Source organism: Pituophis catenifer, unplaced genomic scaffold, assembly GCF_029215685.1.
Source record: "Pituophis catenifer annectens isolate HBS135680 unplaced genomic scaffold, rPitCat1.0.hap2 SCAF_9, whole genome shotgun sequence".
Taxonomy (NCBI): domain Eukaryota; kingdom Metazoa; phylum Chordata; class Lepidosauria; order Squamata; family Colubridae; genus Pituophis; species Pituophis catenifer.
Window position 1 is genome coordinate 6,776,991 of NW_027256889.1, and position 54,666 is coordinate 6,831,656.

The window sequence follows — 54,666 nt, forward strand, 5'->3', positions numbered from 1 at the left end:
AGAAGCCGAAAGGAGAACCGTCTGCTTTCTGCAGCCAAGCCGTTCTGCGGCAATCAGTTAAGGAACTGGGTGGAGTACGTTTAAGGCAAGGTCTGCTTTCTGCTGGGCCAATGGCCACCATGGGTTGCTCGCTGCTTACTGCATGCCAGGGAGGATGTGCGCCACAAGGAGCAATTGAATTAAAGGGACGATTCTGATTGTAGGAGCTTAGGACCCAACCTATTTGCAAAGATCTCCAAAGGACCAATTATTGTACGCAATGACAAAGCAACTAGGTGGCTATATATAGTAGCAGAATTCTAGCTAAATACTAAGGGAAGTAAAATTTTTCCAAACCCCGCTGTTTCTTTTTTTATCACATTTACAGCACAGCTTAGGAATGTTTACAGTTCTTTTGTGATTCACTTGGCTGTCACTAGACAAAGGCTCATATTTTCTCCTCTTTTTAATGCCTGAACCACCTGGTGTTTGCCTGCCAAAATTTATTCTTCTCTTTCCTGGAAACTCTTTGTGCATTTCTTTCTTTCTTTTTTTTTTTTTTTGAAAATTTTTTATTCATTTTTAAACATAAAAACATAAAAACATATCTTTTTAGAACAAAAGTTTGGTCCGGTATAAAATAAGTATAAATTCCAAATTTCATCCATTAATATCTTAAAAAGGAAAGAAAAAAAGCTAAAAAGAAGAAAAAGAAAAAACAAATCTAAACCCAATTTTTATCATTCAATCTAACATTTTGTTCCGACATTTAACATTCTATTATATACAGTATCACCCTAAATCTTAAATTCCAAATCTAAACAGCTTTTTATAATATTCATTTACCATTTTAACAATCAGTATTTCATATATTTTCCTTACTTCAAAGACCCAAATTAAGTCAGCAATTCTTCAAAATTGCATGTAAAGATCAACATAGAATATTTTAATCCTTTTTTACAGCTTGGTTAGCTGATTTCCAGAGATGCTTTCCTCCACTCCTAACCTTATTTATTGGCTGGATCACAGTTAATTTTAACTGCTCTCCAACATTTTCTCCTCTACTCCTCCTAGTTTTATTTTTAGCTGGATAAGGGCTTAATCAGCTGTTTTCCAGGGATGCTTCCCTCCACTCCTAACTTATATTTAGCTGATTCACAGTTTAGCTTTAACTGCTTCCCAGCTCTGTCTCCTCTACTCCTCCTAAGTTTATTTTTGGCTGGTTCACAGCTTGATTAGCTGTTCTCCAGGGATGCTTTCCACCACTCCTCACCTTATATTTAACTGGTTCACAGTTTGGCTCTAACTGTTCTCCAGCATTATCTCCTCCAGTCCTCCTGAGTTTATTTTTAGCTGGTTCACAGCTTGGTTAGCTGTTCTCCAGGGATGCTTTCCACCACTCCTCACCTTATATTTAACTGGTTCACAGTTTGGCTCTAACTGTTCTCCAGCATTATCTCCTCCAGTCCTCCTGAGTTTATTTTTAGCTGGTTCACAGCTTGGTTAGCTGTTTTCCAGGGATATTTTCCTCCACTCCTAACCTTATACTTAACTAATTCACAATTTAGTCCTAATTTCCATTTTATTAACTTGATTCATAGCATTTTGTTTTAAGTTACCAATTTAAAATAATAATGCCTTTTAATATATATCTTCTCTCCTACTCTCTCCTAAACTATTGATTTTCTTTAAATTTCTCCAAAATCAATTTACCATAATTGTAAGATCTATAAACAAGTCTTATTAATATTCAAAAATTCATTCCCATTCTCTTATTTACTTTTTAAAAAAACCATTAAAGCTCTTATTAATACTTAAAAGGTTCTTTTATAGTCTTCACATTTCTTGTAGTTATTCTATAATAGCATTTCTCACTTTAAAAATAATCATAAAATCTATAAACAATTCTTGTTAGTAAAGGCTTCATTCACATTTTCTTATTTTCTGTAAAGAACAATATTTTAAACCCTTTTAAAGAAGCAAGTTTCTGTAATCATTAAATCTATCAGCAATTCTTATTAATAATCAAAAATTCATTCATACTCTTCATGTTTCTTATAGTTTTTCTAAAATCACATTTTTCCCACCTTAAAAATCACTTCTCTTAATGACAGTAATGAAAAGTAAAAAAGAAAAGAGAAAGGGAGAAGAAAAAAATAAAAAATTAAAAAAAATACAATAAAATAAAAAAATAAAGGTATGGCAAAAAGGATCAAAAAAGGAATTCCACAGAAAAACAGAAAAAGGGAAGAGAAGAATAAAATAAAAGAGTAATAAGGTAAATGAAAAAAGAGAAAAAGAAAAAGTAAAAAAGAGAGTAAAAGAAGAAAGAGGAAATCTCCTCCTTACATTATTTAGACATCAATTACATAAAAAACATTTACATCCATTTTAATCAGACTATAGTATTTTTCGTCTTGCTACCCAATTTTTTTTTCTTTTCAATTCAAAGTTATAAAAACTAAAGGATTTAGTTCTTTTTTGTTCCCTATATGATATTGTCATGTTCTCTTCCGTTTCTACGCCCTTTCCTTTTGTTGCCTCACCTTTAATCAACAATTTTAATTGACAAGTTAATTCCTTCTTTCCAACTATCCATAGGTAGTCCAAAAACGAAATAAATACATCTAAAATCAAACTTTTATAGTTTTCCTTCAAGATAATCCAATTGAGAAAGCAAGAGTCAAAGTTTCTCCTTTAAGTAACAAGCAGTCCACAATTTACACTTTCATTTCTTAACAGTCAACCATCTTTGTGCATTTCTCTTGTGTCCACAGACTTCTTCCTTGTTCCGACTCCGTATGAGACTCGCAATGAAGCCATGCCAGAAAGCTGCTTTTAAGGCTAAACCGAGTTCTTCTTCGTACGGTTCGAACCCCTAGTACAGGTTTCCTGCGTGAGCAGGGTTCGGACTAGATGACCTCCAAGGTCCCTTCCAACTCTGTTACTGTAGGCCAAGTGGAAATTCTCCTAGTTTTTACTGGCTTATGAAGAAATAATCAGAGGCTTTTTTAAGCGATGAATTTGTTCTGACCCAGCTCCCCAAACACGACAAACTCTCTGTAGTTGAAGCAATGATTCCTTTATTAGGAGCGCCAGCAGCCCCGGCAAAAAGTTTCTCTTGCACCTCAGGCTAATGAGGCAGGGGAGATGAATAGTTGTCTGCCACATCTATTCATCTCCGTCCCATGCCTTTTATCCCCAGACCTAGGGTGGGGCTTTGCTAGCAGCAGTGGCTCTTCCCTCCCAAGGTCCATCCCATGGATTTCCACTGCTCTCCTCTCCTCCACCTTCTGCGCATCTGTGCATCAGGCACTGGGCCCAGCTGGGTCCTCCTCTTCCTTATCAGCCATCTCCAGACCTGGGAGCTGTTGACTCTCCATGTGAGGCAGGGGTGAAATGCTCCCGGTTCGGACCGGATTGCTCAATCCGGTAGCGATGGCTGCGGGTTATTCGGAGAACCAGTAGCAAAAATCCTTGCCCCTCCCCCACATGCCCAGCTGAGCCGCACAATCATCAGAGGGTTTTTTTTTAATTTTTAAAAGCACTTTTTCTACAACCTCTTCGGCCGAAAAAATGCTTTTAAAAGTTAAAAGTAGCCCTTAATGAAGTATTAAGGGAGATGATCTGATATTTAGCTTAAATGAAGTTTAGCAATATCCAGATAAGGGTCAGGATGGGAGCAATGTTTATCAAGAACCTTGGTAGTACAGTGGTTTAATGCACCCTGTAATTAACACAGCTGCCTGCAATTTCTGCAGGTTCGAATCTTACCAGGCTCAAGGTTGACTCAGCCTTCCATCCTTTCTAAGGTAGGTTAAATGAGGACCCAGATTGTGGGGGCAATAAGCTGACTTTGTATAAATATACAAAAGTATGAAGGCTATTGCTTAACACACTGTAAGCCGCCCTGAGTCTCCGGAGAAGGGTGGCATATAAATCAAATTTAAAAAAAAAAAATAACTTACTGTAAAGCACACCCAGAGGTAGTCAAATAATATGATAATGGAGGAGAAATAAATACCGTGTTTCCCCGAAAATAAGACCCTGTCTTATATTTTTTTGAACCCTGAAATAAACACTTGGCCTTATTTCCGGGGAGGTCTTATTATTTTGGGGTACATGGAGGAAACCAAAGGAAATGGCGGGGACAGGCTTTGCATGCATTTAAATATTTTCGGGGAGGGCTTATTTTCAGGGGGGGGCTTATTTTAGCGCATGCGCTCAAAAGCCCGATTGGGCTTATTATCAGAGGATGTCTTATTTTAGGGGAAACAGGGTAATAAATGGAGAACGGTGGGATGGCTTTGCAATTTGCGCATGTGTGTCTTGTTATGTAACTCTGTAACCAATCATCAATCTCCTCCCTTTTGTTTCCAGGGCTAAAATTGCATTAAAAAATATCTGAGCCAGATTCCTGGTACGCTTCTCGGGTGTGAAACTCAGAGGTGTCCTCTTTCACTGGTGTACAGAAACAAAAACAGTTTCCTTGACCCTGTGAGAAGATTGGCTTCTTCGCACTGGGTTCCAGTCGCCAAACAGCCTCCTGGCCAGCAATACATAGAGAACATTAAAATAGCATGAATTTAACCTCTCGGTTCATGTGCCTCTGCGTTTGTGTCAATGACCCTAAAGCTCCCCTCAGGCAATCCTGAATGGGAGACCCAACTAGAGCTTCCTAGCAAAATAGGTAAATCACGATGTCACTTTTAAGTGGGATGTGAGTGTTTTCCTCCCACTGGGCTGGAGTAGAAGCTTTCTACAAAAATCTCGATGCTTGAGCTATTATCGTTAAGATTTCTAAATGACTGAAATACCATTAAAGGACTGGAACTCTGGGCATGCTTAGAGGACAGAGACTAATAAATACTGTATTCATTTATATTTGACAACTCATGAACAGCTGAGGTAACTCTTTTATTAACTGGAACTGACAACCTAACCAATTAACATATACATGCGAACGAACACCCGAGCCCTTCTTGACAGCTCTTATATACTCCCCTGTCAGCTAGGTCAACCAATCACAACACGTTCCCATATATATTCGTTCCAACAGGGGGCCTAAACATTGGAGTATGCCCAGTACATAACACCCCTTTATCCCTAGAATGCACATGCGTAATCCCGCAGGTGCCCCGGCCAACGGCGGACTCGACTGGAGCGGCGTGGGACTACTGGTTCTGCTTGCTGACCCTGACCTTCGCTTATTTCCTGTGCCGTACCGCGACAGTTACTCCTCGAGTCAGGTAAGTTGTTATTTGGTTCAGGGACATAGCTAGGAGTTTGCCCGTTATTTGTCTCGGTGGCATAGCTAGGGGTCTGTCTCTCCGCAGATGGCCTTTCGTTTAACGAGGCTGTATCCTTCTGGCTGCTTGCCATTTGCTGGTCTTGTGGCAGCCGGTCCCCCGACAACTCTTGGAGCAAGGGCAGGTGAGCTTGGTTTAGGCGGGCATTGGCTTGTGTCGTAGGGGCCTCATCATCCTGATTAATGTCCGTGTCTACCTCGCGTGGCCCCGTCCCCCTGGCTCTAGGGTCGTGCCTAACCCGTATCTGGTCTAGATGCCGCCTCCACATCCGATTATCCGATTAACCCTGCAGCTGTAGAAAAATAAACCCAAATTGAAATCTTCCTTCAGCTTCTAGGGTGAGTATTTGGTTTCTACATTGCCTATGTGGATGATTTGGTCCCCAGCCCCTCCAGCTGCTGCTCCTCTAGCCAGAGCTTGGATTGGATCTCTCTCTCTCTCTCTCTCTCTCTCTCTCTCTCTCTCTGTGTGTGTGTGTGTGTGTGTGTGTGTGTGTGTGTGTGTGTGTGTGTATGAGAGAGAGAGAGAGAGAGAGAGAGAGAGAGAGAGAGAGAGAGAGAGTTCCTCCCTCCCTCCCTGCTTTAGGCAGGTTTAGAAAGTCCAGCCACCCAATTGAAATCTTCTTTTAGTCTCTGGGGTGAGTATTTGGTTTCTACGTTGCCTCTGAGTGTGGATAATCTGGTCCTCGGCCCCTCCAGCTGTTGCTCCTCTGGCCCACATCCCCTCCAGGGTCTTTCACTCCATGAACACTTCCTGCCAAAACATAGAAGACCCACCATTACTCAGTCTCCCTGCTCTGACGTCTGTTATACTTTATGCCTGCAAAACCCATATGCCGAACTGGAAGCCATTTGAAGGGGATTTGCCTTTTTTCCTCTGCAATTTCCTATGTGCCAAAGTTGTGTAGCCAGCAGTGAGACCAAGGAAAGGTAAACTCTGTCCTTGCAAGTCATCCTTCTACACATCCCTTCCATTCCTATCAAGGGCACCTGGTCCCATTTTTTTTTTTTCACTTTTAACCCAAACCTGTTTTTTGTTATGATGTGTCTTCTTCCGTTCTTCAGACCACTTCATTTAAATTGAATAAAGCCAGAATTTTGGGTGACCAGGAAAGTGTTTTTCAACCTTGGCAACTTGAAGATGTAGACTCCAACTCCCAGAATTCCTCAGCCAGCGTGTGTGGACTTCAACAACCAGCATGCTGGCCGAGGAATTCTGTGAAGGAATTATTATTATTATTATTATTATTATTATTATTATTATTATTATTACTGAATGAATAATAAGTACTGAAAAAAGAAACTGAAAGCTTTATTTTGGCAGCTCAAGAACAAGCCCTAGCCACAAACTGATTGAAGGCAAAAATTCAACATGTTACCACCAACAGCAAATGCCGCCTCTGCAATGAGAAAGATGAGACAGTCGACCACCTGATCAGTGGGTGCAGCAAAATTTCACAAACTGACTACCTACAACGCCATGACCGTGTTGCTAAAATCATTCACTGGAAATTGTGCCAGAAGTTTGGATTTGAGTACAGCAAAAACCACAGGGAACATCAGGTTGAGAAAGTTTTAGAGAATGAGAAAGTCAAGATCTTGTGGGACTTTAGGATTCAGACTGACAGGCACTTGGTCCACAACACACCTGACATAACAATAGTTGAAAAGAAAAAAGTATGGTTCATTGACATTGCAATATCTGGTGATGCACGAATTGAAGATAAGCAGCAAGAAAAAATCACAAAGTACCGGGACTTACAAATTGAAGTTGAGCGACTGTGGAAAAAGAAATCGTGTGTTGTCCCGATTGTAATTGGAGCCCTCGGAACAATACCCAAAGGGCTACCCCACTATTTAGAAATTCTAAATTTGCCGGACTTGAACATTTTGACTCTACAAAAAACCACCTTACTCGGAACAGCTTACATCCTCCGACGATACCTTAACAGTTCCTAGGTCCTTGGTTAGGACTCGAGCTGCTGAGCTATTAACCAGCCTCAAAGGCTGTGAATCTCACTAAAGATTAACCAATAAATAATAATAATAATAATAATAATAATAATAATAATAATAATAATAATGAATACAATATCACAGGCAGAATTCATTGAGTATTTAAATGATATTTTAAAGACAATTAATGAATTTTTGAGCTTAAGAGCAAAATAACCATTTTATTTATAACTGTTAAAATAAAACAGGAAAAGAAAACAATCGCCCCAAATAATAGAGAGAAACATTTAATTTGTGACTTCCCCTAAAAACATCCATTGACAGATGATACTTATTTCCTCTTAGAGAGATCAAGCACATACTTCAGTTGGAGAAGCAGGACAAACAAGCAGGAAAATAGGTGATTGGAGAAAAGGATTCTAACTAGACATTGAAATATATTATTATTTTCTTCCCCCTTTCCCATTTGGAAGAAATGCTCTCCTTCAAAGGGGGCTGGATGGCTCCTTCGATCTTTCACTGGGATTTTGGTCATTTAAGAAACTTTGCTCGAACTTTTCGGGCGTCCTCCACTGCATTGTCAAGAAATTTGTTCAGAAAATAATATGTAAAAACAAATGAACTCAATGAACTCACTCCACCAAACGCCATCCACAGATATTTCACATATGGGAGCATAACCCAGAGAGCAAACTTCAGAAGGAGAAAAAGGACTAGCTGTGCATGGACTGTTTTGACTAATGGCCTTTCCTGGATCCCCGATTTCAGCTCTTCAAACCCTTTTCCCGTCTGAAGTGCCAGAAACCGGAGGGAGCTCTGATCTAAGGCAAACACCTTCCAGAAACATTTCCGTGCAGCCATCAGGATTCCAATATCACAAGCTAGAGAGAGACCCACAACAGGAACTGCTCCACAAACGCAAGATACCAACGCTAACTTGTTTATATACGGTTTCATTTTAATCTTTTTTGTCATCAAATTATTCTCTGACAAAACTTGCACAGCCAGAGTTAAAATGTGCTTCTTGTAATCAGGAAGTTCAGCGGCCATTTTCTCTCGCAGGCGAGGGAATTCATACATTTGTGGATGCAGGTTGGATACCAGAAATACTCTCTCGGAGAGCTCAGATGACTCTCTCAAATTTTCTTCACAATAATTCCTGATGGTCTCCAGGGTTTTCTCCATGTTGAAATTCTTTTTCCTGGTTTCACTTTCGATACTGATATCTATTTTGCTACGTACATAGTAAAACTTCTTTCTCATTCTTTGTATTTCCTTTGCCAGGAAAGCATCATTTTCAGTAAAGCGGTCGGTGACAACCATAATAAAGGCATCATATGTTTCAAACTGGACCTTCTGGAAATATTCAGCTGCCTTAAAATTACGCTCTCTGATCTCTGGTAGCTCCCATATCGTTATGTTGGGAAAAGAGGGGTGGAGATGTGCCTTTGGCACTTTGGTTTCCTCTACTATCCAGACCTTGGCAGCTTCCTCCTCTTCATCATCCTCATCCTCATCCTCCTCCTCATCATCATCTATGCCCCGGAAAGCATTAATGAAGGAGGATTTACCAGCACCGGCCTTTCCAACAACTGCAATATTGAGTGGAAGGTTTTGCATTTCATTTAGACATCCTTGGTATTCAGCTGCCGCTTCTGGGATTTTGCCTCGATTCAAATCACTCTTTAAATCTTCAAATTCTCTTCTTACATCGTCCTTTGGAAATATATTGCCCATAGTGTTTTTTGTTCTGCACTGGTTATCTGGGAATGAAGAGAGAGATTGTGATTCTTCTCAGTTATGTCATGACTCCCTTCACATTCCCTATAGTTCCTAGTAAGACCACCTCATCTTCTGAGGTCATTCTGCTCCATAGGTAAACCCAGTGGTGGGTTCCTCCCGGTTCGGTCCGGTTCGGCCGAGCCGGTAGCGGTGACGATATGACGTCACCGAACCAGTTCTCCCCCCCCGCCCTCCCATCCCCCACCCCCCCCACGTTATTCTTACCTTTTATTTGGTCCCACCCCCAATCTATTGCTGCCTCCTGAGTCCTAGCTGATGACTAGAGGGAAAAAAACTGTTTAAACTCTTGCCGCGGGGCTTCAAAGGGCCGTCCTACAGCTGATCAGTGTTAAAAGCAAACAAATGAGTCGTGTCGTAAGTGCGAGGACCTTCCAGAAATGACTCTGACCAGCTAGCCATGCCCACCTAGTCACATGACCTCCAAGCCACACCCACAAAATAAGCCACATCCACAGAACCAGTAGTAAAAAATTTAGAACCCACCCCTGGGTAAACCTAAATGTATCGTGGAAGAGTACATTTGTGCCCCATCTCCATATCATTGGCTTTGCCAAGTGAAGTAAATAAGGAGTCTAGGCGGTTTAGAGAAATATATTGGTTGATTGCATGCTAAAGTTCTCTACAAGGATCTGAACTATTAGAGGTCAAAGCGAATTGGTGGTAAATAAGATTCAACAGAAGTCAAGGTGGGCTGGACTTAGATCTATTGTGGACATGAAAGGACTCGAGACTGATGACCCGTTTGGCCCACCTCTCCCTCAGACTCAACCCATCAATCCATCCCACCCAATCAGGCACGTTGTAGACCTGTCAGCTAAAGAATGTCCCAAAGGGTTTTTTTTTCCAAAAGGTAATTTGGCTTTCTTGGTTTTTCTGTAAGGTGTTTACCTCTCATCCAAGAAGCTTCTTCAGTTCTGACTGATTGGTGAAGAATGGAAGGATTGATATCTTTTGCAGTCATCTGGTTGTTAGCACTCTGAAGGTCTCTATAGCTCTCTGAGACCCTTTGAGGCCACTTGGAGATTTATCTGTGCCCTCAGGGTCACCTGAAGCATGCCAATGGGCGTGGAACCTTCTTAGAACTGCTGAAAGTATTATGTGATAGACAGGAGACAGGTGATGTCATATCCATCCTCCTCTGTTGACTGACTTTCCTATGTATCCAAATTGTGGTGTGCTGGCAAGAGCTGTTAGGGAACAGACTCTCAGCTATCTTCATCTCCGATAGGTTTCCAAAGGCCTGGCTAGCACGTCTGGAGCAGAAACCTATCAGCCAACCTGGATGGGCTGTAATTGGGTTGATGTACCTGGCCAACTTTCCCTGCTTGATTTGAACAGGAACACTGGCAACCCAGGAGGGAGGACCATGCTTCCCACCCCCAAGCCCTCCTTCCTACCACTCTGTTACCTGGAATGTCAATAGTCCCATATAAGTTGTGAAAGTGGCAACCTAAGAAGTCAAACACACTACCCAGTGTGAGACATGAATGACTACAGGCTGATTGCCTTCTGCGTTGGCAGTGGGAATCCTGCCATTGCAGCTTCCATCTTGACAAATCCCTTGCAAATAACTGGGTCCTTTCATTTGCAACTTTCCAGGTCAGCTGGAAGGATTCTTACAGACTTGGCTGAATCCATCCAACTGCAGAATCTTCTCATACCCAGGAGGTAGCTTTGGGCTGGACACCTCTCAGAAGTGCCGGGGAGAGTCCTAGTAGCCCTACCTGTAGCCACCTCGCTTCTGAGTCCCCAGATGCATGCAAGTCCACATCCTGTTTGGTTGGGGGATTCCATTCAACCCGTATTGAAAAATAACTCAGCTGAGAGATCACAGGCAAGGTGAAGAGTGGCAGGCTGGATTCTCACCCACCTGCTTGTCCCACCCTTCATTGAACATGGCCATTTTTGGGCTGGGCATGTCCAGTTGGCCAGGCCAGAAAACAGATTTCACAAAAATACTTCTTTGTTTAGTTACTTGATCTTGGAAGCCTCATGGGACCTTCTCTCCCTCCCTCTGTCCCTCCTGCACCCAGGACCATTCAACTTCCTTTCTCTTCTGCTTTAATAATCTCTCCCCTCCCCTGTCCAACCAGTGGCTCCTATTACAGCATTCCTGAGAAATGGCTGTCTAGTCATTTCCCCTTCAGAAGAACCTATATCCGTGATGGCAAACCTATGGCACAAGCCATATCTGTGGGCATGCGAGTGTTGCCCTAGCTCAGCTCCAGCATGCACCAGCCAGCTGATTTTCAGGCCTTCTGATCCCACCGGGAGTTGAGAAACAAGATATTTCCAGCCTCCGGAGGGCCTCTGTGGGGGTGGGGAAGGCAGTTTTTACCCTCCCCAGGCTCCAAGGAAGCCTCTGGAACCTAGGGAGGGTGAAAAATGGGCCCACCGGGCCATTGTGTGCCAAAAGTGGGGGTCACACAGGGGGGTCACGCACATGTGTGCAGGGAGTGGAGCGCATTGAAATATGGGTATGGGCACGCACATGCATGACCCCCGCTTTTGGCACACGACGGCAAAAAGGTTAGCCATCACTGACCTATATGATTGGAGCTTATCTCCCCCCCCCCATATACACACAGCCTTGAGAGGGGCCTCCCCTCTCCTGTTCTGAGCCACGGGATCTTTGTTCTCAGCCCCACCAAGTATTTGTTCTTCACGTTGTAAATGAGTTGACAAATGTTGTAGTGGATAAATTGCAGTTGAATTCAGTGATTTCTAGCAGCTTCTCTAGTGATTCCCCCTTTAATTTGATTAACCAAGACCTGCATTCAAAGGTTTATTTAAAATTGTTTTTATTTAAAGAAGAGATATATTTCCAAAAACAATTTGTGCATAGATAGATAATAATTAATGATTCACTTCAATTAATGATGAGTATAACATTAATGAGATACCTCAAATAGAGTACATTGTGATGTTTTCATGGTATTTTTAAAAAACAACTATGAAATATGCTCCTTCATATCAAATTGATTGTTGTTTTGTTCTTTAGAATCGGTACAAATAGAACAGAAAGAAAGAAAAAGAGAAAAAAACAGTAAAAGAAAAGCAATCACCCCCCAAGCAATATAGATAAATGTTTAATTTCTGACTTCCCATGGAGATACCTGCAGATGGAGTACTTCTTTGCCCGCTGGATGATCAAGCATATATTTCAATCAGAGAATTCTTAAAAACAGGAAAATAGATTCCCCTAATAAGGCATTGAAACGTTATTATTTTCCTCCATTTGGATGAAATGCTTGACTATTTCCTTCAAAGGAGGTTTTGGGAGGTTTTTTCAAACTTTCCCTGGGATTCTGGTTGCTGAAGAAGTTTTGCTCTAACATTTTGGGCGTCTTCCACAGCATCATCAAGAAAGCGGTTCAGCAAATGATACGTCTCAATGTATGAATTCACTCCACCAATCACAGATCCTAAAACAGATATCTTTTCAAGAGCCATTTCCACCACCCACGTGGCAGTCTCGATAGATGATTTCATAAATTGAGAAAATATGAATTCTTCATTGATTGCATTGAGTAACGGGGTTTTCTTGATAGCCGACCTCAGCTCTTCAAATTCTTTTCCCGTCTGTACTGCCAGAAAACGGAGAGACCGGTCATCTAAGCCAAACACCTTGCAGAAAAATCTCAGAGCATCTATCATAATTCCAATGTGACAAAACATAGAGAGACACGGGACAGGCACTGCTCCAAGAACACAAGATACCAATGCTAACTTCTTTATGTAGAATTTCATTAGCTTTTTTTTCCTCATCAATTCATTTTCTGAGAAAATATGCACAGATAGTGTTAAAATATCTTTCTTGTGGTCAGGAAGTTCAGCAGCTATTCTCTCTTGCAGAAGAGGGAAGTCATACATGTGTACCGCCCAACTGGATACCAGATACACACTTGAGAAAATTCCAGTTGCCTCTTTCAAGCTATCTTCACAATATTGCCTCATGGATTCCAAGGTGTCCTCCAGATTGAAATTCTTTTTCCTCATTTCATTGTTGATAGTGATATCTATTCTGCTGCACACATAATAAAACTTCTTCTTCATTTTTTGTATTTCCTCTGCCAGCCTAGCATCGTTTTCAGTAAAACGGTCAGAAATAACCATAATGAAGACATCATAACTTTCAAATTGGACTTTCTTCAGATATTCCGCTGCCTTAACCTTATATGTTCCGATCCCTGGAAGGTCCCATATTTTTATATTAGGAAATGAAGGGTGAGGATATTCCTTTAGCTCCATGGTTTCTTTTCCTGGCCCAACCTCGGCTGCCTCCTCATCATCATCATTTACTCCTCGGAAGGCATTGACAAAGGAGGATTTCCCAACACCTGCATCTCCAGTAACTGCGATATCAAGGGGCAGATTTTGCATTTCCTTTAACTGTTTTTGGTATTCTGTTGCCAATTTGGGGACGTTGCCTTCATTCAAATCGCTCTTTAAATCTTCAAATTCTTTCCTTACAACATCCTTTATAGCTAGATTGCCCATAGTTGCTCTTTGTTCTGTGCAGATTATCTGGAAAGGAAAAGAGACATTGGGATGTTTCTCAGCTACTTCAGGAACTTTGAATTTGCAGTTCGGGAAGACCCCCTGAGAATACCGTGGACAAACAAGAAAACAAATCAGTTGATCTAGGGGTGAAATGCTCCCAGGTCAAACCGGATTGGGTGATCTGGTAGCGATCGTGGTGTGTGGTTCCGCCCACCCACCTCGCTGTCGTTACTTCCTGGTTTTAACTAGGAAGTAATGTGTTTTTACCTTCTGCACATGCACAGAAGGTCTGTACGCACATGTGATGCATGTGTGCATCGTTTTGCTCACGTGCATAGCGCATACACTTCTGAACCGTTGAGGAAGGTAATTAGATTTCACCCCTGAGTTGATCCTCAAACGAATCAACCCAGAGTTCTCCATGAGGCACAAAGGTCCAGATTCAAATTAACCTACTTTGGACACATGATGTGAAGACCCAGCTCTCTGCTGACAGCTCTGCCCTAAGTACTGGCTGGTGGGCATGGCTGGGTGGGGAAGGTCATATGACTGAGTGGGCGTGGCCAACTCTGTCACTTGTGTGGGTGGTATTTGTGTGGGACAAGCAGGGTTGGGGAGGGAATCCAGGGATCTCCGGGGGGGGGGGGGGGCAGGAGGAAAGAAAGAGAGAGAGAGAGAGAGAGAGAGAGAGAGAGAGAGAGAGAGAGAGAGAGAGAGCAAGTGCATCACTGTCAGCCCTGATATAACTCACCAAGATTGGATTGGATCTCCCTCTCTCTCTTTCACACACATACACACACACTCCCTGATTTCGGCAGGCTTAGAAAGTCCGCCAGGCCCGGCATGCTGTGGATGCCCCTCGCTTCCCCCTTTGCCTGGCTCACATTTTTCCTCCCTAGTCTAGCTTGACGCAGGTGGCAGGGCAGCTCACATTGCCCTTTCCAAGCCCGCTGTCGGTGAGGCTAGGCGCTGGTGAGGGCTGGCTTTTTGCCTTACTTTATCCGGCCAGGGGAAAACGGATGAGGGCCTGGGGAGGAACCAGCACCAAGCTAGACTGGGAAAGCTGGCTGCTGGAGGAAGAGAAGCTGGGGAAGCTGCACTCAGATGCTTCCTGAGTCCCCACTTCCCAGAAGCAGCAACCTCGCACTCTTCCCCTCTCTGCTAGCCCCCTTCTTCACATGGGATCACCCAGCAGCAGAGAAGGAGAGGGAGAAGGGGGCAGCGGTGGCTGCTAGCATTCAGGGGAGAGGGCCACACAGAAATGCCACCCCCTTCTCCATCTCCATGTCCATTGCTGGGCAATCCTATGCAAAGAAGGGGGCAAACCAGTCCAAATTGGCTGAATACCACCTCTGGCCCCATCGCTTTCATGCCTAACTGGTGTAGCCTCTTGATATTGTTTTCAGGGTCTCTGTCCCATCATTCGTCCACGCATGAAAAAGGAAATAATCTACTAAATTAATTATTTTAGTAAGCCACATCTTTGATCTTTGCTCCTGGGAGACAGCAAACCTCCCTAGATAGATTGTCTGGTCTACAAAATGCTGGTTCAGTTACCCTGAGCAGTGGATCTCCTATCACCAGACCTTCTTGAGGAAGTCTGGTCTATTCTTTTTTCTATGACTGCTGCACTTGATTTCCCTTCTCTAGATGTATGTGAGCTCTTTGCCAAAGGGAGATAATGAATATGATTGTTTAGCTCCAGAGGGGCTGGACGAGACTGGTTTGGTTTTTTTTCCTTTTTAGGAGTGACATGATGCCATTGGTCTATCTCTAAAGGTTGGTTTTCTTTGTTAGTCATTGTTCTTTATTGAGTTCAGGTTGGTTGCGGTCTTTTTCTTTCAGTTTCTCATTATGTCGCTTGGTTTTCAGAGTGGCTAGATTTGCCTGCAAACTCTTTGTTTTTTCTTCCAGATCCTTAACTTTTTCCTTGAGTGCTGCAGTTAATTTCCACTTACAACAGATCAACAAAGAGTTGTCATCGAGGCTCCGATATTCAGCCTCCGATGCTGGGAAAGTGGAAGGGAAGAAGAGGATTGTTAGCAGAAAGGGAGCTGGATTTAATTACAATGGAACTGACCACACAATTAGGGGTCTTAAAAGAACAAAACACCTGGGATCCTGGGCTTTTCTTCCTTCCTTTGCTGCATTTTCTGTTCTCTTTCTTTCTTAACGGTAAAATCACTGCCTGCCCAAGCATAACCGAATCCAGCTATTATTAACACTGAATGCAGACCAAAAAAAATCCACTTTAAACCCAAAGAAGGCATCATTAAATACATGGGAGTGAAAGTCTGCTGCTCCTCCAGCTGATTCCCCAGAGCCCCTCACAAAATACTTTGGGCACATAAACAAGATACTATCATTAAACATCAACGGATTGAAGTCACCCATAAAAAGGAAGAAAACCTTCAATAAATTACAAAGATTGAATTTAGACATAATATCACTACAAGAAGTCCATATAAAAGAAAAACATAAATGATTACTTGAGTATTCTAAATTGGGGAAGCTATTTGTGTCGTTATCACAACAAAAGAAGAGTGGAGTGGTGTTATATGTTAAAGAACTAATTCAGGCTAACCAAATATATAACGATGAAGAAGGAAGGATCCTTATTGTGGAAATAACACTAAATCAAAAGAAGGTGCTTCTAGTTGCAATTTACGCACCAAATAGTGAACAAGAACAATGTTATATAAAAAAACTACATAATACTATACGTGATATGGAGTGTGATAAACTTTGTCTCCTAGGAGACTTCATGGAATAATAGACAAGAAATTGGACTATAAAAGTAATAGTACAAGGAAAGGACAAAGAAGGATTTTTACCTAGAACTTTCTTCAAAATGGCAGAAGAGTTAAACATACAAGAGAGAGAGGAACCAGGGGAAAAACCAGTACACATTCTATTCTAACAGACACCAATCCTGATCCAGAATAGATATGGTATGGACGTCGATGGAATTAAATACTAACGCATATGAGGTAGAAATAGATACAAATTTATGGGCAGATCACAATCCAATGAGAATTAGCTGAAAAGGATGAAAGAAAAGTATAAGATGGACTCTGAACTGATCGATATTAAATGATATAGAATTTAGACAAATTTGGAAAAACAAATGGGATTCTTTAAAGAAAATGGGAAAGAAGATACAACATTACAAAGCCTATGGGACACAGCAAAGCATATATGAGAGGAATGGCTATAACATATATAGCGAAGAAAAATAAAATGAAGAAGCAACAACAAAAAACGCTAGAAGAAGAATATAAAAGACTCGAAGCAGAGCTACAAAAGGAGCCACAAATAATAAATCTAAAGTGGCAAATGGAGCTAACTAAACAAAAATTGAACATCCTTGAAAAAAAAGACCTGGCACAACATATAAAAAGCATGAAACAAAACTATTTTGAGAATGCAAACAAGCCAGGGAGATGGCTAACTTACAAATTGAAAAAGGAGAAAGAGAAAAAATGGATAAGTAAATTGCAAGGCAAAGATGGAACTTTACGTTATCAAATTGAAGAAAAAAAGAATATTATCCAGGACTTATAGGAAACTATATGATGATGATGAGCAACATTCAGAAGAAAAAATATTACAACACCTGGAAAAAGCTAACTTGCCTAACGTTCCAGAATCAATGAAATCTATGCTGAACAAGAGGATAACAATGACAGAACTAGCAGAGGCAATTAAAAAACAACAAACCACCTGGCCCAGACAGGTTACTGGCAGAAATATATAAAGAGCTACAAGATACTCTGGGTCAATCATTATTAGAGGTATACAATACAGTCCTATTTGAAGCAAAGATACCACCATCATGGGTGGAAGCTAACATCACTTTGGTACCAAAAGAGGACTCATATTTAACGCAAATTAAAAACGACAGACCCATATCCTTACTAAATGCCGACTATAAAATATTCACCTCAATAGTAGCAGAAAGACTGAAGAGTTTTCTGAAGGAGTTCATACACCTGGACCAAAATGGCTTTCTACCCAAAAGGCAGATAAGAAATAATATGAGAACAATATTAGATACACTGGAATACTACGAAACACATAGTGAAAAACAATTGGCACTCTTGCTTTTAGACGCCCAAAAGGTATTTGATAATGTGAACTGGCAATTCATGTTACAACAATTAAGATATATGGATTTTGGAGATAAATTTATAAATATGTTCAAGGCAATATATACAAAGCAGAAAGCCAAAATGATTGTGAACGGCGAGATGATTGAAAATCTCTCAATTCAAAAAGGTACAAGGCAAGGCTGCCCATTATCTCCATTGTTATTTATCTTAACATTGGAAGTACTAACTAGAAACATCAGGCAAGATGAGCAAATCAAAGGAATGGAAATTAAAAGAGAAAAGTACAAATTACAAGCTTTTGCAGACAATTAATTTTCATCTTAGAGGAACCATTACAATCAGGTCCGAGACTCATAGAGAAATTAGAGGAATATGGAGAAGTTGCTGGACTAAAAATAAACAAAGAAAATCCAAAATGATAGTTAAAAATCTTACAAATAAACAGAGGGATGAATTAACAAAGAAAATGAATATCCAGACAGTGAAAAAAGTGAAATACTTAGGAATTACCTAACAGTAAGGTGTATAACAATCAAAGAGGATAACCACACCAAATTAATGCACCAAATTAAACTGGATATGGAGTGGTGGAAAAGCTTGCAACTTTCTCTGATGGGTAGAATAGCCACAATAAAGATGAACATACTCCTGAAGATACTTTTTTTATTCCAAACAATACCAATAAAATTAGACAAAAAATATTTTGAGGAACTGAATAAAATAATGTTGAAATTCATTTCGCCAGGGGGAAAAAACAAGAATAAAACTGAAACTACTGCAAGAGTCAAAAGGGAAAGGAGGTTTGTGTAAATCTTACATTTCTAACCCATATCTTTTCCCATGTTTCCATCATTATTGGTTCTCCTATATTTTGTGCCCATTTTATCATACAATCCTTGTCCAGCTCTGTTTCTGAATCTATTTCCACTAATACATTATACAACCTTTTTATATGCATTTGACTTTTGTCTCTTATTTGTTTTATCAAGTTCTCATCCTGTTGCAAAATACCAGTTTTCTGATCTTCTCCCCATCTGGCCTGCAGCTGTTCATACTGAAACCAAGTTCTAATTATTCCTTCTTCTCTTAATTGTTCCATAGATTTTAGTTGTAATCTAACTCCTTCTTTATAAAGGAGTTCCTTATATGTAATCTTATCTTGTTTTTGCTCCACATTTATATTCTCTATCGCGTGTCTGGGTACTGTCCATATTGGTAACTTATCATTTAATTTGTATTGATACTTCTTCCAGACACGCAATAAAGCATTCCTTAATATATGACTTTTAAAAGTCTTATCTACTTTCTTATCATACAATAAATAAGCATGCCAGCCTTAGACCAGACCATATCCTTCAATGTTTAATATCCTTTCCTCCGTTAAATTTATCCAATCAGTAACTGCTGAGAGTGCAGCGGCTTCGTAGTACAATCTTAAATTGGGCATTTTAAGACCTCCTCTTTCTCGTGTATCTTGCATTATCTTTTGATTTACTCTCGGTTTCTTCCCTGCCCACACAAACTTATTTATGCCCTTCTGCCATTCCTTCAAATTTTCATCTTTTTTAACTATAGGTATCATTTGAAAAAAAAAAAAAAAAACCCTTGGTAAGACATTCATTTTTACTGCCGCTATCCTTCCCAGCAAAGACAATTGTAATTTTTTCCACTTTTCCATCTCTTTCTGTATTTTTTGCCACAATGGTTCATAATTGTGCTGATATAGTTTCATATTTGTGGTCATAATATAAACCCCTAAATATTTAACCTTCTTTACTATCTCAAATCCTGTTACCCTTTCTATCTCTTCTTTTTGGCTTCTAGTCATATTTTTAGCTATTATCTTTGTTTTAGCTGTATTTATTTTAAAACCAGATACTTGTCCATATGGATTAATTATATCCATCAAGGCTGTAATCGATTGTGCTGGTTGGGCTAAGGTAACAACCAGGTCATCCGCAAATGCTCGTAATTTATACTCATGCTGTCTGATTTTAATTCCCTTTATTGTATCTGTCCCACGTATTTTACTCAGTAAAATTTCCAGCGTCAAAATAAACAACAATGGAGACAAGGGACAACCTTGCCTTGTTCCTTTTTCTATATTAAAAATATCTGTTAAACCACCATTAATTATTATTTGCGCTGTTTGTTTCTGATATATTGCCTTAATAGATTGTATAAAATATTCTCCAAGTTGCATCCTTTCTGTTAATTTCAACAGAAAATGCCAATTCAATCTATCAAAGGCTTTCTCAGCATCCAAAAATACTAGCACTGTGGGGACCTGGTTGTTCCTCCCCAAATACTCTAGTAAGTTAACAATTTGCCTTACATTACTTTTCATTTGTCTACCATTTATAAAACCAGTTTGATAATGATGAATCATTTGCTGCATAACTGTCATTAATCTATTTGCTAATATTTTAGCAAAAATCTTATAATCTGTATTTAAAAGTGAAATCGGCCTGCAGTTTTTTGCATCTGTATGATCTTGACCCTCTTTTGGGATCAAAGGAATAAAAGCTGTCTTCCAAGTTGGAGGAACCTCTCCTCCCTGTTGTGTATATTTACACAAGCCCAAAATTTAAGAGAGAACTTTTATAAAATGGCATTTAGATCCAAAAAAACTAGCCTGTATGTATCCAAATTTACAACCTAAATGTTGGCGATGTGAGTGTGAAGATGCTACGTGTTTTCATATATGGTGGACATGTAAAAAAATTAAGGCTTTTTGGATAAAAATATGGTGGATTATTCAAAATATTTTAAAGAAAAAGATCAAATTTACACCACAGGTTTTTTTTGTTGGGAATAGTTACGGATTGTACTGTGACAGAGACTAAGTTGATCTTAAATTTAATAACAGCAGCCAGGCTACTGGTGGCACAGTATTGGAAGAAAGAAGATCCACCTACTATTGAGGAATGGACATTAAAAGTTGCGCATTTGGCAGAGATGGCGAAAATTTCATCATATCTTAAAGACCATTCAAACGAAAGATATATATCGGAATGGAGAAGATGGATTGACTATATTCAAAACAAGTATCAGACTAAGAAGTTTCATATAGCTTATGAATGAAACATGTTTAATCTTTAGTTTATGTTTATAGTGTTTTGAGTTATAAGGAGTTAAAGACCTAGGGAGAATTTGAAGCCAACAAATTGTTAGCATATTTTAGTTTTATGTTTGTGAATGCTATATCCTGTGCTTGTTCTGGGAAGTCTAGGGAGGGGGGTGGGGGGGAAGAGGGAGGGGGAAAGGAGGGTGGAGGGGTGGGAAGGGGGGAGAAAATGTTTGTATCTTTTATAAAACTTTTCAATTAAAAAAAAAAGGGAAAGGAGGTTTCAGCCTGCCTGCCTGGGAATTATATTACCAAGCAGCTGCACTCACATGGGTAAAAGAGTGGATAACTTTGAGGAATAGAAGACTATTATTATTGAAGGGTCACAACCTCCAATTAGGGGGGCATGTGCTTCTCTGGTACGGGAGAAACACGGCACATCGAAGGCATTATGTAAAAAACGCATTGTTATCAGTGTAAAATTAAAATTAAATTAAATATTAAAATAAATAAACATAAAAACTATAGGGAAATACCTTTGTTTCATGGCAAGTGGAATGCCAGGACAACTGCACTGTATTCAATACATTTATGTCTGAACAATAAAAATATTTTTTTAAAAAAAAAACCTTTGGGTCCAGAAACAAGGGGTGACGGCTGAATGCATTACCTTAACCCTGAAGTGTTTTTAGCTATTTGCAGCTTCCTAGGCAAAATGCAGACATTCTTCAGCGCTAAAGAAAATGGTATTTGCCTGCTACTTTATAGGAAGATCAACAGAAACTGAAAAAAGAAAAAAATTTGAAAATAAGGACTTACAGAATAGCTAAACTAAGAGAGGGGAAGGGTGTAGACAAATGCATACTTGCTTTTCTAAAAGGAGTAACTGTCAAAGATCTCCACGCAGGCTGGAATGGATCTCTGCTCAAAGAATCCAAAATCATCAGACAGAAGTATTGAATCACCCTTATATACCTTTGCTATTTCCTGTTTATATCAGTGGTGAGAACAGCTGATTTACAAGAAAAAGTAAATCGCATTGGATGGCCAGTTTCGTTTCTTGAAAATACACATATTTCTCAGCTTACAACCATTCATTTAGTAACGGTTACACCCTAACTGAAAAAAGTGACTTGTGCCAATTCTTATACTTACAACCATCACAGCATTCCCATCAGTGGTGGGACTCAAGTAATTTAACAACCGGTTCTCTGCCCTAATGATTTCTTCCAACAACCAGTTCACCAAACTGCTCAGAAAGTTAACAACCGGTTCTCCCGAAGTGGTGCGAACTGGCTGAATCCCACCATTGTGTGGGGACCAGTGGTGGGTTGCTCCCGGTTTGGCCCAATTCGGGCGAGCCGGTAGTGGTGATGCTGTGATGTCAGCAAACCGGTTCTCTATGATTGTGAGCTGGGCCCTCCCGCCCGCCCCTGTGTTATACCTACCTTTATTTGTCGTTTTTTAGCCCAGCTGATAGGTGTGGCAGAGTGGATTGTTGCGCCTCAGCTAGGCAGAAATCTAATGTGCGTGCACAAAGCGTGTGCGCGAAGAGAATCGGTGGTAACACCGGTTGGAACCCAGCACTGGTGGGGACCTCTATATCATTGATTCACTTTTAAAATGGACTCACCTCATACCGGTTACCTTGTTTCCCCTTTGAAGTAAGTAGCCTGAGTAGCTGTGTGAAGAGTCTGTGCAAATATGGCAACCCAAAGAAAAGATGGCAATTCTTACTGCAAAGAATGGCAAAATCCAGGAATCTCTGGATCCCCTTTGTGAGTTGGATCCCTTATTTACCCAGCCTTAGTTGGTCTTTGGACCATGTCAGAATTAACCACCCAATCGCTTGGTGTAACACGAAGCTGCAAGGCTGATTTAGATTATGGTAGGGAAGAACCAGGGGTGAAATGCTACCGGTTTGCTCCAGTTCGGTCGAACTGGTAGTGATAAAAACTACCAGTTTGGGCAAACCGGTACTTAAAAAATGCTATCGGTTCCTCCAAACTGGTATTTCCGACGATCAGCTGTGCCGCGCAGTTTAGCTTTGCTAGAAAGCAGGAAATTGCACAGCACAGTTGATCCACCCCCTTCCTGTTCTACTTACTTCCCAAGCCTCCTTTTGGCTTGTACTGCACATGTGTGCCTGCATTGTGTGCGCTTGGCATGCAGTGTGCATGCGCTACCAGCGAACCAGAAGCAAACCGGTTCAGATTTAGCACTGAGAAGAACAACCTCAAAAGTCAGCACAATTGGAACAATGCATGTCCCGGGAGAAGGGCCTTCGCTCAGGGAATGGCCTAGAAATGGCCATTGGCTTTGGAAAATAGAACCATGACCAAATCATGGGTTTTTCCTAAGGTTGAAAGTTTGGGAGGCTGGGCCAGCCTCTTGTTACTGCAGCCATCAGATGAATATTGGGCTCTTATGAGGACAGGAAAGTGAAGCCAGAGAAATTGGGGACTGTGGAATTGGGATCGTAGAAACACCCAGGAGCATAGAAGAGTCCAGGATAAAGACAAGGATAATTTTATTTCTATACCGCCCCTCTCCCGAGGGACTCGGGGCAGTGTACAGCCAGGTAAAACACAATCCAGAGGCAGATGTATGAATAAATATCTTAAAAGTATTTATTCATATAATAAAGCGTATTAACTATGTACAAAGGCTCTCTTAGTATTCATTATAGGATAGGGGGCACATAGTGTGTGTGACTACCCTGATCAGAGATCAAGTCTCATGGGGAACAAACGCAAGAAGAGAGCATGGTGGAAAGGTTGGAGGGGGTTTTATACTCAGGGTAAGCCCCTCCTTTCCACATAGGGGTGGAGGCACTCTCTCCCCCCACTGGTGTCTATATGACACATGTGCCAATGGCTTGCAAATACTTGACAGGGACAATCAATCTGATTCTTTTATTAGTGATAATTGTTACACATGGAATATGAAAAATGCTAATGAAACAATATGGATAAATACTTAATTTCTAATGGAGACATCTGCAGACAAAGAGACTTATGTGCCCCTTAGGCTGATCAAGCACATACTGCAATCGGAGAATAACAAGCGAGCAAATAGAAAGTTCTAATAAGGCAGTGAAGCATATTATTATTTTCTTCCCCTTCTTCTCATTGGAATGAAATGCTCTCCTTCAAAGAGGGGAGGATGGCTCCTTGGATCTTTCACGGGGACTTTGATCACTTAAGAAGTTTTGCTCGAACATTCTGGGCATCCTCCACTGCACTGTCAAGAAATTTGTTCAGAAAACGATACATAACAGCATATGAACTCACTCCATCAAGCACAGACCCGATACCAGGCATGTAATGAAGGATCAGTTTCACAACTGACACAGTTTCACAAAGAGAGGTCCCCAGATATTTCACATATGGGAGCATAACCCAGAGAGCAAACTTCAGAAGGAGAAAAAGTACTAGCTGTGCATGGACTGTTTTGACTAATGGCCTTTCCTGGATCCCCGATTTCAGCTCTTCAAACCCTTTTCCCGTCTGAAGTGCCAGAAACCGGAGGGAGCTCTGATCTAAGGCAAACACCTTCCAGAAACATTTCCGTGCAGCCATCAGGATTCCAATATCACAAGCTAGAGAGAGATGCCAAACCATCGCTGCTCCACAAATCCAAGATAACTTTGCAAACTTCTCTATATATGATTTCATTTTAATCTTTTTGTCCATCAAATTATTTTCTGAGAACACCTGCCCAGCCAAGATTAAAATGTGTTTCTTGTAATCAGGAAGTTCGGCGGCCATTTTCTCTCGCAGATGAGGGAATTCATGCATTTGTGGATGCAGGTTGGATACCAGAAACACTCTCTCGGAGAGCTCAGCTGAATCTCTCAAATTATCTTCACAATAATTCCTGATGGTCTCCAGGGTTTCCTCCATGTTGAAATACCTTTTCCTCCTTTCTCCTTCGATACTGATATCTATTTTAGAACGCACATAATAAAACTTCTTTCTCATTCTTTGTATTTCCTTTGCCAGGAAAGCATCATTTTCAGTAAAGCGGTCGGTGACAACCATAATAAAGACATCATATCTTTCAAACTGGACCTTCTGGAAATATTCAGCTGCCTTAGAATTACGCTCTCTGATCTCTGGTAGCTCCCATATCGTTATGTTGGGAAAAGAGGGGTGGGGATGTGCCTTTGGCACTTTGGTTTCCTCTACTGTCCAGATCTCGGCAGCTTCATCTTCATCATCATTTATGCCCCAGAAAGCATTAATGAAGGAGGATTTACCAGCACCTGCCTTTCCAACAACTGCAATATTGAGTGGCAGGCTTTTCATTTCATTTAGATATCCTCGGTATTCAGCTGCTGCTTCGGGGATTTTGCCTTGATTCAAATCACTCTTTAAATCTTCAAATTCTCTTCTTACATCATTCTTTGGAAATATATTGCCCATAGTGTTTTTTGTTCTGCACTGGATATCTGGAAATGAAGAGAGAGATTGTAATTCTTCTCAGTTATGTCATGACTTCCTTCATATTCCCTATACTAGGGGTCTGCAACCTTAAACACTCAAAGAGGCATTTGGACCCATTTCCCACAGAAAATAAAACACCGGGAGCCACAAAACCTGGGTGGGCGTGGCCAACTCGACATCACTCGCTTCCACCAGTCACATGACACCCCCCTAGCCACACCTACCCAGCCGGTCATTAGGGCAGAGAACCAGTTGTTAAAAAACACTGTTAACCACATAACCCTTTTGACATCTCTCCCTCCCTCCCTCCTCTCTCTCCCCCTCCCACTCTCTCTTTATCTCTCTGTCTCTGCCCTGGCCTTCTCCATCCCCTGCTATTGCCCTTACCTTCTCAGGACAGGCGAGGAGTGACTGGGAGGGGAAGGCGAGGGGCAGGGCCAGCCAGTGGTGGGATCACTCGAAAGGGAGCCACAGCAGAGTGCCCAAAGAGCCGCATGCAGCTCTGGAGCCACAAGTTGCTGACACCCGCCCTATGCCTATGAAATCCATCATAGTCCCTAGTAAGATACCTCACCTTCTGAGGTAATTTTGATCAGTAGGTAATCAACTTAAATGTATCATGGAGGATACATTTGTGCCCCTTCTGCAATCACTGGTTTCAGACAGAAGGTTCCCAGTCTGGATAGGTCGCAATGGCAACTGTTGGAAGAAAAACTCCTGTGTTCATTTCTCAGCCAGGATATAGTCACAGACGCAGAGAACAAATGGATTCAGAAGCCAGCTGCCAGAAAGTGAAATTCTTTTAATGTAGGAAGGCAAGAAGCAAAAGTGACACAGCTCGAGCTTTCCTAGCTTGCAAGCAAGATTGGGAACGTGACTCTGAGCCTTTTATGCTTAATTCCCCTTTGAAGCTCCTGCTGCTTGATGGGTTTTGATGTGTTTCTGATTGTCCTGAATTTTGTTTTCCTGTTTTATTGGGTTAATCTGAGTCCATAGTCTTTTGTTTTTCCTCTCCTAAGGGTTTATCCTTTGAGGGAGGCAGGAAAAGGAAGTTGTGGTGTGCCTTAGTGTTATTTTTAGCCTGATTCCACTTATCTTTATTGCTGTACTTTAGTCAGGGGTCTGCCACCTCACTTTTGACTCTCCAGATGTCTGCAAGTCCACTTCCTGCTTGGTTGGGGGGATTCCCCTCAACCCGCATTGAGATCATAGGCAAGCTGGGGGTGCCAGTTTGGATTCTTACCCATCTTTCTTCTCTACCGTTCTTTAAACCTGGTCAATTTTGGGTTGGGCATGTCCAGTTGGCCAGGCCAGAAAACAGATTTTGCAAGAATGCTGAGAACTCTACTTGCTCTAGTTATTGAATCTCAGAAGCCTGATGGGACCATCCTTCCCTCCCTCTTTCTTGCACCCAGGACAGTTAACACGGAATCAATTTAAGATCTTTTCTCTCCTGCATCAATAATAGTTCCCTCTCCTCCCCAATTCAACCATGGCTCCCGTTTAGTCATGCACACACACCTTGGACAAACAGATTGGAAGGCAGGGCGGAGGATTTCGGACAATACCTGTATGACAAAATCGCTCAGATCCGGGGGGATTTGGACTCTGACTGGGTAGATCAGGGCAGGGTGACGAGGAATAGTCTTGAGAATGTTACCTGGGAGGAGTTTGATGCTGTGACTCCGGATGATGTGGACAGGATTTTGGGGAGACTTAGTGCGGCCACATGTTTACTGGACCCGTGTCCCTCCTGGTTGGTACTGGCCTCCCGGGAGGTTACACGAGGCTGGCTCCAGGGTGTTATCAACGCTTCGTTGAGTGAGGGTCACTTCCCTGCCGCCTTGAAAGAAGCGGTGGTGAGGCCTCTCCTCAAGAAGCCATCCCTGGATCCGGCAATATTGGCCAACTATCGTCCTGTCTCCAACCTTCGCTTCCTGGCGAAGGTTGTTGAGAGTGTGGTCGCGCGACAGTTTCCACAATTCTTGGAGGAAACATCCTATCTAGATCCGTTCCAGTCGGGTTTCAGGCCTGGACACAGCATGGAAACGGCATTGGTCACGTTGGTTGATGATCTCTGGAGGGCTCGGGACAGGGGTTGTTCCTCTGTTCTGGTCCTGTTAGACCTCTCAGCGGCTTTTGATACCATCGACCATGGTATCATGCTGCACCGGTTGGAAGAGTTGGGGATGGGGGGCACCGTATTACGGTGGTTCTCCTCCTTTCTCTCCGACCGGTCGCAGTTCGTGTTGGCAGGGGGGCAGAGGTCGACCTCAAGGCCTCTTATATGTGGAGTGCCTCAGGGGTCGGTCCTCTCGCCCCTCCTGTTCAACATTTATGTGAAGCCGCTGGGCGAGATCATCCGTGGCTTTGGGGTGAGATACCACCAGTACGCTGATGACACCCAGCTGTACATCTCCACCCCAGGCCACCCCAACGATGCCCTTGAAGTGATGTCCCAGTGCCTGGAGGCTGTGCGGATCTGGATGGGGAGGAACAGACTCAGGCTCAACCCTTCCAAGACTGAGTGGCTGTGGCTCCCGGCATCCCGATATAGTCAGTTGACTCCATCACTGACTATTGGGGGCGAGTCGTTGGCCCCCACAGAGAGGGCTCGCAATCTGGGAGTCCTCCTGGATAGGCAGCTGTCCTTGGAGGAACATCTGACGGCTGTAACCAGGGGGACCTTTTGTCAGGTTCGCCTGATCCGCCAGTTGCGGCCCTTTCTTGATTGGGATTCCCTGTGCACAGTCACTCATGCCCTCGTCACCTCTCGCCTTGACTACTGCAACGCTCTCTACATGGGGCTCCCCTTGAGGAGCACCCGGAGGCTCCAACTGGTCCAGAATGCAGCAGCGCAGGTAGTGACGGGAGCAGCCTGGCGCTCCCATGTAACACCGCTCCTGCGCGAGCTGCACTGGCTCCCAGTGGTCTTCCGGGTGCGCTTCAAGGTGTTGGTTATCACCTTTAAAGCGCTCCATGGCATAGGGCCTAGCTATCTTCGAGACCGCCTGCTGCCACCGACGATCTCCCATCGATCTGTGCGCTCCCGCAGAGAGGGCCTCCTCGGGGTGCCATCAGCCAAACAGTGCAGGCTGGTGACCCCCAGGGGGAGGGCCTTCTCTGTGGGGGCACCTACCCTCTGGAATCAATTGCCTTCAGAGATAAGGAGAATCCAAGACCTCGGTGCCTTCCGCTGTGCCCTTAAAACCTTCCTTTTCCAGCAAGCCGGGCTGGCCTAATTTTTTAAGTGTTTTTAAGTGTTTTGTTTATTGTTTTTAATTAATGGGGCCAAATTTATATATGTATATTTTAACTGTATTTTAATATTTGTACTTGATGTTTTTACTTGGCTGTTCACCGCCCTGAGTCCTCAGGGAGAAGGGCGGTATACAAATTCAAAATAAAATAAAATAAAAATAAAATAAATTAAGACCATTTTTAAAAAGTGGGCAAAAGGAGAATGAACTAAAGAAACAGACAGAATTGATTCCTTTCCAGTGGAAACAGGCTCTGATGAAGATAGGAAAGTGAAGTTGGAGAACCTGAAACCATTCCAGGATGACCATAATTCTAACTCTCCCATCTAGCTTCTCAACCAGTGGTGAAATTTTTTTACTACCGGCTCTGTGGGCGTGGCTTGGTGGGCATGGCAGGGGAAGGATACTGCAAAATCTCCATTTCCCTCCCCACTCCAGGGGAAGGATACTGCAAAATCTCCATTCCCTCCCCACTCCAGGGGAAGGATACTGCAAAATCTCCATTCCCACCCCATTCTGGGGCTAGCCAGAGGTGGTATTTGCCAGTTCTCTGAACTACTCAAAATTTCCACTACCGGTTCTCCAGACCTGTCAGAACCTGCTGGATTTCACCCCTAATTTCAACCAATTGGATGTATAAAAAGGGTGACTATTTGTGTGTATCAAGAACGGATAATTTCATTGTGGCTTCCAGCAATCCAATTTAACTAAAGGGAAGGGAGAGTCACAACCATCTGAGTAGACAAGTCCAAATATTTTTGCACACTTTGAAATAAAATAGGTGTGTCATACAATAAAGATGCTTTTAAAATCAGGAATAATTATTTCACTAAAAATTATCATCTCTGGTCAGATTTTATCAGCACAAGTGGCAGAAAGGCTTGTATGCAGAGCTGAGCTTATTCTGGGGAGTCCTTGATATTCTCTGACCTTCGCTATTTGCTTGCAGCACTGATCATGTTACCTCGCGGGTAGTGAAATGTCTGCAAGCAAACCACCAAGCTTAGAGAGTATCTGGGTCTCCACACTTCAACCCTGAGCTACAGGGAGCCATTTGCTTTCAGTTTCTCTCCCTCTCTCCCTCCCTCTTTCTCCCTCCCTCTCTCTCCCTCTCTCCCTCTCTCCTTCTCTCTCTCCCTCCCTCCCTTCCTCTCGCTCTCTCACTCTCTCCCTCCCTCCCTCCCTCTCTCTCTCCCTCCATTCCTCCCTCTCTCTCCCTCCCTCTTTCTCTCCCTCCCTCCCTCTCTCTCCCTCTCGCTCTCTCACTCTCTCCCTCCCTCCCTCTCTCTCTCCCTCCATTCCTCCCTCTCTCTCCCTCCCTCTTTCTCTCCCTCCCTCCCTCTTGCTCTCTCTCCCTCCATTCCTCTCTCTCTCTCCCTCCCTCTTTCTCTCCCTCCCTCCCTCTTGCTCTCTCTCCCTCCATTCCTCTCTCTCTCTCCCTCCCTCTTTCTCTCCCTCCCTCCCTCCCTCCCTCCCTCCTCTCTCTGTCTCTCTCTCTCTCACACACACACACACACACACAGAGACACCTTGAGAGAGCCCTCCCCTATCCTGTTCTCAGCCAAGGAACATCGAGACATTTTTGTTCACCAAGAATTTGTTCCTGAGTTTGTAAATGAGTTGACAAATGTTATAGTGGATAAATTGCAATTTTATCCAGTGACTTTTAGCAGCTTCTCTAGTGTTTCCCCTTCAATTTGATTAGCCGACTCCAGCATTCAAACCTTTGTTTAAAATTCATTTTATTTCAGGAAGACATATATTTCAGTAATAATATTAATTAAGGATGGACAGATAATTATTGAAGTTATGCAAATAATGCTCAGTGTGACATTAATAACATTAAAAGAGTACATTGAGTTGTTTTCATGGTATTTTAAAAAAAGGATTCTAATATTGTCAGCTTCATAGTAAAAGCTCTACTGTTTTGTTATTTAGTTACACATAGAACAGGAAAAAAAAAAAAAGAGCATTCACCAAAAGAATATAAATAGATATTTAATTTTGGACTTCCTGTGAAAATATCTGCAAACAGATGTCTATGGAGATTTTTCAGTCATCCAGGTCATGGTTGTCCCGAAGATACATTTTCAAAAGGCAACTGGACTTCATTTTTCCTTGAAGACGTTTCGCTTCTCATCCAAGAACTGAAGAAGCTTTTTGGATGAGAAGTGAAACATCTTCAAGAAAAGATAGCTATTTGCCCTCAAGCACATGCTTCAACTGGAGAATTATTAAAACAAGAAAGAAAGTAGGTAGTTCTAATAAGCTATTGAAACATTATTACTCTCATTTGGATGAAATGCTCGCCTGTCTCCTTCAAGGGGAGGGGGAGATGGCTCCTGTCCCTGGGACTCTGATCACTCAAGAAACTTTGCTCGAAGATTTTGGGCATCTTCCACCGCATCATCCAGAAAGCTGTTCAGAAAATAGTATGTGACAGCAAATGAACTCGCTCCACCAAACACAGACCCGATAACAGGTATAAAATCAAGAACCAATTCCACAATAGTCACATTTACCCAGAGAGACGATTTCTTCAATAGAGAAAATACCAATCCTATGTTGATTGTGTTGGCTAATGGGGTTTTCTTGATAGCCGATCTCAACTCTTCAAATTCTTTTCCTGTCTGAAATGCAAGAAAATGGAGGGACTGGTTGTCAAAGCCAAATGTGTTGCAGATACGTTTCAGAGCATCCAGCAATATTCCAATATCACAAAGCATAGAGAGACCTGGAACACGCACTATTCCACAAGCACAAGATACCAATGCTACCTTCTTTATGTAGGATTTCATTAGCTCTTTTTTCTTCATCAATTCATTTTCGGAAAAAATCTGCAAAGATGGTGTTAAAATATCTTTCTTGTGGTCAGGAAGTTCAGCGGCTATTCTCTCTTGCAGGAGAGGGAAATCATACATGTGTACCTTCCAGCTGGAGATCAGAAATACTCTGGCAGAGAGATCACCTGCCTCTCTCAAACTATCTTCACAATAGCTCCTTATAATTGCCAGGCTTTTCTCCATATTGAAATTCTTTTTCCTCTTTTCACTTTTGATACTGGCATCGATTCTAGAACGCACATAGTAAAACTTCTTCTTCGTCCTTTGTATTTCTTTGGCCAGCAAAGCATCATTTTCAGTAAAGCGTTCAGAGATAACCATAATAAAGACATCATATCTTTCAAATTGGACTTTCTGCACATATTCTGCTGCATTAAACCTAGATGTTCCGATCCCCGGAAGGTCCCATATTTTTATATTAGGGAAAGAAGGGTGAGGATATGCCTTTGGCTCTGTGGTTTTTTCTACTGTCCCAACCTCGGCTGCCCCCTCATCATCATCCATTACACTCCGGATGGCATTGATAAAGGAAGATTTACCAGCACCTACCTGCCCAGTAACTGCAATATTAAGGGGCAGATTTGGGGTTTCATTTAAATGTTGTTTGTACTCCAACGCCATTTTGTGAATGCTGCCTTGACTCAAATCACTCCTTAATTCTTCAGATTCTTTCCATAGAGAATCCCTTGTAATTTTATTGCCCATTGTTGCTCTTTCTTCTGTGCAGATTATCTGGAAAGGAAAAGATGCTTCTCAGCTACTTCAGGCACTTTGAATTTTGAGAATACCATAGACTCAAACCAACGGACCATTAAACGAATCAACCCAGAGTTTTCATGGAGGATCAAATGTCCAGGCTCAAATTATCTTCCTTTGGACACTTGATGTGAAGACCCAGTTCTTTGCTGATGGTTCTGATGGTGAGGAAAGTGGAAGGAAGAGAAGAGGATGGGTAGGCTTAGTTACAGTGGCAATGAGTGCGCCATTAAGAGTCTTGAGAGAATGGTTTGGGTTTAGACTATCAAGGGGAAGATCTATCTATGTGGTCACTAGAAGATGAAAAATAGTTGATGGTGCATAATCAATTTAAAAAAGAACAGAAATCGGGGGTGGAGGGAAAGGTGACTTTTGAAAGAAAACAAAAATGAAGAATATGGCATCTCTCCATTCCACCCTCCTGCCTACAAAGCTCATGTCTCCAAATCTTGGAAGCCTGATTATTATTTCAACCCTTCCCTCCTTCTTGCATCCAAGACAGTAAAGGAAGAATCAGTTTCTTTTTAATGTTCATTTCCTCTCTGAAGTAATCTGAAGTACTTTCAGACTTCAAGATTCTGTTCATGTAATCTTACAATAATGTAGAATTAATGTAGAATTCGCTCATCTGCTCATATTTCCTATCTGGCCTAAATGCTAAAGCCGAAATCATTCTTGCAGACCTGAAGATATTTCCCTTCCTGGTCAGTCTTTGCCAAAAACTAGGGAGGGTCTCTTCTGAGCCTGTTGCTCCACCCACACCCCTACCCTGGAGTAACCTGCCTTGTATCTGACAGTTCCCTACTGCAGGGGTCTCCAACCTTGTCAACTTTAAGACTTGTGGACTTCAACTATTCTGCCCTTGAAGAGCATCCGGAAGCTCCAGTTAGTGCAAAATGCAGTGGCCCGCATTTATACAGACCCTGGAGTGCACATATATTACTTCTCCTGCAGGAGCTGCACTGGCTGCCAATTTGCTTCCGGGTGCAATTCAAGGTGCTGGTTGTCACCTTTAAAGCGCTTCATTGCTTGGGACCAGGTTATCTGAGGCACTGTCTCTTGCCAGTCACATCCAGTCAACCCATTAGAGCGGGGAGGCAGGGAATGCTGCGGGTCCCTTCCCCGAGGGAGATACACCTGGCGGGACCCAGAAGAAGGGCCTTCTGCGTGCTGGCTCCCTCTCTCTAGAACATCATTCCCCCAGAGATTAGAACAGCCCCCACCCTAATTCTCTTCCAGAAGGCGCTGAAGACCTGGTTCTGCCAGCGGGCCTGGGGAACCAAGAATGTGATATAGCCTATTAAATGGCTCGTGTGATCGGCTGTCGCTGGGGCGGGAGGTGGGGGGTCAGGGGTGATTTTACTATATTAATTTATTTGATTTTTTATGAGTTTTACTGTTTTTTAAATTTGGTTTTTTTATATTCTGTAAGCCACCTTGAATTGCCATGGGTGAATAGGCGGATATATAAATCTAATAAATAAATAAATAGACTCCCAGAATTCCTTAGCCACCAAAACGTGCTGAGGAATTCTGGGAGTTGAAGTCCACAAGCCTTAAAATTGACAAGGTTGGAGACCCCTGCTCTACTGCATGTCATTTCCGTGTCTCCCATACCATTACAGTTGTCGTCTTTAACAATTGCAACACCAACATGCCTAGGCCAATGGGGGAAGGGGGGTAGAAAAGCCAGCCCTCCCCAGACAAACAAAGCAAACCCTTCCTCTTAACACTACTCTAAACTCCTGGGCTCTATTTTTTCCTTTGGTGCATATTCTGTTGTCTTCCTTTATGGCGATAAAATCATTAGCACCAGTGTAAGGGAAGCCAGTTATTAACTATATCCAAAGGTCCACTGTAAACCCAAAGAAGGCATCATTCAATGCAAGGGAGAAGAGTCTGCTGCTTCTCCAGCTCATTCCCCAGAGTCACCCACAAAACCTTTGGCTCCAGAAATGAAGAGTGAAGGGTGCATGTATTTCCTTAACCCTGAAGCATCTTCAGCCATTCACAGATGCGGAGGCACAAGACACACATTCTTTAGTAGAAATAGAATAACAGATTTGGAAGGGACCTTGGAGGTCTTCTAGTCCAATCCCTTCTTAGGCAGGAAACCCTACACCACTTCAGACAAATGGTTATCCAATCTCTTCTTAAAAACTTCCAGTATTGGAGCATTCACAACTTCTGGAGGCAAGTCGTTCCACTGATTAATTGTTCTGAAAAGAAAATGGTATCTAATGCTACTTTATAGGAAGATCAACAGAACCTGCAAAGTTAATAGAATATAAAACCAAGGAATACAAAATCTACAACACCTAAACCTCAACAGGGGAAGGGTGTACACAAATCCTTACTTGCTTTTGTAAAAGGAGTAATTCTCAAAGTGGTCCACGCAGGTTGGGAAAGGTCTCTGTCCAGTGTCTCCAGATTCCTCAGAGAGAAGGACTGGATCCCCCTTATGTAGTCAACCTTTAAGTGCTGTGAGCATTGCGTCCAACAACTAATGAAATATTCCTCCCATTTCCTATCACATTCAATTCCGATTATGGGAGTCCCAGTTTTCTGCTGATGCCAATCATTTCCATTTCCTTTACAAGAAACGAAAGTAGCTTAAGTTTCGGGTTCTGGCAAAAACAAAACCAAACTTTTGAGATGTGTGGATTTCTGCTGCCACAATTCCACAGCCTATCATTCCCCAGATTTTTCAAGAACTTCAAAACCCATAATTCCCTGGCAAGAAATAGTTGCTTTTCTAACAGGAGTCCAAAATCCTGGATCTTGCAAAATTTCAAAGATATCTTATATAAACCAATAAGAGTTCTTATTCTTATTTTTATGTCATGTTAGGGAAGGCTGTTTCACTTTCCCACATTCTTCTCATCTCTATAATTGTGTTACATTTTGAGAGACCTCGATCCAACAACCTAAGTGAGGCCTCTCGCCTTACAAAACAAACTAACAAGCAAACCAACCAAATGCAACACAAAACTTATAACCAGAGAAAGAATGAGAGAGACTTCAACAAAACGAGACAATATCTTGAACCTTACAATATTTCAGATACATCTTATATAAATAGATAAGATTTCATGTAGTTCAGTAGATTTTCTTTCAGTTTTGGGCAAGAAAGTTCATGGAAATCTCAGTGGAGGCCTATTTGATAACTCCAGAGAGAGGTAATAATAATAATAATAATAATAATAATAATAATAATAATAATAATAATAATAATAATAATAATAATAATAATAATAATAATAATAATAATAATAATTTTATTTCTATACCGCCCTTCTCCCGAAGGACTCAGCGCGGTGTACAGCCTATTTAAAAGCACAGACAAAACAACAATGTAAAATTTAAAATAATTAAATAAATTGGCTCAGATTTAAAACCCCAAAAACTTTAAATACCCCAATTTAAAACTATTGTGTTGATAGTCCGGCCTGGCGGAACAACAGGGTCTTCAATGCGCAGCGAAACATCCGGAGGTCGGAGATCTTACGCATTTCTGGGGGCAGTTCATTCCACAGGGCTGGGGCTCCCACAGAGAAGGCCCTCCCCCTGGGTGTCGCCAGCCGACATAACTTGGCCGATGGCACCCTGAGGAGACCCTCTCTGTGGGAGCGAACTGGTCGGTGGGAGGCTATTGGTGGCAGAAGACGGTCTCGGAGGTACCCGGGTCCTATGCCAGGTAGAGGTGTTAACAGTGGGAGCTGGATATAAGATAAGTGTAAAAATGAGCAAGGAAAGTGGTTAGCCTGTCTCAGTCTGTAGTTAGGAATCCCACCACAGAGGCCATAAGAGAGATGGAGGTACAGCCTCCAGGAGAAGAAGCAATGGATGGAAAATAATCAAGGAGAGAGGCAATCTAGAACTAAGGAGAAATTTCCTTAGAACGATTAACCAATATTTACAGACCCCTCGCATCCTGGACATAAACTGTTTCAACTCCTACCTTCAAAATGACGCTATAGAGCACTGCACACCAGAGCAGCTAAACACAAGGACAGTTTTTTCCCGAACGCCATCACTCTGCTAAACAAATAATTCCCTCAATGCTGTCAAACTAGTTACTAAGCCTGCACTACTATTAATCTTCTCATTGTTCCTATCACCCATCTCCTCCCGCTTATGAGTGTATGACTGTAACCTTGTTGCTGGTATCCTTACAATTTATATTGATTGTTTCCCTATGACTATCATTAAGTGTTGTACCTTATGATCCTTGATGAATGTATCTTTTCTTTTATGTACATTGAGAGCGTATGCATCAAGACAAATTCCTTGTGTGTCCAATCACACTTGGCCAATAAAGAATTCTGTTCTATTCTAACCAATGGAACAGATTTCCTTCAGATGTCGTGGGTGTTCCATCACTGGAGGTTTTTAAGAAGAGATTGGACAACATCTGTCTGAAATGGTATAGGATCTCTTGCCTGAGCATGAGGTTGGTCTAGAGTCTAGACTCTAGAAGATCTCCAATGTCCCTTCCAACTCTTACTCTATAGAGCCAGTTTAAAGATAAAAGGAAAAGGTTTCTCCTGTCCAGTCATGTCCACTTCTAGGGGGCAGTGCTCATCTCTGTTTCCTAGCCGAGAGAGGCAACATTGTCTGAAGGTATTTCTGTGGTCATGTGGCCAGCACGACTATATGCCAAGGCATATGGAATGCTATTACATTTCCAATGAAGTGGTACCTATTTATCTACTCGCATTTGCATGTTTTCAAACCGTTAGATTGGCAGGAGCTGGGGCAGGTAACGGGAGCTCTCCCCATTGCACGGAGCTTGTGTCTCGAACCCGGGCTGTCAGCTTTCCAGTTGACAAACTCAATATCTTTAACCACTGAGCCGGCAAATACCACCTCTACCCACTCCCAGAGTGGGGAGGGAATGGGGATTTTGCAGTATCCTTCCCCTGCCACGCCCACCAAGCCACACCACACCCACCAAGCCATGCCCACAGAAGCGGTAGTAAAAAAAATTGGATTTCATCACTGGACCCAACCCTAACCCATCTTATCTATGTTTTCTGGGAAAATACATGGGAAAATCCCACTGGGGCAAATCCATTTAGGGTTAGGTTATGTCTCCTTGAATTCAGAAGAGGGCTTATATTCAGGACTGAGTTTATCCTGTGTTCTTGGTGTTCTGTGACCTTGGCTGTTTGCTTGCAGCAGTGATCATATGACCATGTTACCTGGTAGGGTAATGAATCTTCTTCAAGCAAGCAAGTTGAGAGAACATCTAAGCCTCCCCAGTTCAGCCCTGAGCTACAGAGATTCTCTCTGATTTGAGCTTATTTTGTCTGCTTTGAAAGAAGGCTTACATGTCCTGTCCTCAGATAAGGGATATCCAGACATCTCCTGCTCTGCCCAGCCTGACTTTGCCCTTCCCCAGTTTCTTCCACAGCCAACGGAGCCACACTCTCATTCTCTGTCAGCTGTTTGTCTTCCCCTTCGGATTCAGACTCCGACAGGGGCATGACAAGCCCTGAGCTATAGAGATTCTCTCTGATTTGAGCTTATTTCATCTGCCTTGAGAGAGTCCTCACATGTCCTGTCCTCAGATAAGGGATATCCAGACATCTTTATTCACAGCCCCATCAAACCATTTATTGCTCAGTTTGTAATTGTGTTGACAAATGTTTCAGTGAATAAATTGCAATTTGGTCCAGTAGATTCTAGCAGCATCGAGTGCTTGTCCCTGCAGTTTGATCAGCCAAATCCTGCATCGGAAGCTTTCTTTAAAATTTGTTTTATTTAAAGAGGATGTACATTTCCAACAAAACAATATGGGACAGGCAGATAACGACTGAAGTTATACAATTAATGCTCAGTATGAAATTAATTAGACAGCCCAAGTTAAAGTACATTGAGTAGTTTTCATTGTATTTTAAAAAAGTATTATGAATTTTGTAGCTTCATAGCAAAATCACTATTTTATCATTTATTATTGTTAAAAATGGAACAGAAAAAAATAAAACTTGTAGCTTCATAGTATAATTTCCACTATTTTATTATTTTTGTTACAAAGAGAGAAGAAAAAAGAGAGAAAATAAGAAAAACACAACCCCCCCAAAAAACAATATATATATATAATTATTTAATTTCCTATTTCCCATAGAAACATCTGCAGAAAGGGATACATATTTGCCCTTATGATCAAGCGCATACTTGAAGAATTATTAAAACGAGCAAGCAAGTAGATAGCTCAAATATGGCTTTGAAGCCTATTATTATTTTCCTCCTCTTGCTTTTATTTGGAGGAAATGCTTGACTGTCTCCTTCAAAGAGGGTTTGGGGGTGCCTGGGACCTTTCCCTGGGACTCTGATCACTCAAGAAGCGTTGCTCGAAGATTTTGGGCGTCTTCCAAAACATCATCAAGAAACGTGTTCAGAAAATGATACGTGACAGCAAATGAACTCGCTCCACCAAATACAGACCCGATAACAGGTATAAAAGTTAAAGCTGCTTCTACAACTGTCACATTTACCCAGAGAGATGACTTCATCAATAGAGAATATAACAATCTTGTGTTGATTGTGTTGGCTAATGGGGTTTTCTTGATAGCCGACCTCAACTCTTCAAATTCTTTCCCAGTGTGAAGGGCCAAAAAACGGAGTGAATTGTCATCGAGACCAAATGCGTTGCAGATACACTTCAGAGCATCCAGCAATATTGGAATATCACAAAGTATAGACACACCTGGATAAGGCACTACTCCACAAGCACATGACACCAACGCCACCTTCTTTATATATGCTATTATTTCAGCTTTTTTCATCCTCAGTTCATTTTCTGAGAAAAGCTGCGCAGCCATTGTTGAAATATTCTTCTTGTAGTAAGGAAGTTCAGCAGCCATTGTCTCTCTCAGCAGAGGGAAATCATACTTGTCTGCCTTCCAGCTGGAGATCAGAAATACTCGTGTGTAAAGACCACTTGCCCTTCTCAAATTATTTTCACAATATTTCCTTATAATTGCCAGGCTTTTCTCCTTCATGAAATTGTTTTTCCTCTTTGCACTGTCGATAGTGACATCTATTTTTGTACGCACACAGTAAAACTTCTTCCTCGTTCTTTGTATTTCCTTTGTCAGGAAATCATCGTTTTCAGTAAAGAGTTCAGAGGTAACCATAATAAAGACATCATATCTTTCAAATTGGACTTTCTGCATGTATTCCGCTTCTTCAAACCGAGGGGTTCCGATCCCTGGAAGGTCCCATATTTGGACATTGGAAAAAGTGGGGTGGGGATATGACTTTGGCTCCTTGGTTTTTTCTATGGTCCCAACCGCGGCTGCCCCCTCATCATCATCCATTACACTCCGGATGGCATTGACAAAGGAAGATTTACCAGCACCTGCTGGCCCAATAACTGCAATATTAAGGGGCAGACTTTTCAGGTCATTTAAATGTTTTTGGTAGTCCAATGCCATTTTGTGAATGCTGCCTTGACTCAAATCTCTCCTGAATTCTTCATATTGTCTCCATAGAGAATCCCTTGTAATTTCATTGCCCATCGTTGCTCTTTCTTCTGTGCAGATTATCTGGAAAGGAAAAGAGACATTGGGATGCTTTTCAGCTACTTCAGGCACTTTGAACTTTGGGGTTGGAGAAGACCCCAGAGACTACCATAGACTCAAAAAATGAACCATTAAACGAATCAACCCAGAGTTTTCATGGCGGATCAAATGTCCAGGCTCAAATTATCTTCCTTTAGACACTTGATGTGAAGACCCAGCTCTTTGCTGATGGTTCTGATGGTAGGGAAAGTGGAAGGGAAGAGAAGAGGATGGGTAGGCTTAGTTACAGTGGCAATGAGTGTGCCATTAAGAGTCTTGAGAGAATGGTTTGGGTTTAGACTGTCAAGGGGAAGATATATCCATGTGGTCACTAGAAGATGAAAAATAGTTGATGGCACATAATCAATTAAAAAAAGAACAGAAATCGGGGGAGGTGGGAAAGGTGACTTTTGAAAGAAGATGAAAATGAAGAATATCGCATCTCTCCATTCCTCCCTCCTGCCTACAAAGCTCATGTCTCCAAATCTTGGAAGCCTGATTATTATTTCAATCCTTCCCTCCTTCTTGACAATAAAGGAAGAATCCGTTTCTTTTTAATGTTCATTTCCTCTCTGAAGTAATCTGAAGTACTTTCAGACTTCAAGATTCTGTTCATATAATCTTACAATAATGTAGAATTAATGTAGAATTCGCTCATCTGCTCATGTTTCCTATCTGGCCTAAATGCTAAAGCCGAAATCATTCTTGCAGACCTGAAGATATTTCCCTTCCTAGTCAGTCTTTGCCAAAAACTAGGGAGGGTCTCTTCTGAGCCTGTTGCTCCACCCACATCCCTACCCTGGAGTAACCTGCCTTGTATCTGACAGTTCCCTACTGCAGGGGTCTCCAACCTTGTCAACTTTAAGACTTGTGGACATCAACTCTTCCGCCCTTGAAGAGCATCTGGAGCACCCACAAACTCTGGAGACTAGTTGTTCCACTGATTAATTGTTCTGAAAAGAAAATGGTATCTAATGCTACTTTATAGGAAGATCAACAAAACCTGCTAAGTTAATAGAATATAAAACCAAGGAATACAAAATCTACAACACCTAAACCTCAACAGGGGAAGGGTGTACACAAATCCTTACTTGCTTTTGTAAAAGGAGTAATTCTCAAAGTGGTCCACGCAGGTTGGGAAGGGTCTCTGTCCAGTGTCTCCAGATTCCTCAGAGAGAAGGACTGGATCCCCCTTATGTAGTCAACCTTTAAGTGCCGTGAGCATTACGTCCCACAACTAATGAAATATTCCTCCCATTTCCTATCACATGCAATTCTGACTATGGGAGTCCCAGTTTTCTGCTGATTCCAATCATTTCCATTTCCTTTACAAGAAACGAAAGTAGCTTAAGTTTCGGGTTCTGGCAAAAACAAAACCAAACTGGTCCAGTAGCTTTTAGCAGCATCAAGTGCTTGTCCCTGCAGTTTGATCAGCCAAATCCTGCATCGGAAGCTTTCTTTAAAATTTGTTTTATTTAAAGAGGACGTACATTTCCAACAAAACAATATGGGACAGGCAGATAACGACTGAAGTTATACAATTAATGCTCAGTATAAAATTAATTAGACAGCCCAAGTTAAAGTACATTGAGTAGTTTTCATCGTATTTTTAAAAAGTATTATGAATTTTGTAACTTTGTAGCAAAATCTCCACTGTTTTATCGTTTATTATTGTTAAAAATAGAACAGAAAAAATTAAAATGTGTAGCTTCATAGTATAATTTCCACTATTTTATTATTTTTGTTATGAATAGAGCAGAAAAAACTAAGAGAGAAAATAAGAAAATCACACACCCCACAAAAAACCTATATATATATATATGTATGTATGTATGTATGTATGTATGTATGTATGTGTATATATATATATATATTGTTCTTTTATTCGTAGGTTTATATGTGCAATACTTTTCTAATCAGGGTTTTTCCTACGTAAATCAAGATGTTTGTATTGCCATAGTTGGGTGATATCTCAAATCACCACTTTCAGGCTTTATCAGACATTTTGTGTTGTCTGCTGTGAGACTTAAGGGAGACTGGGATAGATCTATTTCAGCCTTATAAGGCCTCTTCAGCCAGCCACACCCTCATTTTATGACTCCTCCCTGTAAAGGTCAAATATTTATTTTGTTCTTTTATTCATAGGTTTATATGTGCATACACACACACACACACACACACACACACACACACACACACACACACACACACACACACACACACACATATATATATATATATATATATATATATATATATATATATATATATATATATATATATATATGAAGAGGCCTTATAAGGCCGAAATAGATCTATCCCAGTCTCCCTTAAATCTCACAGCAGACAACACAAAATGTCTGATAAAGCCTGAAAGTGGTGATGTGAGATATCACCCAACTATGACAATACAAACATCTTGATATACGTAGGAAAAACCCTGACTAGAAAAGTATTGCACATATAAACCTACGAATAAAAGAACAATATATATACACATAATTATTTAATTTCCTATTTCCCATAGAAACATCTGCAGAAAGGGATACATATTTGCCCTTATGATCAAACACATACTTGAAGAATTATTATAACGATCAAACAAATAGATAGCTCAAATATGGCTTTGAAGCCTATTATAATTTTCCTCCCCCTGCTTTCATTTGGAGGAAATGCTTGACTGTCTCCTTCAAAGAGGGTTTGGGGGTGCCTGGGACCTTCCCCTGGGACTCTGATCACTCAACAAGCGTTGCTCGAAGATTTCGGGCGTCTTCCAAAACATCATCAAGAAACGTGTTCAGAAAATGATATGTGACAACAAATGAACTCGCTCCCCCAAACACAGACCCGATAACTGGCATAAAAGTAAAAGCCGCTTCCACAACCGACACATTTACCCAGAGAGATGACTTCATCAGTAGAGAAAATACTGATCCTATGTTGATTGTGTTGGCTAATGGGGTTTTCTTGATAGCCGACCTCAACATTTCAAATTCTTTCCCAGTGTGAAGGGCCAAAAAACGGAGTGAATTTTCATCGAGACCAAATGCGTTGCAGATACACTTCAGCGCATCCAGCAATATTGGAATATCACAAAGTATAGACACACCTGGATAAGGCACCGCTCCACAAGCACATGACACCAATGCCACCTTCTTTATATGTGATATTATTTCAGGTTTTTTCATCCTCAGTTCATTTTCTGAGAAAAGCTGCGCGGCCATTGTTGAAATATGCTTCTTGTAGTAAGGAAGTTCAGCAGCCATTGTCTCTCTCAGCAGAGGGAAATCATACCGGTACTTGTCTGCCTTCAGGTTGGAAATCAGAAATACTCTTGCAGAGAGACCACCTGCTCTTCTCAAACAATCTTCACAACATTTCCTTATAAATGCCAGGGTTCTCCCCATACAGAAATTCTTTTTCCCCCTTTCACCTTCGACGCTAATATCAATTTTGCTACGTACATAATAAAACTTCTTCCGTGTTCTTTGTATTTCTTTGGCCAGCAAAGCATCGTTTTTCATAAAGCGTTCAGAGGTAACCATAATAAAGACATCATAACTTTCAAATGGGACTTTCTGCATGTATTCTGCTTCTTCAAACCGAGGGGTTCCGATCCCTGGAAGGTCCCATATTTGGACATTGGGAAAAAACGGGTGGGGATAGGCCTTTGGCACCATGGTTTCTTCTACAGTCCCAACCGCGGCTGCATCCTCCTCATCATCCATTACATCCCGGATGGCATTGACAAAGGAGGATTTACCAGCACCTGCCTGCCCAATAACTGCAATATTAAGGGGCAGATTTTGCAGTTCATTTAAATGTTTTTGGTAGTCCGACACCATTTTGTGAATGCTGCCTTGACTCAAATCACTCCTGAATTCTTCAAATCGTCTCCATAGAGAATACCTTGTAATTTCATTGCCCATCGTTGCTCTTTCTTCTGTGCAGATTATCTGGAAAGCAAAAGAGACATTGGGATGCTTCTCAGCTATGTCTGGCACTGTATGCAACAAGGCAAATTCCTTGTGTGCCCAATCACACTTGGCCAATAAAGAATTCTATTCTATTCTATTCTATTCTATTCTATTCTATTCTATTCTATTCTATTCTATTCTATTCTATTCCATTATTCTATTCTACTCTACTCTACTCTACTCTACTCTACTCTACTCTACTCTACTCTACTCTACTCTACTCTACTCTACTCCACTCCACTCCACTCCATTCCATTCCATTCCATTCCATTCCATTCCATTCTGTATTCTTGATTCTATTCTATTCTATTCTATTCTATTCTATTCTATTCTATTCTATTCTATTCTATTCTATTCCATTCCATTCCATTCCATTCCATTCCATTCCATTCTATTCTTCTATTGAATTGGAGGTTCAATAGAAGGAGGTTCAATAGAAAGGTTGGAGAAGTCCCCAGAGAATACCATGGACTCAAAGCAACAGACCATTAAATGAATCAACCCAAGAGTTTTCATGGAGGCTCAAATGTCCAGGCTCAAATTATCTTCCTTTGGACACTTAATGTGAAGACTCAGCTCTTTGCTGATGGTTCTGATGGTGGAGAAATTGGGAGGGAAGAGAAGAGGATGGGGTAGGCTCAGTTACAGTGGCAATGTGCCATTAAGAGTCTTGAGAGAATGGTTTGAGTTTAGACTGTCAAGGGGAAGATCCATCTATGTGATCACTAGAAGATGAAAAATAGTTGATGGCACGTAATCGATTTTAAAAAGAACAGAAATCGGGGGAGGTGGGAATGGTGACTTTTGAAAGATAATGAAAATGAAGAATATCGCATCTCTCCATTCCACCCTCCTGCCTACAAAGCTCTAATCTCCGAATCTTGGAAGCCTGATTATTATTTCAACCCTTCCCTCCTTCTTGCATCCAAGACAGTAAGGGAAGAATCAGTTTCTTTCTAATGTTCATTTCCTCTCTGAACTAATCTGAAGTACTTTCAGACTTCAAGATTCTGTTCATGTAATCTTACAATAATGTAGAATTCGCTCATCGGCTCATGTTTCCTATCTGGTCTAAATCCTAAAGCCGAAATCATTCTTGCAGAGCTGAAAATACTTTCCTTCCTGGCCAGTCTTTGCCCAAAATAGGGAGGGTCTCTTCTGAGCCTATTGCTCCACCCACATTCCTGCCTTGGAGTAATCAGCCTTGTATCTGACAGTTCCCTCTACTGCATGTCATTTCCGTGTCTCCCATACCATTACAGTTGTCGTCTTTAACAATTGCAGCACCAACATGCCTAGGCCAATGGGGGAGGGGGGAGAGAAAAGCCAGTCAGGAGTGGGAGAAGCTTTCCAGATGTTCTCCTCCCCAGAGAGACAAAGCGAACCCTTCCTCTTAACACCACTCTAAACTCCTGGGCTCTATTTTTTCCTTTGGTGTGTATTATGTTGTCTTCCTTTTTTGTAGATAAAATCATTGGCACCAACATAAGGCAAGCCAGTTATTAACTATATCGAAAGGTCCAGTGTAAGCCCAAAGAAGGCATCATTCAATGCAAGGGAGAACAATCTGCTGCTTCTCCAGCTTATTCCCGAGAGTCACCCACAAAACCTTTGGCTCCAGAAATGAGGAGTGAAGGGTGCATGTATTTCCTTAACCCTGAAGCATTTTTAGCCATTCACAGATTCCTAGGCACAAGACACACATTCTTTAGTAGAAATAGAATAACAGAGTTGGAAGGGACCTTGGAGGTCTTCTAGTCCAACCCCCTGCTTAGGCAGGGAACCCTACACCACTTCAAACAAATGGTTACCCAACATCATCTTAAAAATTTCCAGTGTTGGAGCATTCACAACTTCTGGAGGCAAGTCGTTCCACTGATTAATTGTTCTGAAAAGAAAATGGTATCTAAGGCTACTACATAGGAAGATCAACAAAACCTGCTAAGTTAATAGAATATAAAACCAAGGAAACGAAATGTACAACAACACCTAAACCTCAACAGGGGAAGGGTGTACACAAATCCTTACTTGCTTTTGTAAAAGGAGTAATTCTCAAAGAGGTCCACGCAGGTTGGGAAGGGTCTCTGTCCAGTGTCTCCAGATTCCTCAGAGAGAAGGACTGGATCCCCCTTATGTAGTCAACCTTTTAAGTGTCATGTGTATTGCGTAAATAAAATATTCCTCCCATTTCATATCACGTGCAATTCTAACTATGGGAGTCCCAGTTTTCTGCTGATGCCAATCATTTCCATTTCCTTCCTTAACAAGAAACGAAAGTAGCTTAAGTGTCGGGTTCTGGCAAAAACAAAAACAAACTTTTCAGATGTGTGGACTTCCACTGCCACAATTCCACAACTTTCTCCAGGACTTCAACCCATCGTTCCCCAGATTTTTCAAGAACTTCAAAACCCATAATTCCCTAGCAAGGCAGCGTGGGGTACACCAAGAATTAGTTGTTTTTCTAACAGGAGTCCCAAATCCTGGAAAGCATTTGCACTTGCATGGTGCCATGCGCTTCCATCAGCCATCCTGTAGGGCAAGTATAAAAGGATACCATTCATGGGAAGACTCTGTGCCTGTGGCTCAGGAGAGATGGAGACTGGGTCACATGCTCCTTAGATATTCCTTTTATACAGAGATTAGGAAAAAACATATTCTGCCAATAACTGCCATTCCGACACTACCTATCTTCAGTGGCTGCTTAAGGATGAACAGTCCATAAGTACAGCACAGGTGGCCAGATTCTGCGCAGCAGCACTGGGGATTCGCCGCAAATACGTGTCTTCTCCACCATAGTGATGTTATATAACAATTGTGGCTATCCCTTTGTGCTGCTTAGTCATTTCCCTTTTAGCGTTAAACCTACAATGGGCCACATAGTTTAGGGATTGCCACCAGGAGTGAAATACTCCCGGTTCAGACCGGATCGCCCGATCCGGTAATGATGACAGCGGGTGGTTCGGAGAACCGGTAGCAAAAATCCCTGTCCAGCCGAAAAAATGCTTTTAAAAGTTAAAAAAAAAAAAAAAAAGCCTCTGACGATTGTGCAGCTCAGCCGGGATCGTCAGAGCCTTTTAAAAGCATTTTTTCTACAACCTCTTTGGCCAAAGAGGTTGTAGAAAAAAATGCTTTTAAAATGCTCTGACGATCCCAGCTGAGTTGCCTGATCGTCAGAGCCTTTTAAAAGCATTTTTTTTACAACCTCTTTAGCCGAAGAGGTTGTAGAAAAAAATGCTTTTAAAAGTAAAAAAAAAAAAAAAAAAATTGGCCACGCCCACTCAGTCACATTATCCCCCCCCCACCAAGCCACGCCCTCAGAAACTGTAGTAACAAATTTTACATTTCACCACTAATTGCAACTATCACATAGTCAGACCATTGTATAATTGACACTGGAATTTATTATAGACTTTAGTTGTTATTTGTTATTTTATACTAGACTTTTTAAGTGTATATATACTGAGTGCTTTTATTTGTTCTGGTCTAAGCCTGTAATAATAAATAGAATTGAATTGAACAAGAGTCAAAAATCCTGGATCTTGCGAAATTTCAAAGATATCTTATATAAACCAATAAGAGTTCTTACTGTTATTTTTAGGTCTTATTGGGGAAGGATGTTTCACGCTTTTATCATCCCTATAATTGTGTTGCGTTTTGAGAGATCTTGATCCAACAACTTAGGTGAAGCCTCTCGCCCAACAAAACAAACACACAAAAGAACCAAATGCAACACAAAAGCTATTACCAGAGAAAAAGAGAGACTTCAACAAAACAAGACCAATTCCTGAACCTTACGAAATTTCAGGCACATCATACATAAATAGATAAGATTTCACACCGTTGAGTAGTTTTTCTTTCTGTTTTGGGCAGGATAGTTTATGGAAATCTCAGTGGAGGCTTATTTAATGACTCCAGAGACCATAAAGAAAGGCAGAGGCATTAACTGTGGGAGATGAGTAGGTGTAAAAATGAGCAAGGGAAGTGGTTAGTCTGTCTCAGTCTGTAGGTAGGGATCCCACCACAGAGGCCATAAGAAAGATGGAGGTAGAGCCTTCAGGACAAGAAGCGAGGGATGGAGAAGTCAAACCGGTAAAATTACAAAATGGGGGGAAAGAGAAATAATGAATGTCGTTCAGAGAGACTTGTGATGATGCCATGAAAAAGTATAGTAGCTTGGACAAAGGACAAAAGGAATGGAACAGAAGACACATATTTTATTGACTTATTCGCTTATTAATCACATAAAATGAGGACCCACATCGTAAACCACTCAGAGAGTGCTATAAAGCACTATGGAAGCAGTATATAAGTCTAAGTGCTGTTGCTGTTTGAATAGAATAGAATAGAATAGAATAGAATAGAATAGAATAGAATAGAATAGAATAGAATAGAATAGAACAGAACAGAACAGAATAGAATAGGAGTAGAGTAGAGTAGAGTAGAGTAGAGTAGAGTAGAGTAGAGTAGAGTAGAGTAGAATAGAATAGAATAGAATAGAATAGAATAGAATAGAATAGAATAGAATAGAATATAGAATTAATAGAGTAGAGTAGAGTAGAGTAGAGTAGAGTAGAGTAGAGTAGAGTAGAGTAGAGTAGAGTAGAGTAGAACAGAACAGAACAGAACAGAACAGAACAGAACAGAACAGAATAGAATTCTTTATTGGCCAAGTGTGATTGGACACACAAGGAATTTTTCTTTGGTGTATATGCTCTCAGTGTACATAAGGAGAATAAAATACATTCATCAAGAATAAAAAGATGCAACACTTAGTGATAGTCACGGTTACTAATAAGCTATCAAATCATACTAGGAAACAAATAAAAACATAATTGAAAGATACATGCACATGGTTATAGTAATAAGTGGGAAGAGATAGATACTAGTAACAAAGAGAAGAATAATAGTAATACAGTCTTAGTGAATAGTTTGACAGTGTTGAGGGAAGTATTTGTTTAGCAGAGGGATGGCGTTCGGGAAAAAACTGTCCTTGTGTCTGGTTGTTCTGGTGTGCAGTTCTTTATAGCGTCGTCTTGAGGGTAGGAGTTGAAACAGTTTATGTTCAGGATTTGAGGGGTCTGTAGATATTTTCACAGCCCTCTTTTTGACTCGTGCAGTAATATAGCTGTCCCTTTCACACAAGGTGACCCTGGGCAGCGTACAATCCTGATATATCTCTTTATATTAACAAAAAAAAAAAAAAGGGAAGTTGAGAAATGAAAGAAGAAAATAGTGAAAGGTGGAGAAAGGAAGACTTGAGTAAGCAAATGTTCTATTGGGTAAAGATCATCAACCGTTTTTAGTTATCACAACTTTATGCAAGAGCTCAGGTATCTCTCTTCACACACACACACACACACACACCACACACACACACACACACACACACAAAATCTTGCAAGATTTCATGATGATTTCAGAACAAAACAAAACAAGAAACCTGCCCATCCAGAGTTGAAAACTTACATCAGCCAAGATGCTAGGACTGGAGAGGACGTGTAGTTGAGACCGTTCGGGACACCCCACCACCAGTCACCAGTAACTGTGCCCTGGAGGTAGGTATTATGGAAGTGACTGTGCGTGTGTAAATCTGGATTCTGAGGAGAAACCTGGGTTGTTGCTGGTGTATCATTGCAGTGGCCCTCAAGCTCTCAGAGCTGGTTGAGAGGGACTTCCCTCTAAGCCTTTTGGTTTTGAAGGACATTCCATCTTAGAATTGCGTCCAAGTTGACATGAGCTATCATGGCCTCCATGCAACCCATGGATTTGACCCAGGTAATTTTAGCTCTGATTCAGAGCTGGTGATGCTTGACCTAGATACGGAAGACATGGATATCTGTCATTTGTTGTGTTGGATCATTTTGCTGTTGTTGTTATTTCAGGTTGTCGTAGGCACTCTAGATCTTTGCAAAGATGATGGCCACATTGAAATGGTTCCCCTCAGGTGCCTGAGGAACTGTGAGGGTTTTCTGAAGATCCTTGGAGGGGAAACAAGTCACACACAAACACGGTCTGTTCAGATTCGGTGGCATCTCGGTGAACTGAATGTTTCCATTTCCCAATGGACATATAACTGTACTTTTCTGTACTTGTACAATCTCTCATCAACCTAAAGAAAAACTCCTTTTATTGTCTCTGAGTGTTGCTGCTCTTTAATTTCTGCAGAAACAACTTGAACTGAAAGAAGAGAAAGAAGGAGGCACCCTGTGGATAGAGGGAAGATTAAAAAAAAGAAAGAAAGCAAAGAAAAAGAGCAGGAGGGAGGAAAACAAAAAGGACCATGGCTGAAAGTGATCCGAAAAATCTACCTGGGACCAGGTAAAGGATAACTTTTGAACTAAGTTTCTTTGGCTTATTTCCAGACTTGCTTGCTTGCTTACTTATGGAGCTTCCTTAGGCCAGGTTGACAGGAATTCCAAACTCGGAGTGGGACAATAGGCCTGTAGGTTCCCAACTGCCTATTGTTTTTTTTTTTGTTATTGTTGCTTTTAACTGTGCAGTATTACTGACTTGTTATGTCTCAGAGTCTCAATTGTTTAATAAAGAAAGAAAGCAATAGATACTTAAATAGATGATAGATAGATAGATAGATGGATGGATGGATGGATGGATGGATGGATGGATGGATAGTAGATATACCTCAGTGATGGCTAACCTTTTCTGGACTGAGGGCCCAAAGTGACCCCCCAAAATGCAATGCGTACACACACACACACCCTGCATGCACCCCACCCCCCGCACACAGCCCACCCCCCGTGCATGCGTGGTAGAGACCCAACAGCCAGCTGGCCGGTGGGAGGCGCGCACACATGCGTGGCAGAGCTGAACTGGGGCAACAGCTTGCTTGCCTACAGAGAGGGTTCCATAGGTTTGCCATCACGGATATACATGATAAATGATAGATAGATAAATTGATAGATAGATGAAAGAAAGAGAGAGACAGAGAGAGAAGGAAGGAAGGAAGGAAGGAAGGAAGGAAGGAAGGAAGGAAGGAAGGAAGGAAGGAAGGAGAGAGAGAGAAAGAAAGAAAGAAAGAAAGAAAGAAAGAAAGAAAGAAAGAAAGAAAGAAGAAAGAAGAAAGAAAAAAGAAAGAAAAAAAGAAAAAGAAAGAAAGAAAAAGAAAGAAAGAAAAATAGGAAGAGAAAGGAGAGGAAGATTGGAGAGAGAGATGAATAGGTAGATGTAGACAGAGTTGATTAGAGAGATAGAGAGAGAGAGTGATGAGAGAGAGTGGTGGTGGATGTTAATATATATACAATATTTTTACTATGGTATATTTTCCTCAAAGAAGCTACCAAACATTTTAATGGTTATTATGTACAAAGTCAGGATAGTCTATAACAAGCATGTCCAACCTGCTCCCATGGGTCACGTACAGCCCTGGACTGCTAGTAATGTGGCCCAACAAGATAATGAAAAATATTTTAAAAATAAAGGAAGTTTTATACATATAAAAATTGTATATTTTATACGTTTTTTATATATATAATACATAAAACTTATATAATATGTGTGTGTGTGTATATATATATATATATCTTATATATACACATATATAATAATATAATATATGTTATATATGTGTATGTGTGAGTGTGTATGAATGTATGTACAGTATGTTATATGCAGCTCAAGACAATTCTTCTTCACTCAATGTGGCCAAGGCAAGCCAAAAGGTTGGGCAACCATGACCTACAACATCACCAAGCCAAGAGCATTCAACCTCAGAAGAGGTTCAGAAAGTCAAGAGGCAGGGCTTTGACCATGTGATCAAAGCCCCACCCCTTTTTTTACAGGCTTAGCCCAGGCAATGCATATATAAAAAAGGGGCAAGCTTTTGATGGAATCATCATGGCCGCCATCTTGACTCTTCTGAGTCCCCGGAACATGGTTCTGTTCCAAACAGTGGAAATGTTTGAGGTTTACCACCTTCTCACTTTCCCCCTTTTGCAGTTCCAGACATGATTATGGTACATTTGGATCCTCACGTCGGGAAAAATTTGAGGCAGCTATTTCTGAAGGGAAGCTCACTGAGGCCCTTTCTTACATTCTGGACCAACCGAGCAAGTCGTTTGAAGATTTTCCTCTCCACGTTGCTGTGGTAGGAGAATCAGGTTCCGGGAAGTCCTCCTTCATTAAGACCGTGCAGAGCCCACATCTGGATGAGCCCGATGCAGCTGCGGCTGACGTTGCTACAAAAACAGATGTCCCAGATGGCACAAAGGTAGAATTTGGTCAGGTCAAATTTTCAGAGATCACATGGAACAAAGAATTACATAGGGCGGAAGACGCCGATGGCAAGGAGGTAGGTTTAAAAGACTTCCATTACTTCATCATAGTAGGCCCCCGGATTTTCCAGGCCACTCCTTTGGACCTTGCGCTTAAGATCCAAAAAATGGACAAAGAGTTTTCTCTGGTTCAAACTAAGGCAGACCTGCAGTTGGAGGAAGCTAAGAAGCTACGACCATCTGAGGACGGTGAGGAGGGTCTCTTCCTCTCCGTAGATTCCTGCAAAGAGTCCTTGAGAAATAAAGGGGTGAAAGAACCTCCCGTCTTTGCCGTTTCCAACAAGGAGCCCCACCGCTTTGATTTCCCCTCTCTGCGGAAAACCTTGATGAGCGAGTTCTTGTGGAAGAAGATTCTTGCTGTCCTTTCTCCTATTTTGGAAAAAAAGGCAGGCAAAATGAAAAAACAGAGCTGGCTGCTCACCCTTCTGTCCGGATTTATAGCTGGGATCCCCGTCCCAGGAATTGCATTCTTAGGGGGCCTTGTCATCCTCCTCAGGTTTGCTTCCTGGTGCCGCCGTAAATTTGGCGTGGATGACACGTCTCTCTCCAAACTTTCCAAGTTGGTTAAAGTAGTCCTCCCACACCTGAAATCAGTGGTGACCTCCCAGTCCAAAAAGAAAATGGTTTTACAGAGGCTGCCAGATTCCCTGGGATCTTCGGTGATGCTTGCAGAATATTTCTATTGGGACCGTTTCCCCTTCATCGGCTGCATCGTGTCGGTAGTAATTTCACTTGTTTCCTCTTTCTTCACCCTGAAGAAACTTCCGTCAGATGTTAAGAAAGACACCCAGAATATTGTAATTGCAGCTATCAAACCGAAGAAGACAGACCCTGAAAACCCAGAAATTACTATTGACTTGGGAATATTAAAAAAAATGCCAGCTTTCAAATCCTTGGATGCAGTTCCAAAAATTACTGCAAATTGAGGATTCTTCTTGTTTTTAGGAATAACCAAGGGTGGGCTGCTGGGGGTTCGCAGGGGTTCGGGAGAACCTCTAGCTAAGATTCTGTGTAGTTCGGAGAACCCCCAAATCCCACTCCTGGCTGGCCCCGCCCACCCTGCCCCTCCCCTCCCAGAAGTCCCCACGCGGCCCATTTTGGATGTGAGGTAAGTGCAGGGCGTGTGCAGAGGCTCAGGGAGGGCGAAAAACGGGCCTACCAGAAGTTTGGGAAGGCCAGAAACGGACCGTGGGAAGGCCATTTTCGCCCTCCCGGAGGTTCAAGGAAAGCCTCCAGAGCCCAGGGAGGGCAAAAACAGCCCTCCCCCCCCCACCGTGGTGCAGGAGGCAGACTAGGTCATGCCCACCATGGCCACACCCACCCAGCGACTGGGCAGAGAACCCCTCGCTAAAATTTTTGAAGCCCACCCCTGGGAATAACACATTTTTTAATGTGTCAGATGGGGGAAATTATTAAATCCATGACCAGACGAGAGTCCCCATTAGATTTAGTTTGAATTTAACTTAATAGAAAAAAAACTTATGTTTTTTTTGTTTTTTTAACCCGTTCAACTTATGTTTCAAAGCATAGGAGCCATGGTCATTCAAAGACCAACTTCAATACTTAGCTAGAACAAAATTTTGCCATGCTGAAATTTGATTAGATGAAATATAGATTTTATGATAGGAAAACTCACAACGTGCATAGTTATATTGCTTCCATCTTATCAAAAAAAAAAATTATTCCACAATTTCCCCCTCTTCAGTTACATATAGTATGGCCCTTTATCTGAACAAAACAGTCTAACTGAGAAGAGCATATGTGGATCTGATTGGTATCAATTGTAGCGATGGCACAGAAATACGATTTCCATTTTATTTTATTTATGCCCTTTATTTTATTTTCAAAGATAGGGTCTTATTACTGTTTTTTTTGCATTTTGTATTCTGATATTTGCCTAATGGTTAATCAATAAAGTATTAGAGTTGGTTGCATAGTCAGCCAGGTGGATTTGGCATTTTTATCCCCCCATCAAGTCCTCCCCATGGACTGAGATAGAGGGATATTGTTTGATGGTGTTAAAGGTATCTGTCAACTCGCAAAGCATCCCTGGCCTGCTCTTGAGTTGCCATAGGCAAGGGAGATGGTCTCCCTCCCTCTTTTTTTCTTCTCTCTCTCTCTCTCTCTCTTTCTCTTTTTCCTCTCTTCTTTGTCTTCTCTCTCCCTCCGTTTTTCTTCTTTCTTTCTCTCTCTTTCTCCTCTCTTCTTTCTCCTCTCTCTCTCTCTCTCTCCCTTCCTCCCTGTTTTTCTTCTCTCTCTCTTTCTCTTTTTCCTCTCTCCTTTTTCCTCTCTCCCTCCCTCCATTTTTCTTCTCTCTCTCTTTTCTCTCTTCTTTCTTCTTGATCTCTCTGACTCACTCTCTCTCTCTCTCTCTCTTTCTTTTTCCTCTCTTTTGTCCTCTCCCTCCGTTTTTCTTCTTTCTCTCTCTCTCTTTCTCCTCTCTTCTTTGTCCTCTCTCTCTCTCTCTCTCTCTCTCTCTCTCTCCCTCCCTCCCTCCCTCCCATCCCAGATTCGTGCCAACCGCAGAAAATCCAGGGGAGCTTTCCGCTGTTCAGCGGGAGACCCGGCTGGGCTTCGCCGGAGCGAGTTCCTTCCAGGAGAGGGCGGCCGCGCCACCCCCACACAGAATGTCAGCCTCAGCTTTTCTGCTTCAGCTGCCATAAGAAGCGGGAAGGGATTGGTTATGGAGCAAAGAGGGGGAGAAGGGAGCAGGAGGTGTTTTCTTTTTCTTTCTAGGATGGGTCTTCGTAAGAAACGAAACTACATCTTCAAAAGGGGACGGCTGACCAACTGTCCAC

General features: G+C 41.7%; 7 protein-coding genes across 7 annotated transcripts; 1 reads left to right on the forward strand and 6 right to left on the reverse strand.

Moving 5' to 3' along the window:
- Positions 1-7,774: 7,774 nt before the first annotated feature.
- LOC139321036 (interferon-gamma-inducible GTPase 10-like) lies at positions 7,775-34,471 on the reverse strand. Its single transcript, XM_070949639.1, has 2 exons — positions 34,393-34,471; positions 7,775-9,006 (listed from the first exon to the last, which is right to left on the reverse strand). The coding sequence occupies exon 2, from the start codon at positions 8,978-8,980 to the stop codon at positions 7,775-7,777; it is 1,206 nt and encodes a 401-aa protein (XP_070805740.1). The 5' UTR covers positions 8,981-9,006; positions 34,393-34,471.
- On the reverse strand, positions 12,311-13,546 carry LOC139321248 (interferon-inducible GTPase 5-like). The gene has a single exon (XM_070949909.1). The coding sequence runs from the start codon at positions 13,544-13,546 to the stop codon at positions 12,311-12,313; it is 1,236 nt and encodes a 411-aa protein (XP_070806010.1).
- Positions 23,718-25,168, reverse strand: LOC139321194 (interferon-inducible GTPase 5-like). Its single transcript, XM_070949845.1, has one exon. The coding sequence runs from the start codon at positions 25,153-25,155 to the stop codon at positions 23,926-23,928; it is 1,230 nt and encodes a 409-aa protein (XP_070805946.1). The 5' UTR covers positions 25,156-25,168; the 3' UTR covers positions 23,718-23,925.
- On the reverse strand, positions 30,795-31,984 carry LOC139321229 (interferon-inducible GTPase 5-like). Its single transcript, XM_070949887.1, has one exon. It carries the CDS (start codon positions 31,982-31,984, stop codon positions 30,797-30,799), a length of 1,188 nt encoding a protein of 395 aa, XP_070805988.1. The 3' UTR covers positions 30,795-30,796.
- A 3,733-nt stretch (positions 34,472-38,204) lies between the features above and the next one.
- Positions 38,205-40,753, reverse strand: LOC139321037 (interferon-inducible GTPase 5-like). The gene is made up of 2 exons (XM_070949640.1): positions 40,695-40,753; positions 38,205-39,588 (listed from the first exon to the last, which is right to left on the reverse strand). The coding sequence occupies exon 2, from the start codon at positions 39,559-39,561 to the stop codon at positions 38,374-38,376; it is 1,188 nt and encodes a 395-aa protein (XP_070805741.1). The 5' UTR covers positions 39,562-39,588; positions 40,695-40,753; the 3' UTR covers positions 38,205-38,373.
- Positions 40,754-42,203: 1,450 nt separating this feature from the next.
- On the reverse strand, positions 42,204-43,532 carry LOC139321209 (interferon-inducible GTPase 5-like). The gene has a single exon (XM_070949861.1). It carries the CDS (start codon positions 43,530-43,532, stop codon positions 42,339-42,341), a length of 1,194 nt encoding a protein of 397 aa, XP_070805962.1. The 3' UTR covers positions 42,204-42,338.
- Positions 43,533-49,860: 6,328 nt separating this feature from the next.
- LOC139321339 (interferon-inducible GTPase 5-like) lies at positions 49,861-52,794 on the forward strand. The gene is made up of 2 exons (XM_070950008.1): positions 49,861-49,898; positions 51,534-52,794. Exons 1-2 carry the CDS (start codon positions 49,861-49,863, stop codon positions 52,792-52,794), a joined length of 1,299 nt encoding a protein of 432 aa, XP_070806109.1.
- Positions 52,795-54,666: the final 1,872 nt, after the last annotated feature.

What these genes read in the sequence shown, in the direction of transcription:
- LOC139321036 (XM_070949639.1), bottom strand. Translation starts at nt 8,980, where the DNA reads ATGGGCAATATATTTCCAAAGGACGATGTAAGAAGAGAATTTGAAGAT.
- LOC139321248 (XM_070949909.1), bottom strand. Translation starts at nt 13,546, where the DNA reads ATGGGCAATCTAGCTATAAAGGATGTTGTAAGGAAAGAATTTGAAGAT.
- LOC139321194 (XM_070949845.1), bottom strand. Translation starts at nt 25,155, where the DNA reads ATGGGCAATATATTTCCAAAGAATGATGTAAGAAGAGAATTTGAAGAT.
- LOC139321229 (XM_070949887.1), bottom strand. Translation starts at nt 31,984, where the DNA reads ATGGGCAATAAAATTACAAGGGATTCTCTATGGAAAGAATCTGAAGAA.
- LOC139321037 (XM_070949640.1), bottom strand. Translation starts at nt 39,561, where the DNA reads ATGGGCAATGAAATTACAAGGGATTCTCTATGGAGACAATATGAAGAA.
- LOC139321209 (XM_070949861.1), bottom strand. Translation starts at nt 43,532, where the DNA reads ATGGGCAATGAAATTACAAGGTATTCTCTATGGAGACGATTTGAAGAA.
- LOC139321339 (XM_070950008.1), top strand. Translation starts at nt 49,861, where the DNA reads ATGGCTGAAAGTGATCCGAAAAATCTACCTGGGACCAG. An exon ending in AAAAATCTACCTGGGACCAG is followed by an intron (nt 49,899 to 51,533) that starts GTAAAGGATAAC and finishes CCCCTTTTGCAG; the next exon opens with TTCCAGACATGATTATGGTA.